The sequence below is a fragment of the Acipenser ruthenus genome, chromosome 23 (assembly GCF_902713425.1).
Source record: "Acipenser ruthenus chromosome 23, fAciRut3.2 maternal haplotype, whole genome shotgun sequence".
NCBI classification, from domain to species: Eukaryota; Metazoa; Chordata; class Actinopteri; order Acipenseriformes; family Acipenseridae; genus Acipenser; species Acipenser ruthenus.
This window is the reverse complement of record NC_081211.1, coordinates 12,417,764-12,489,852: the sequence shown is the minus strand read 5'-3', so window position 1 is coordinate 12,489,852 and position 72,089 is coordinate 12,417,764. Positions and strand designations below refer to the sequence as shown.

At 41.5% G+C, this 72,089-nt stretch overlaps 1 protein-coding gene across 2 annotated transcripts; it reads right to left on the bottom strand.

Moving 5' to 3' along the window:
• Positions 1-34,346: 34,346 nt before the first annotated feature.
• LOC117969341 (uncharacterized) lies at positions 34,347-71,639 on the bottom strand. 2 transcript variants are annotated; one of them, XM_058997762.1, is made up of 6 exons: positions 71,337-71,639; positions 48,680-53,732; positions 46,283-46,502; positions 43,902-44,177; positions 38,114-38,220; positions 34,347-37,069 (listed from the first exon to the last, which is right to left on the bottom strand). In XM_058997762.1, the coding sequence occupies exons 1-2, from the start codon at positions 71,583-71,585 to the stop codon at positions 52,365-52,367; spliced, it is 1,617 nt and encodes a 538-aa protein (XP_058853745.1). In that variant the 5' UTR covers positions 71,586-71,639; the 3' UTR covers positions 34,347-37,069; positions 38,114-38,220; positions 43,902-44,177; positions 46,283-46,502; positions 48,680-52,364. Both variants share the same exon structure in this region, with proteins under 2 accessions (XP_058853745.1, XP_034773149.2).
• Between the last annotated feature and the right edge of the window lie 450 nt (positions 71,640-72,089).

Genomic DNA, 72,089 nt, shown 5'->3' with positions numbered 1-72,089 from the left:
TGTGTGATTATTTCTGCACTGCAGTCACCTCTGCACCTGTTTCTAATCAGCAGCCACTTTGCCACACACTGTCACAATATACCATGGGATTTTCACAGTTAGCATTGTATAAATACCACCGTTTACCATGTTTACCATGTTCACCATCTACCATGGTATCAATACCATAGTTTATCATGTTTATCATCTACCAATACCACCATTTACCATGTTCTGTTACCATGGTAACTATACCATTGGTTTACCATGTGCTGCTATAGTATAAATACCAGTGTTTATCAGTTACTATGGTAGATATACCAGTGTTTACCACAACTGATTAACATGATATATGCACAGAAGCTTACCACACACGACACAGGAAATTAATAAAAACTCACAAAGTTTCAACAATCTGTGGGTACAAGCATTAACACCATCTTTAATTATAGCACATTTAAACACGATTTTGAGGGGTATGTTTTCTCTGCCATTTCAAACCCGATTGGGACGGCATTTGGCACACTTTTTTTGCGCTCAAATAAAAAACGACTGCATGTTTAAACACCTGGTAGGCTGGTAGAACTTGTTAACGAGGAGTGCCTTTTTATGGAACCAAAAAAATCAATCAAGTAATTATCGAGTTATTTTGATTTTTCTGATCAGTTTGATAATTTTCATAACTCTGGAAATACGCCTGCACACTCAAATGTGAGAATGTTGGGTCACCCTTGTCGTTTGTTATGAATGAGCCGATCAGAGTAGTGATCCCACGCAAGCCAATTTCTGGTTAAATAAAACCCATTTAATTGATTAGCGTATGCATCTGAGTGCTTAAATACGTAGGCTACTCACTAGCTACCATCACAGCTACAGTATCTCAAAGACACCATCGGACTACATCAAATTACAGTGTTGTGAAAAAGACTTCAGTCCATTCATTTCAGAACCGCTTTCAACAACAACAAATCTTATTAGTAATCCAGCACAAATTTTTCATTGGCGGTTTTCAGAAAGAAAAAAAAAATCCCACAGGCAGCAGTGTAGGCTGGACGACAACTTCCAGAGTGCATTACAAACAGCGCATTTCAGGCATACACTGCAACTCCCAGAGTGCATTACAAACAGCGTGTTTCAGGCATAGACTGCAACTCCCAGAGTGCATTACAAACAGCGTGCTTCAGGCATAGATGCAACTCCCAGAGTGCATTACAAACAGCGTGTTGCAGGCATACACTGCAACTCCCAGAGTGCATTACAAACAGCGTGTTTCAGGCATACACTGCAACTCCCAGAGTGCATTACAAACAGCGTGTCTCAGGCATAGATGCAACTCCCAGAGTGCATTACAAACAGCGTGTTTCAGGCATAGACTGCAACTCCCAGAGTGCATTACAAACAGCGTGCTTCAGGCATAGATGCAACTCCCAGAGTGCACTACAAACAGCGTGTTTCAGGCATACACTGCAACTCCCAGAGTGCATTACAAACAGCGTGTTTCAGGCATACACTGCAACTCCCAGAGTGCATTACAAACAGCGTGTCTCAGGCATAGATGCAACTCCCAGAGTGCATTACAAACAGAGTGTTTCAGGCATAGATGCAACTCCCAGAGTGCATTACAAACAGCGTGTTTCAGGCATAGACTGCAACTCCCAGAGTGCATTACAAACAGCGTGTTTCAGGCATAGATGCAACTCCCAGAGAGCATTACAAACAGCATGTTTCAGGCATAGATGCAACTCCCAGAGTGCATTACAAACAGCGTGTTTCAGGCATACACTGCAACTCCCAGAGTGCATTACAAACAGTGTGTTTCAGGCATAGATGCAACTCCCAGAGTGCATTACAAACAGCGTGTTTCAGGCATAGATGCAACTCCCAGAGTGCATTACAAACAGCGTGTTTCAGGCATAGATGCAACTCCCAGAGTGCATTACAAACAGAGTGTTTCAGGCATAGATGCAACTCCCAGAGTGCATTACAAACAGCGTGTTTCAGGCATAGATGCAACTCCCAGAGTGCATTACAAACAGAGTGTTTCAGGCATAGATGCAACTCCCAGAGTGCATTACAAACAGCGTGTTTCAGGCATAGATGCAACTCCCAGAGTGCATTACAAACAGCGTGTTTCAGGCATACACTGCAACTCCCAGAGTGCATTACAAACAGTGTGTTTCAGGCATAGACTGCAACTCCCACAGTGCATTACAAACAGCGTGTTTCAGGCATACACTGCAACTCCCAGAGTGCATTACAAACAGCATGTTTCAGGCATACACTGCAACTCCCAGAGTGCATTACAAACAGTGTGTTTCAGGCATAGACTGCAACTCCCAGAGTGCATTACAAACAGCGTGTTTCAGGCATAGATGCAACTCCCAGAGTGCATTACAAACAGAGTGTTTCAGGCATAGACTGCAACTCCCAGAGTGCATTACAAACAGAGTGTTTCAGGCATAGACTGCAACTCCCAGAGTGCATTACAAACAGAGTGTTTCAGGCATAGACTGCAACTCCCAGAGTGCATTACAAACAGAGTGTTTCAGGCATAGACTGCAACTCCCAGAGTGCATTACAAACAGAGTGTTTCAGTCATAGACTGCAACTCCCAGAGTGCATTACAAACAGAGTGTTTCAGGCATAGACTGCAACTCCCAGAGTGCATTACAAACAGCGTGTTTCAGGCATAGACTGCAACTCCCAGAGTGCATTACAAACAGTGTGTTTCAGGCATAGACTGCAACTCCCAGAGTGCATTACAAACAGCGTGTTTCAGGCATACACTGCAACTCCCAGAGTGCATTACAAACAGCGTGTTTCAGGCATAGATGCAACTCCCAGAGTGCATTACAAACAGTGTGTTTCAGGCATAGACTGCAACTCCCAGAGTGCATTACAAACAGCGTGTTTCAGGCATAGACTGCAACTCCCAGAGTGCATTACAAACAGCGTTTCAGGCATAGATGCAACTCCCAGAGTGCATTACAAACAGAGTGTTTCAGGCATAGATGCAACTCCCAGAGTGCATTACAAACAGCGTGTTTCAGGCATACACTGCAACTCCCAGAGTGCATTACAAACAGAGTGTTTCAGGCATACACTGCAACTCCCAGAGTGCATTACAAACAGAGTGTTTCAGGCATAGACTGCAACTCCCAGAGTGCATTACAAACAGCGTGTTTCAGGCATACACTGCAACTCCCAGAGTGCATTACAAACAGCGTGTTTCAGGCATAGACTGCAACTCCCAGAGTGCATTACAAACAGCGTGTTTCAGGCATACACTGCAACTCCCAGAGTGCATTACAAACAGAGTGTTTCAGGCATACACTGCAACTCCAAGAGTGCATTACAAACAGAGTGTTTCAGGCATACACTGCAACTCCCAGAGTGCATTACAAACAGAGTGTTTCAGGCATACACTGCAACTCCCAGAGTGCATTACAAACAGAGTGTTTCAGGCATACACTGCAACTCCCAGAGTGCATTACAAACAGAGTGTTTCAGGCATACACTGCAACTCCCAGAGTGCATTACAAACAGAGTGTTTCAGGCATACACTGCAACTCCCAGAGTGCATTACAAACAGAGTGTTTCAGGCATAGATGCAACTCCCAGAGTGCATTACAAACAGCGTGTTTCAGGCATACACTGCAACTCCCAGAGTGCATTACAAACAGTGTGTTTCAGGCATAGACTGCAACTCCCACAGTGCATTACAAACAGCGTGTTTCAGGCATACACTGCAACTCCCAGAGTGCATTACAAACAGCATGTTTCAGGCATACACTGCAACTCCCAGAGTGCATTACAAACAGTGTGTTTCAGGCATAGACTGCAACTCCCAGAGTGCATTACAAACAGCGTGTTTCAGGCATAGATGCAACTCCCAGAGTGCATTACAAACAGAGTGTTTCAGGCATAGACTGCAACTCCCAGAGTGCATTACAAACAGAGTGTTTCAGGCATAGACTGCAACTCCCAGAGTGCATTACAAACAGAGTGTTTCAGGCATAGACTGCAACTCCCAGAGTGCATTACAAACAGAGTGTTTCAGGCATAGACTGCAACTCCCAGAGTGCATTACAAACAGAGTGTTTCAGTCATAGACTGCAACTCCCAGAGTGCATTACAAACAGAGTGTTTCAGGCATAGACTGCAACTCCCAGAGTGCATTACAAACAGCGTGTTTCAGGCATAGACTGCAACTCCCAGAGTGCATTACAAACAGTGTGTTTCAGGCATAGACTGCAACTCCCAGAGTGCATTACAAACAGCGTGTTTCAGGCATACACTGCAACTCCCAGAGTGCATTACAAACAGCGTGTTTCAGGCATAGATGCAACTCCCAGAGTGCATTACAAACAGTGTGTTTCAGGCATAGACTGCAACTCCCAGAGTGCATTACAAACAGCGTGTTTCAGGCATAGACTGCAACTCCCAGAGTGCATTACAAACAGCGTTTCAGGCATAGATGCAACTCCCAGAGTGCATTACAAACAGAGTGTTTCAGGCATAGATGCAACTCCCAGAGTGCATTACAAACAGCGTGTTTCAGGCATACACTGCAACTCCCAGAGTGCATTACAAACAGAGTGTTTCAGGCATACACTGCAACTCCCAGAGTGCATTACAAACAGAGTGTTTCAGGCATAGACTGCAACTCCCAGAGTGCATTACAAACAGCGTGTTTCAGGCATACACTGCAACTCCCAGAGTGCATTACAAACAGCGTGTTTCAGGCATAGACTGCAACTCCCAGAGTGCATTACAAACAGCGTGTTTCAGGCATACACTGCAACTCCCAGAGTGCATTACAAACAGAGTGTTTCAGGCATACACTGCAACTCCAAGAGTGCATTACAAACAGAGTGTTTCAGGCATACACTGCAACTCCCAGAGTGCATTACAAACAGAGTGTTTCAGGCATACACTGCAACTCCCAGAGTGCATTACAAACAGAGTGTTTCAGGCATACACTGCAACTCCCAGAGTGCATTACAAACAGAGTGTTTCAGGCATACACTGCAACTCCCAGAGTGCATTACAAACAGAGTGTTTCAGGCATACACTGCAACTCCCAGAGTGCATTACAAACAGAGTGTTTCAGGCATAGATGCAACTCCCAGAGTGCATTACAAACAGCGTGTTTCAGGCATACACTGCAACTCCCAGAGTGCATTACAAACAGAGTGTTTCAGGCATACACTGCAACTCCCAGAGTGCATTACAAACAGCGTGTTTCAGGCATAGACTGCAACTCCCAGAGTGCATTACAAACAGCGTGTTTCAGGCATACACTGCAACTCCCAGAGTGCATTACAAACAGAGTGTTTCAGGCATAGACTGCAACTCCAAGAGTGCATTACAAACAGTGTGTTTCAGGCATAGACTGCAACTCCCAGAGTGCATTACAAACAGCGTGTTTCAGGCATACACTGCAACTCCCAGAGTGCATTACAAACAGCGTGTTTCAGGCATAGATGCAACTCCCAGAGTGCATTACAAACAGTGTGTTTCAGGCATAGACTGCAACTCCCAGAGTGCATTACAAACAGCGTGTTTCAGGCATAGACTGCAACTCCCAGAGTGCATTACAAACAGCGTGTTTCAGGCATAGACTGCAACTCCCAGAGTGCATTACAAACAGAGTGTTTCAGGCATAGATGCAACTCCCAGAGTGCATTACAAACAGAGTGTTTCAGGCATAGATGCAACTCCCAGAGTGCATTACAAACAGCGTGTTTCAGGCATACACTGCAACTCCCAGAGTGCATTACAAACAGAGTGTTTCAGGCATACACTGCAACTCCCAGAGTGCATTACAAACAGAGTGTTTCAGGCATAGACTGCAACTCCCAGAGTGCATTACAAACAGCGTGTTTCAGGCATACACTGCAACTCCCAGAGTGCATTACAAACAGAGTGTTTCAGGCATAGACTGCAACTCCCAGAGTGCATTACAAACAGCGTGTTTCAGGCATAGATGCAACTCCCAGAGTGCATTACAAACAAAGTGTTACAGGCATACACTGCAACTCCCAGAGTGCATTACAAACAGAGTGTTTCAGGCATAGATGCAACTCCCAGAGTGCATTACAAACAGCGTTTAAGGCATAGATGCAACTCCCAGAGTGCATCACAAACAAAGTGTTTCAGGCATACACTGCAAATACCAACGTGCATTGCAAACCGTGCGTTTCAGGCATAGATTGCAACTTCCAGAGTGCATTGCAAACAGCGCATTTCAGGCATAGACTGCAACTCCCAGAGTGCCTTACAAACACTGCAACTTCCAGAGTGCATTGCAAACACTGCAACTTCCAGAGTGCATTGCAAACCGTGTGTTTCAGGCATAGACTGCAACTCCCAGAGTGCATTTCAAACAGTGCGTTTCAGGCATAGACTGCAACTCCCAGAGTGCATTGCAAAACAGTGGTATCTTGTTCCAGTGCATCAAGCCTGTTAACATGGATAAAGAGTGGTGGTATAAAAAGAAAGATTACCGATAACACAAATCACAGTGAGATTGAAGTATTTTATGTGGGAAAAAAGTGCTTTTACTTTAACTTAAGAAAAACAAACAAAAATCAGAGTGTGGAATTATGAACACAGGAGTTAACTGCAGGAAAGATTGCTGAACGCAATGGATTTTGCTTATGAAACCACAGGGATCAGTATTAGGTCCTCTGCTATTCCTAATCTACATTAATGATTTAGATTCTGGTACACTAAGCAAACTTGTTAAATTTGCAAATGACACAAAAATAGGAGGAGTGGCAAACACTGTTGCAGCAGCAAAGGTCATTTAAAATGACCTAGACAGCATTCAGAACTGGGCAGACACATGGCAAATGACATTTAATAGAGAAAAGTATAAGGTGCAACAAGATGTTTGGATATTTGTGAGAAGTGTTGAATTTAAATCAAGGGAAGTAATGTTAAAACTTTACAATGCATTAGTAAGACCTCACCTAGAATATTGTGTTCAGTTCTGGTCACCTCGTTACAAAAAGGATATTGCTGCTCTAGAAAGAGTGCAAAGAAGAGCAACCAGAATTATCCCTGGATAAGGGTGTCTGCTAATAAATAAATAAATAATAAATAATAAAACGTATAGACAATGTTGACCCATGGGACTTTTTTGACCTGAAAAAAGAAACAAGGACCAGGGGTCACAAATGGTGATTAGATAAAGGGGCATTCAGAACCGAAAATAGGAGGCACTTTTTTACACAGAGAATTGTTGGGGTCTGGAACCAACTCCCTAGTAATGTTATTGAAGCTGACACCCTGGGATCCTGCAAGAAGCTGCTTGATGAGATTCTGGGATCAATAAGCTACTAACAACCAAATGAGCAAGATGGGCTGAATGGCCTCCTCTCGTTTGTAAATGTTCTTATGTTGATATGTTTTAATGTTTAACAAATGTGACAATCTGTGATGTAACGTAACGATCTCAATGATTTCAGTGATTTTGTTGTGAGTGTGTTTTTACAGTTAAACATTTCTCATAAATATGCTTTGGCTCTTACACCAACAGGAATGTTAAGATATCCTATTTCATAAACATACTTGATCTGCATTGGAAATTCTTATTTTAAAACTGCTAGTTCCTGGGGAGTGAATTGCAGTTTTCTTAACCTCTCACTTGCATCCAGCACCTTTTATAGTAGCCTGCACATGATGTTAAAAACAGACGGTGTAACCCACTGATGTCTTAAGTAGGGCACACAGCTCATTTCCATACCTCTGACAATTGGGTAGGTAAAATATCTCGGTAACAATCCGTGATGCTAAATGATATCAAAACCCATTATTGGCTTGTAAAATAAACAGGCAGTAGTTTTATAAATCTCTTGTTAAATATTGCCCCTTATGTTTTTTTTTAATGGCAGAATCTTACTGCCATCTTTTACGAATATATATATTTCATGGTTAATTGTTTGAAAAACATTACACCTAAATTCATATTGACAAGAAAGCTGCTGCTGACTTTCTACAGATGGGTCATGGGTCCCAACTTCTCCAATTGAAATGTGTTGATAATTGGAAATGCAGTTACTACAGTGAATGAGACACACAGGTAAGATTGCCTCATATTGTATTTATTTCAGTGAAACATTGATCTCTCTTCTAATCTTTGTTGCACAAGTCGCCAGTGCAGCACCGCATGACACTTGAGCAGAACTCTGGTGTAATACATCCCTTAAGAATCCCGGTACGCACTCTTTCATCTGAAAAAAGAAGGGAAACATTATCAATACTAATAAACATCTCTTCTGGAAATACCCTAGTCATGCCTAGCCAAGCTACAGGCTTGCAAACTTGATAAAATGACTAAACATATTTATAAATAGGGCTTGACTTTTTCTGTGTTTATTTTCTATTTCTCTCTACTAATAGTTGCCCGTTCTTAACTGCATACCAGATAAAGAGGAACATTGTTTAAATTAGCAGGAGAAAACAAACGCACTACTAGAAACTAATGCAGTGGAATTTAATAAGCAGAATTCTGCGATTAGTGCCAGAACGAAATGCAGGTTCAAGTAGAATCAGGCGAGAACAATTCATGTTGTTTGTTAACTCAATCAAGATATGAGGGTAAAAAGAAGCAATTTCCTTTAGTAATTAGAGCTTGATTAAGAAAGCGAATCGGCTCAAAATATGTTTAGAGGGACATCACGTGATCTGAAAAAGTCAAGCCTTATTTATATATATATATATATAAACTATAACTGATAATATCTTATAAACTACAGCTGATAATATCTTATAAACCATTTCAGCTGACAACTTCAAATTTTTTCTGATTTCAAATTTTGCAAGCAGCTCTTGGTGCTTCCCTGAGAGCATTTGTTGTAATTAGTTTTATAAACCTCAACGATAAGCCAGTCAGGTTCTTCATGTCGCTGTCATTATACTACAGGTAGATGTCTTCTCAAGTTAACAGGACTTAAGGATCTTGAAACTCACTTTCATATGCAATAGAAATTTCATGTGATCCAGAACAAAATATTACTTAAAATACATTTTAAAAAGTCTTACTTATTATAAACAAAATAAAACCATACCTGTAGTAAAACAAACAGACTGTGGCAAATAACACATCATAGGATCATTGCCAGTCATATAACAGCGGATTGCCTCTGCATCTGAAACAAAAACAAAAAAAAACATTTAATAGATAAGAAGCTTCAACTGACCTTTACTCTTTTCCACTTTTCATTAAACTTTGTATGAAGTTTACAGTTATTCAGAATCTGAAACACAAACACACGCCCACATGCACACACACACACTATATACATACCCATTAAGTGAAAAAAGTGATATCCTCCACTTTAAATGGCTGGGCACGTTGGCATTTTTAACTTTGCATTTTTTCACATTTCCAATGTGTTTCTGTTTCAGATATCATTGTTTTTTCAGTTAATAGATATGCATATGGTGTGGGTGTGTGTGTGTGTGTGTGTGTGTGTGTGTGTGAGAGAGAGATTATTCAACCATTTAATTATATGAAGGTTTGTAGAGTGGAAACGTATAACCTACAAAGAACAGGGCATATTTACGTATTTTTATAAATTACTTTGTCAAGCACAGCTGGAGAAGTGAGTTGATAAACAATGTGAAATGCAGAAGCATGGCTGCTCTAACACGTTACTGATAACACACACACATTACGGGAATAGCAACATTGTTCAACCTATATTGAGACAATGTATTGCTGTTTGGATAGAGTAAATGAAGATGTGAATCTCTGTAGCATAGCGGTATGTAGTGGACAGAAAGTATGAGTAGTTATGATTATAGGGTTCTAATCCTGCCATAGAGGCTATAGAAAGTGTAAATATCAGCTAAATGTTCACAGTAAAATGTGTTTGTTACACATAAATGAAATCCATGTTTTTAAGTTTGCAATATAAAGCCTGTGTGAGAATCGAACGCAAGACATGCAGCTTCCAATTCTGAGGCCCTTTGATACCACATACTTTCTCCACATAGGGTTCTAATCCTGTCATATAGGCTATAGAAAGTGTCATTCACATACTGTCTCCTTCTATTGCAACATTTCCATACAAGTAAAGTTTAGTTTTTCATTTTTAACAAGTGACGAGACAATGAAAAAGTGTTTGTAAATAATCACTATGTATTATCATGACTGTATTGAAAGCTTTCATCTGACTTTGCTACTGTCATAAGAAGCTTAATCCATTCTTTACTATATATAGTTTTCTGATGATCTGTACCGTATTTACAAATATCTTCAGTAATATACAATTCCTGGGTAGTAAGTGTTATTTCCTAATTGCTTATGCCTCAAAAGTATAGAAAATGGCTATTATTCCCAACAAACTTTGCTTTTGTGACCAGGACAGTGATGTTTTGAAATTTACCTATTTCCAATGAGAAAACGGGCGAATTTGTGTCTTTTCGTTCACATAAAGTCAGAAAAAAACAACATATGAATCCAAATTAACATGTATTTATACTAAAGTAATACAAAAATGACTACAAAAGATTTAGAAGTGAGTAGTTTTTCGAGATTTACGATTATACTGTAAATCACTTTCACGAATCAGCCCCCAAATGTAGTCTCCCATCATGTTCTCGTTATACTGTCCTTGGTAACGGCGTTCAAAGTCCAGTATATCCTGGTGGAAGCGCTCGCCTTGCTCCTCCGAGTACGCTCCCATGTTCTCCTTGAATTTATCAAGATGAGCATCAAGGATATGGACTTTGAGGGACATCCTACAGCCCATTGTACCGTAGTTCTTCACCAGAGTCTCAACCAGCTCCACATAGTTTTCGGCCTTGTGATTGCCCAGGAAGCCCCGAACCACTGCGACAAAGCTGTTCCAAGCCGCTTTCTCCTTACTAGTGAGCTTCTTGGGGAATTCATTGCACTCCAGGATCTTCTTTATCTGTGGTCCGACGAAGACACCGGCTTTGACCTTTGCCTCAGACAGCTTAGGGAAGAAGTCTTGAAGGTACTTGAAGGCTGCCGACTCCTTATCTAGAGCTCTGACAAATTGTTTCATAAGGCCCAATTTGATGTGCAGTGGTGGCATCAGCACCTTCCGGGGGTCCACCAGTGGCTCCCACTTGACGTTGTTCCTCCCCACAGAGAACTCGGTCCGCTGTGGCCAGTCCCGCCTGTGGTAGTGCGCCTTGGTGTCCCTGCTGTCCCAAAGGCAAAGATAGCAGGGAAACTTGGTAAAACCGCCTTGGAGACCCATCAGGAATGCCACCATTTTGAAGTCTCCTATGACCTCCCAGCCATACTCATCATACTTCAAGGCGTCCAGCAAGGTCTTGATGCTGTTGTAATCCTCTTTGAGGTGCACCGAGTGAGCCAGGGGAAGAGACGGGTACTTGTTACCATTATGGAGCAGCACGGCTTTGAGGCTCCTGGATGAGCTGTCAATGAAGAGGCGCCACTCATTCTGGTTACAGGCGATTCCGATTGCCTCGAACAGACTGGTCACATTGTGGCAGAAGCAGAGCCCATCTTGACGGGTGAAGAAGCTGGAAAAAGGTTGGTGACGCTTCCTCTGATCTGCGACTTGCACACTTTCATCCAACAAGTTCCATTGCTTGAGCCTAGACGTCAAAAGCTCGGCATTGGACTTGGTGAGACCAAGATCTCTAATCAAGTCGTTGAGGTCTTTTTGGTTGGGGTAGTATGGGTTTCTCTCCTCAGCTCCACCTCTGAAATTGTCATCTGGATCTACAACGTCTTCCTCGCTCTCTGACTTGCTGCTCTCTTCTAAAGATGGCTGCTCTCTCTCCGGAGGAGTGGGTACGGGGAGCTCATGGCAGTGTGGCACCGGGGCGATGGATGAAGGAAGGTCCGGATACGTGATAGCAGGTGCATTCTTGCCAGTCCGACGTTTGGAAGGGTCCACCATGCAGAAGTAGCAGTTGCTTGAGTGGTCAGTGGGTTCCCGCCAAATTCTTGGGATAGCGAACTTCATGGCTCTCTTTTCCCCTCTGTACCATCCTACAAAAATACATTTATTTCACCCAGCACTGAATCTATCTGGAATGTTCTGGAAAATAGGTAAATTTCAAAATATCACTGTCCTGGTCACAAAAGCAAAGTTTGTGGGGAATAATAGCCATTTTCTATACTTTTGAGGCATAAGCAATTAGGAAATAACACTTACTACCCAGGAACCAAAAAAAAAAAAAAAAAATTTGTTACACGGTGTATTGTAGTTTCCTACAGTAATATAAAGGACACTATTTTTGCCTGATAGTGATAAATAAATAAATAAATTCATTCACAAATAAATACATGTCTATGTATGTACTTATATATTTATTTCAATATTTATTAATGTATGCATTTACGTATTACTTTTATTTACCAAATATACAGCAAATGATTCCTAGAATTAGTTTTGCTTTCTGGAACCACAAAAGACTTTCAGCAGCTGGGGAACACAAAGAATGTTACTCTGAAAGGAACCCATTGATTTTCAGAGCAGAAGTTCACAATCTTCAGAATTTCTTCAAAAATCTCTCTGAAATCGAAAAATGGTGTCCCGAGAATGTTCAGCTGGTTAAGTTTTTCTTTCAAAATACTGTTAGTGTTCTTAACTAATTGTGTATGTAGCACTGACAGCAAGACCACAAGCATACAAATAAAATGTTATGGGTTTGAATCCCAAGCAAGGCAGAATTCTTTTAATATATTCAATAAATCACTTAATAGAAATGATAAAGAAGTCATAATAAATGCGTTCCCTAGTATATTTCCATGTTGACAAAACACATGAATTGTCATTAGACTTCGAATGTCCTGTAATTTAGGTCTGTGTGGATAAAAGTGCCTGCACTCTGCAAAAAGTAGGTTGGCAGAAGAATAAGACAAAAAAGAAAAAGAAAAAAGAAGATATTTTGACCTTACTTTGGTGATTTTTTTCTCTTACTGTATGAGAGTTTGTGACAGGCTAGCTGCAGGGAGGACCTCAGACCTGAGAGAAACACACAGACAGACAGTACTTTGTGGTGAATCTGAGACGCTATGGCAGCGTTCAGGTGGTTTATTGCAAAATAAAAGGTTTAAACAGAACAGAAAACAGGACACGGCGCTTGAGGCCAAAATAAACAGACAAACAAAACGGACTAACACTAAACAATGGACGGACAGTGCACGAAACAAACAAACAAACAAACAAACAAACACGGTGAGTAGAAACACTTATTATTCTTTTACTTTACTTTTACTCCTTCTCTCTGTCTCTCTCTCTCCCATTCTCCACTCACTGAACACACAACCCCGAGTGAATGAAATGTGCGTCTATATATATTGTTGTGCTGGGATTCAATTACTAATTCATTATTCACTTGAATCCCAGCACGTGAACTAAATCTGTGCAACCTCGTGCTCACATATTAAATACTTTAAATGCACGTGAAGTGAAGTGCAATCCCTGTGCCTAAATACAATTATACATTTTAAATACTCGTGCTCGTTACCACATTATATCCCGTGTACCAACTACAATACACCAACATTAACACACCACACGCAACATACAACACAGAAATGCACACAAGGGCAGGGCACATTGCCACAGAGGTATTGACTTTTTTCCACATTTCAAGTAAGAGTGTTACTATAAATTTAAAGTGCTATGGTACTTTTGGGTGCTTTGCCTTTCCTGCTTCAATACCCTCAAAACACATAAACTGCCCTTGCTGTATATAGTCACTGGCAATTCTCGCTGAACTTTTTCTAACTTGGCGCAAGGAACTACTGTTCCTCTCGAATATATCGAGATCTGTTGCTTCAATTTTGTATTTGAATTATGTTTTTCTTAATCAGAATGTATTACATTATCTGATTTTCCCACATAAATATATAAAATATTGTTGATTACATTACAAGGAAATCATTCTGCGGGTTTCAATCTTTTGCACAGAGACCCCTTTTCCTTTGGGTTCAGATTTTCCTCAAAAGGCTGCATGTGCTAAAGATGCTGCATAGACCACACTGCCACAGCTTGAAAGAAATATTACTCTGATCACTTTTTATAATGATGTCTGCATGGCAGCGCAGACATGCTGTTCTAGTACAGGGATCTTTATTCATCTTCTTATTACTCTCGTTTCTGCCCGCACTTTCAAGTGCTTCTTGTCCTACATGCATTTCTTAATCAATCGACTTGAAACTTCACACTTCGGCAGCTGCGATATGTGTAAGGTGTGCATGTGCTTCATTAAGGGGTTGGTCCACGAGAACCCCCTAAAATCACTGTATCTCGCGGTTTGCAGAAGATTATCCCCCAGGCGATCAAGAAATTCGGAGACAACTGTGGCCAGTAATCGAAAAGGCTCGCAAAGAAGAGAAACAAGCCTATTTTGTTGGCGCAAAGGCTTTCGTGGAAGGAGTCAAAGTCTGAAGAAGTCGGAATTTCAATTTTTTCAGAACGGAACTACTGTATGTAGGCCCTGGTTATGATAATTACAAGTGAAGTAAGCTAGTTCTTCTTCTTCTTCTTCTTCTTCTTCTTCTTCTTCTTCTTCTTCTTATCTATTTAATTTAACGTTATTATAAATAGCTTAAATCTTCACCTTTTTTGTAAAAATACACATCAACGCACAATGTACTGTCTAAAATTTCAAAACTGAATAGGTATGGCTTTGTTTCTTCTCAACAGGTTTAGTTAACTGTTGTATTGCTAAAGTAGGCTGCTGTTACGATTTCACAATTTCTAATCTTTCTAGTTTCTTTTAATGCCAGGGGGTTAAGAGATCATCTTAAAGCACCCTAACCACTACTCCACATTACTGCTGTTAATTATTGATTCTTATTCCTGTCAGCTGGAGGATTACAGTTACCATTACTTACCAATCTAGCCAAGCTGCTGTTGAAAACTGGAGTGGCTTAGTTTTCACGGTTTGTTTGTTTTCACAAGTAGTATTGATTGTTTTGAATACAGGCTTGTTATTTAACTTCTTTATTGTTGTATGGGTTTGGTTCCTTTTGTTTATCACTGAATTTGTACTTTTTTATTATCTTGTGTTGTTGCACTGACAGTGGGAACTACCCACTAGAGTACTCAAAGTAAATTGGTGATTTACAATCGTCCTTATTTATTTCTATCCCTCTATTGTCTGACTTGTTGGACTGCCCTATCAGTATTTACATTTTTTTGTAATGGATTGATTTTGTATATTGGTCTCACTGGCTTTTTCCCTGGGAAGGAGTCATACTGCAACCTCCAATTAAAGAACCTGTGTGCTCTATATTACTTTAATTAAATGATTTGTATTTTAATATATTGAGGGGTTAATCCCCAGTGGCGTAGTCGGCTACATACACACTGGGAAAATGTATTATTCTAGCTTTCCTTAAGTCTTGCACACTCAATGTGCTGTCATTGCCAAACTTGAAACCCTGTTTATATCACAAGCTATGTTACAAACTATGCCGTCACAGCAATTATGATATAAAGCAGGTTACAGTAGGTAGATCCACAACACATAGTTGTTTTAATTACAGGGTGCTTATAAAGGTAGTTTGCCTATTCGTGAAAACTGCACCATGGAGCAACTAAATTTGGCACACATACATTGAGATAATGGGGAGCACGTTCCCTTACTGTCATTAACTTTAACTATATCCACTCACTGTCAAAACAATTCCAACACTGTAGTAATTCTGATACAAACATATCCTGCACGGAGCTGTACTGAGGCCTTGTCCAAAGTCGGTTTGTAACTCATGCTCATGTGTTTACATCGGAGGTATGCTCTTCTTTCATAGAAAGTATATTTGAATAAAAAATCATTTGTTAACTTTAATTTTTTCACTACAACACACCTAGAACACAGAGCTAATGTGTTCTATGTGTTCCAATTTTTTCGATATAGCACAGATTAGAACAGGTGCTTATTTTTTTCTCTCTGCTCTGCCGTGCAGACGTACCCGCTACTGACAGTTTTAGCGTTCAGTGTTCTATACTGAACACTTAATTGATTAACCAATTAATGATCTTCATGCATTTTTATATATGAGCTTTTGAATTTGGTACTTTTGTAAATATGATATTACTAGCACATGCAGAAGTTTTCTCAGTGCACACATTAAATTATGATGTATGTACAGTATAGTATAAAGATAAGCTTGCAACATTGCACAGAACTGAGCACTTAAAGAAAGAGCGTACATTACACTGTTTTGGGCAGAGGGGTTTATTACAATACAATAACCTACATAATAGGATACTTATAATATATGTATATGTATATGTATATATATGTATAAGATACTTTATAATAGCTTTATAAATTGACCTTGACATTTTCACAAGATATTGTTATAGTGGGCACATTTCCTGTTGGCTCCCTGTTGGATTCCTGGTGGCTCCCATTGGATGAAAAGGATGAGATCCAGGGCCAAACAGTTTAATCAACTCATATTACATTTAGATCTAACAATGCTGTGCCTCCATCTTTAAACGAAGAAATAAAATAGCTGCAACATGGAATCACAAATGCTGTGACTATTGTGACAGAGCCGGGGCTCTGCACTGGGGATTCATTTTGGAACGTGGAGTTTGGTTTATTCAGCGTCCCATTCACAGTATGCTGTGCTTATTTTAAACATAGTCTTTGCACAAGGTCCACAAACTACATTTTGTTAACTCTGTGCCATTATTTGAGAAACCATCAAATATTCATTTTTTTAATTTGTTTTTGGCATAGGCCACAATTAACATGCAATCTTCTTTAACATGGTGAATTTACTCTACAATCATGTTTTCACACTTTTCCCATGGTTTTACCTGGCTTTTCCAATGATTTCCTACTGTTTTAACATGCTTTCATTGTGCCTTACTATACTGGAACATGGTTAACCATGGTCTACTATAGTAAACATTTCTTAGAAACATCTATTATCTTCCCTTGTACGAGGTGTGAGCACCTTTTTTGAGTGAAAGGGGTATGCGGCAGAGATGTCTGGCTCTTTAACAGAAACAGCTTAATTAATTTGTGGTTTTCCCAGCTAACAAAATTGAAGTTTTTGCAGGTATGAAGTAAAGGCCCTGCTTGCCCACACCTCTGATGTAAAACGCTGGATCCGCAGGCCTGTCGTGCTGTTCACAGAGCCACTTCAAGCTGAGAGAAGGGGCCTCATACATGCTAAGCATGCGCTCTACCACTGAGCTACATCCCCTGAAATGTGCTGCCTATCCAGCCTTGCTAAGTTTCTGAGATCAGAAAAGATCAGGCTTACTTAAGGTGATGTCCGTAGGCGATTGCTTCCTCTGCTTTTAGGCCCTTCATATTATGTGGACTGTGGTAAAATGTAATTTTAAAATTGTAAGGCCAACTGCACATAGAATTCCCAGATGGCCTCTCATCCAAGTACTAACCAAACCCAGCCTTAATCAAGGTGATTTGACCATAGTCAATTGCTAGTTCTGCTCTTAGGTCCTTTATGTTTCTTATACTGGGTGTGCTTTCTCTTTAAGCTCTATTTTTTATATAATTTTTTACACTTTTCAATGGTAAAATGTAATTTTAAAATTGTAATGCCTACAGCACTTGGTATTCCCAGGTGGCCTCTCCTCCAAGTACTAAACAAACCCAGCCTTGCTTCGCTTCTTAGATCAGGCTTACTCAAGGTGGTGTGGCAGGAGTCAATTGCTGGCTTTGCTTTTAGGACCTTTATGTTATGTAAACTGGGGGGGCTTTCTCTTCCAGCCTTTACTTTTTTATGCCTGGATTGCCTGGGACCAGGATACAACACAGGGGAGCAGCGTACAGCACAGGGGAGTAGAGTGCAGCACAGGGGAGCAGGGTACAGCACAGGGGAGCAGCGTACAGCACAGGAGAGCAGAGTGCAGCACAGGAGAGCAGGGTACAGCACAGGGGAGCAGGGTACAGCACAGGAGAGCAGGGTACAGCACAGGAGAGCAGGGCACCGCACAGGGGAGCAGAGTGCAGCACAAGAGAGCAGGGTACAACGCAGAGGAGTAGGGTACAGCACAGGGGAGCAGAGTGCAGCACAGGAGAGCAGGGTACAGCACAGGTGAGCAGGGAGATATAGCACAGGGGAGCTGGGTTCAGCACAGGAGAGCTGGGTACAGCACAGGGGAGCAGGGTACAGCACAGGAGAGCAGGGTACAGCACAGGAGAGCAGGGCACCGCACAGGGGAGCAGAGTGCAGCACAAGAGAGCAGGGTACAACACAGAGGAGTAGGGTACAGCACAGGGGAGCAGAGTGCAGCACAGGAGAGCAGGGTACAGCACAGGGGAGCAGGGTACAGCACAGGTGAGCAGGGAGATATAGCACAGGGGAGCTGGGTACAACACAGAGGAGTAGGGTACAGCACAGGGGAGCAGGGTACAGCACAGGAGAGCAGAGTGCAGCACAGGAGAGCAGGGTACAGCGCAGGGTACAGCACAGGGGAGCAGGGTACAGCACAGGAGAGCAGAGTGCAGCACAGGGGAGCAGGGTACAGCACAGGAGAGCAGGGTACAGCACAGGGGAGCAGGGTACAGCACAGGGAAGCAGGGTACAGCACAAGGGAGCAGGGTACAGCACAGGGGAGCATGGTACTGCAAAGGGGAGCAGGGTACAGCACAGGAGAGCAGGGTACAGCAAAGGGTACAGCACAGGGGAGCAGGGTACCGCACAGGGGAGCAGAGTGCAGCACAGGAGAGCAGGGTACAGCACAGGGTACAGCACAGGGGACCAGGATACAACACAGGGGAGCAGGGTACAGCACAGGAGAGCAGGGTACAGCACAGGGGAGCAGGGTACAGCACAGGGGAGCAGGGTACAGCACAGGAGAGCAGAGTGCAGCACAGGAGAGCAGGGTACAGCGCAGGGGAGCAGGGTACAGCACAGGAGAGCAGGGTACAGCACAGGGGAGCAGGGTATTTATTGCATTTATGTAGCACTTTTTATTCAAAAGTATTGCAAAGCACTGCACAGTACATAGCACAAAAAGACCCAACCACAATATATTTGTATAGCATGTCACACTTACAACTGCCACAATCAGACCATTTAAATAACAGATGTAAATAACAGTATACATATAATACAAAAGCAGAAATTTTAAAGTTACATTAAAACCCACTAAGATAAGAAAGCCATTTTATAAAAGTGCGTTTTTAGTCTTGACTTGAAAACTGTGACGGTCTCAGCTTCCCTGACAAACGAAGGCAGAGCATTCCATCATTTAGGAGCTCTACAATAAAAAGCCCTACCTCCTCCTGTGTTGCTTTTGTTGACCCTAGGAATAACCAGCAGCTCTGCATCCTGTGATCTCAGAGTGCGGTTTGGAAGATACAGGGTCAGTAACTCCTGCAAATAACTAGGTGCTAATCCATTCAGGGCCTTGTAAGTTAACAGCAAAATATAAAATCTATACTGCACAGGGAGCCAGTGTAAAGAGGCCAAAACAGGGGTAATATGTTCACTTTTCCTGGTTTTAGTCAGATTTCTAGCTGTGTTATTCTGAACAAGCTGCAAGCGGGATACCACATGTTTTGGGACACCAGAAAAAAGTGCATTATAATAATCAATTCTAGATGAAACAAAGGCATGAGATACGGAAATAATAGGTTTAAGTTTGGCTATATTTCTCAAATGGTAAAAAGATACTTTAGTAACTTCCCTAATATGAGTCTCAAATTTCTAGTTTAAGTTTTGGTGAGGGACTGCAAGGGTCAAGTTCATGTAATCCCACATTTCTTTTTAGTTGGTTCTGTGAGCCCACTAGCATAATTTATTTCTTAGCAGACGCCCTTATCCAGGGCGACTTACAATTGTTACAAGATATCACATTATTTTTACTTACAATTGCCCATTTACACAGTTGGGTTTTTACTGGAACAATCTAGGTAAAGTACCTTGCTCAAGTGTACAGCAGCAGTGTCCCCCCCCCCACCTGGGATTGAACCCATGACCCTCCGGTCAAGAGTCCAGAGCCCTAACCACTATGCCACACTGCTGCCCACACTACTCCACACTGCTGCCCAGTGTGTTTAAGCATAACCTCTGTTTTATCTGAATTCAAAATTAGAAAATTCTGTGACATGCAATGCTTGATGTCTATAAGGCAAGTAGCTAATAACACCCAGGTAGAAGAAATTCCTGGCTTTAGGGACATATATTGCTGGGTATCATCAGCATAGCAATGGAAGTTCAGTCCCTGTCTGCAGATAATGTCACCTAACGGTAGCATATATAATGAAAACAGCAAGGGCCCTAGAATGGAGCACCGTGGAACACCAGACTTTAATTCCTATGTCTATACCTAACTGTCTACATTACAAATCATTCAATAATTGTTCTTGACTCAAGTAAATCATCTAAGCTTTTTGAGAAAAGAAAGGGGGTTAATACATTTGCCTGTGAGGTAATGTTATTATTACAGTTTGTGGTCTAAGGCGTGTCTGGTTTGGGGTTTTGTATAAAATGGTCGCGAGGAGAAACAGTTTCTGTGACAGTTTCTCAAGACAAAAACAGGAAGAAAAGCTTACTTTAAGGTTTGGTATGTATCATTAATCATACACTCGTTATTACATTGTTAGTTCAAAAATAAAGGGAGTTTTGGTGATGATTTATTTTTTTGTCAAAAAAGTTATTTCTGGATCGGTATCTTTACCGTGTATTGCACAAATGATTTGGAATAAACAGTTTTGAGAATCTAACCCACAGTGAATATATATATACAATGGCAAAAGGAGCAGGGTCTGGTTTTTCTGTACCTTATGTAGCTTTGGTAAAAGCATTTATTCGAGTACATTGTTACTTGATAGACATTGTTATTACATTTTGCATTAACCAGTGTTATTACAGAATTGAGATATTCTATAGTTATGTGTCTTTCAACAAATTATCTTGGCAATAGGGTAGCACTGTAGCCAAACAAGGGCATACACGTGTAAATGAATAAGCTGTATTTTCATCAGCATGCAGTTTAAGTGACTTGTGTGTCAGACGTTTGGTTCTGGTCACAGTTGTGTGCTGTAAAACATTTACTGTAGAGGGGAGCGTTGAGGTGTGTGTCTTACCATTATACAATCCCAGCATCTGAAAGCTAATACAGTTCTAGGTATTATAGACAATGAATGTACTAATTCAAACTAATACAGTTCTAGATATTCTAGATAATTCAATTCAAACATTTATTTAACCAGGTAAAGACACTGAGAACAAGTTCTCATTTAAAATGCCGACTTGACCAAGAGGCAACATAAATACAACAAACAAAAATACATAGACAGAGACATTACAGCAACACGAAAAAAAAAAACCTAATTAAATCAGTGTCTGCTCTGACAAGTATATGAAACAAGGCAAAGAGCTTCAAGTCTGAGTTAAAACCAGGGAGTTTAAGCCTTGATTGTAACTCATTCCAATCGTGAGCAGCTGCATATTGGAATTGGAGTTATACCCAACAGCGGTAAAAACACCAGGGACAATCAATCAAATTGTTGAATCGAAGGTTGTAATAGGAGACCGATATAGTCAACAATTCTCTTAAATAGAGGGGTGATTTCCCCATTAGGGTTTTATAAATTAGTCTGTACCAATGACATAGCTGACGTGTTTGAAGTACTAATGAATGTACTAATTAAAGGTAGCACACTTAAGGGATTTTTAGGGACTGTATAATAATGTAAAGCAACAAAGTATATATATATATATATATATATATATATATATATATATATATATATATATATATATATCTAGTTCCCACCAGAAACCTGTAAAGTGAAGTATTTATGTTTTGATTGCCAAGACCATGGCAAACACATACAGAGGATCCTCATAATCACAAAATAAAATATGTGTAGAAAATCACATCTGAAAGGTCTATAGGATGTATGATTAACGTTTGGATAAGACTGGTGCAAAATCAAGGCAGTTATTGTGTTCACCATGTGTGACCATTTTTTTAATGAAAACTCTAAAAAGTAATGAAAGAAAAGATGTTCCAATAATTGTTTTGTGATGGCTCTTCTTCAGGTTAAGCTGATATAGAGGATGGTCAAATTTCTCTTCTTGATGTTCTTGGTTGAGTCCAGCAACCAATTCATGAGAAGTCAGACTCACAGCTCCGGAACACCAAAGACCTGTGCTGTTCTCCACACTGAGAATGAGAAGCAGCTGGAGCTGCCATCCTTCAGAGACAAGACCCAGGTGCGATCTAGATGGAATGGAACCTTCGGGTTCTTCACAGTGATGGAGGGCTGCCTGCTCACTCTTTGGCAGGATCACAGAAGACAGGGTGATCATCAGTCCTTCATGAGTGGTGCTTACCCCAGTGTCACTGGTTCCTTTTCTGCCTTCCTGTGCAGCTGTGTGGGAGAGGAAAGTTAAATCGTGGCCCTTACTTCCACCTTTGCTGATTTCCGAAAGAGGCACCTTGCACCCAGGAACGCAAAAGGTGACAATAATTTCTGCACAGCTCAAATAAGGAACAGAAACCTTACTGATCACAGGTCATGCAAACAACGGAACACATTTATATTTTCTGACGAGGACGTGGTTATAAATGTATGTAGAACAGGAGGTAGCCACTATCCTGACAAACAGCATAACAATCTGTATAAGAGCAATGACTTGTTCAATCTGACAGAGTGCTCATGGACAAATGAGCCTGAAGAACCGCCCAGCTGTAGTTACACAGCAGATATGAAAACAAGGTTTATCATTCTAGCTTGTATAAAGAAACTGCCCGTATATTTTCAAAAAAGTGTACCAAATTAACCTTATTTCATCGTTTCAAGATTACCCTTAACCTGAACTACCCTACCAAACTGTTTTGCTCTGCACTGAATAATTAAACCAAGAATTGTCCTTCTTAAAAGGTACCATATTGTTGTTTAATCGTCCCTGTATCTATTAAGATGGGTGTGTTGCACTTTCCGTTAGAATTGTATTGTGAATTGCATTGTGAACCTAGGTTTAAAGTGTTAGGCACATTCGGTAGTTCAAGATTTGTGATAACTGGGGTTTGTGAAAGCCACAAAACGTAAACTCTTGAGACCAATTCCTCAAATGACAATGCTCGGCTGACTCTGTATTAAAGGGGAGGCTACTCATCAGAAAAGGGTGAGAAAGTTACAGAGCAGAAGTAAGCTTGTATATTACAGTGCAGAACTGAAAGCCTGCCATCAGAAACATCCAGGCCACTGTGAGTAAAAACTGTGCTCTCTGTGGATTTCAACTTTCAATTTGCTGTACTAAGAAATTGAAACTGGCAGTTTAAAACCATTCTGGTTTTACAATTGGTGCAAGATTCAATGTTTGTGTGTCTTCCCTAAGGATTCACAAACCCCATTCAGCACTAATCCTGGATTACCCAATGTTACTTTACATAAAATAGTCCAAGATTAGTGTCAATTGGGGGTTGTAAAAGCACCCCTAGAATTGGTTTGGCCAGTTTTGTGAAAATCAGTACATTGTATTTAAAGTGTTAGAGAACTTTTGCTGTATCCTGTGTTGCTTATATTGCAGCAAATATTTTTCATCATACTACATCGATCTTTTCAATGTGCCATACTCTGTACAATAGAGACTTTGGTGGTGATTGGCTGCTCATGTAGACAAAGGTTTAGTCAATTAAATTACACTATTTAGGTAAAGGGGGGATGGTGGTGCTGTGCTTGGCTGCCTAGGCCCTTCCCAGCTGTAAGTGCTTGTGTCTCCCCTCAGGCTATCCAGACACTAGCCATTGGGGTGGGTAGCTTTTGTTTTCATAATCATACTAATTTGGCTGATAAAAAAAAAAAAAAAAAAAAAGATTTTTATTAACATTTTATAAAATACAAAACCAGTTGCTTCCTTTTTTAATTTGCATTCTTAAATATATCCATAAATACAAAGCAATCATAATAGTTCTTATTTAGTACCAAGAGGATCAGTTGCAAATGAAAATGCATGCACGCCTAAAACACACTGCTGCATAACAAACAAACAGAGAAAAAACCCATCATTAGGATGTTCCACTGTGGACACATTGCCCACTTTATACATGTTCTGTGGAGTGAGTTGAAGATGCAGGTCTTTATTTTAATGTGTCATTTTCCTGGGGTTGTTACATCATACCGGCACCACCTTGTGGTGGATTATTGAATTTGTTTTTCTTTGAGAATAGTATTAAAAATAGTGATGAATTAAAAAAAAAAAAAAAAAAAAAAATCTGTTACAGTTACAAATTTGTTTTAACTAGTTATAGTAAATTACTAATTTGAAAAAAAAAACTAGTTACTTTTCAGGGACAGTTTACATTTTACAGATGTTTTTTTTTCCGGTTTGGTCAGGCTGCTGCTCGAAATATTCTTTGAAGATCCAGCTGTGGAACCTCCTCGTTCCCTCCTCTGACGTCATATGAAAGCGTGTTCACGTGACAGGGTTGACTTGCACTGTTAAAACACTTTCCACATTATACATTCGCAGTTGTCCTTTTTTTTAATGAAGTAAAAGCATCTATGTAATTTTTTTTTTTCACATAAAATATAATCTGGTTCCACATTTAGTTACCAGTCTGAAAAAAGAACCATTCCAGTTACTGAAAACATACTCAGGTTACAGTGGAACAGTCACCCTGCACAGCTGATAAGCAACCACACTGTCCTCCAAGAGGAGCGATTTGAATCTAGGCAATTGAAATGCATTTAGAACTGGGTGGATGCGCTCTTGTGTTTGAGTCTAGGGATGAGCTTTGATTAAGCGGGTGGAAAATGTAATGGATTTCCTCCTAGCAGCTGGTCAGTTAATAACACTGACATCAGCATAAGACCTCTACTTAACTCTCAACCACAGAGCTTGCTATTGACAGATTTGAGGCACTTTTTACAGAGTGAAAAGGAGATCAAATTCGTTACTAAGCTACGTTATTGCCGTTGAGTCACTGGCTGCTAGAATCCAGATGAGCACAGACGGGCCGAATGGCCTCTCTGCTCGCACATGTTCTAATGTTCTTAAATTCTTACATTGGGATATTTATAGAAGCAACTAAACATATTCTGAGATCAAGCAGCTACTACGATTCGAATGCGCACTGACTGGCCCAATGTCCTCCTTGTTTGTAATTTTGTAATGTTCTTATTAGTTTGTGTAGCAGCCTCTGTGCTCTTCAGCACTCTCAGCTCAATATAAAGTTAACCCAGAGGTCACTTTACCTCTATTCAACGAACCTGTTGATTTGGTTTTGTTAGTAAATTGAGTATTTTCAAATTGAGTTTAGTAGTGCCCCTAGTGGCGGTGTTGGGACCCCTTGGTGGGTGCTCCTGCGTGGCTGCTACATACACAGCATTGTTTTAGATGTTTGAAGCTTTGTGAAAATGATCAGTAGTCAGTCGTATTTTTTTAGTAGTTGCTCAAGATATTGAGTTTAAAGAGGCCAGGTCTAGCATTGAACAAACACACAATAATGATAACGCTGCAAAAACGAAAGCAGTATGGAAGGGAAATGGGCCATTGCTGTCATTCAATGAGGTTTTCTGTCTGATTGCCTGTGTAAAAAGACACCTACAGCAAGAGAAACTCTTCTATCAAACCCTTGAAATGTGCTTTTCAGTGATTCTCCAGTAAAAGTTTCAGAACCACTAGATTTGTCAAAATAATCAACTGCCTTAAAACTCACTTGTGGGCGTGGCTTTGAAAGGACGATCATCTGTGAGACGAAACGCATAAAAATACACCCCTTAGACCTGTCCCAAGGATAGGAATTCTCAGCTGCAAAATCTATTACAACTGGTGACATCATAATACAACTGTGCAGGTCGTGTTCCAGAGCAGATCTGTATTGAACAGGTAGTAAGTTTGACAAGTAGACCTCACAATGTTTCCAGTTCTGGTCACCACAGTCCAACGAAGAGCAACCAAACTAATGTAAGGTATGGAAAAGTGTATTATAAAATATGGTAACCTATGCTAAATGCATTGTATAATCATAGGAAAAGCATGGGAGGGAAGCTCCAAAAATACCATGGTAAACCGTTTACTGTACAATAAACAGCTAGAAAGATACTGCTATCCAAGTGGTCTAGAAACTTAGATGGCCGTTTCTCATCTCTAGCTGGTCGCAGCTCCAAGACTACACCCTGGTGGTCGCATTACTTAAGTATGTAGCAGCCTTTACCCTGTATGAAGTGAAACAGCCTGCAGTCAGGGTTATGATAAATGTTGAGGGGTAGTTATTTTATAAAGGTATTTTATTAAAAAATACTGCACCAGGATGTTGAAAAGAAGCTTCTTACTTACAACAGTAGGGTCCACACAGTCACAAACCCACACAGGGGCAGATCATAAGCTGGAGAGAGTGGCCGGTATAGCAAAATCTGTAGTTGCATCGACATTACCCAAGCATATTTCCAGACCGCCGCCTGAGCCTTACCAGCCTATACATGGATGTGTCTGTTATCAATAGATCTGTATCTGGAGAAGTGCTTATCCAGTTGTCATGAAACATGGTATTAACATTATTTAGCATCAATTGAGTTTCAGATTCTGGGGATATGGGGTGTCCCTCCATCCTTTCATCTGTTATCACACTTACATTTCTGCATATATATGGAGAACCGCCAATCCAATTGTTCTGTATTATTCTGTACATACTGTTGATATTTGTGATATCTGTGTATTTGTGTCCTGGTCTGTCTGCTTGCTCCAGTGTGTGTGTGTGTGTGTGTGTGTGTGTGTGTGTGTATTTGTCATGGTCTGTCTGCTTGCTCCAGTGTGTGTGTGTCATGTACTGTCTGCTTGCTCCAATGAGGTAACCCATTCCATCCCCTCACCACTCTCTGTGAAGAAGAGTCTCCTTCAACAACATGACCAGGTAACCCATTCCATCCCCTCACCGCTCTCTGTATGGAGAAGTGTCTATTTCATCAACATGACTAGGTAACCCATTCCATACCCTCACCACTCTCTGTATGGAGAAATGAACGCAGTAGGGGTTCAAGGAAATGCATGCACATAGATTAGGAAGTGGTTAACATTTAGAAAACAGAAAGTACTGATTAGAGGAGAAAACTCAAAATGGAGCGAGGTAACCAGTGGTGTACCACAGGGATCAGTATTAGGTCCTCTGCTATTCCTAATCTACATTAATGATTTAGATTCTGGTATAGTAAGCAAACTTGTTAAATTTGCAGATGACACATAAATAGGGGGAGTGGCAAACACTGTTGCAGCAGCAAAGGTCATTCAAAATGATCTAGACCAGCGGTTCCCAAACTGTGGGTCGCGACCCCAAATGGGGTCCCAGATCAGAGGATGGGGTGGCGAGAGGCCACCTTGGCATATCGTCATTTTCTTTTTTATTATTATTATTATTTTGTATGTTGTCTGCTCCACATACTGTGCACTACGTAGCTGCAGCGACAGTGTATTATATCTATGACTGCAGCCAGCGCAGTGTGACAACCTACCTTGGAATTGAAACCACTGATCTCCACCAATCAAATAATTGTATGATCTCTTCCCCCTTACACTCTCGTCTCCGACACACAACACGCAAAAGTGTCTCACGCTTTGTACAATGCTCGTACATTTGTGAGTGAGAAGTTTAAAATCGAATTGAAAATGACTTAAAACATGGATGACAAAAACGTGGACGAAAATATGACGAGGCTTTTCTTGAGTATGGCTTCACCAGTATTTTGGTTAAAAATGAAGAAAAGCCACAATACCTAATATGCCACAAGGTGTTATCAAGCAAAAGCATGAAGCCAAATAAATTAAAACGACACTTGGAAACCCTTCACAAGGAACATGTGGGAAAACCAGTGTAATTTTTCAAGCGCCGAAAAGAAGAACTTTCACGTCAACAAGTGACATTCAAGAGGGCCTTGTCCGTCCCTGATCGAGCTCATCATTTGAAGTAAGCTACCGCATTGAACAGGCTAAGAAGCCTCACATAATTGGGGAGACTTAAGTTTTGCCTGCTGCAGTTGATATGGTGAGGATAATGTGTGGGGAAGCTGAAGCAAACAAGCTCAAAGCCATACCACTCTTCAATAACACCGTTAAGCGAAGGATTGAGGCGATAGCAGCAAACCAAGAAAACAAGCTGGTGGAACGTCTGAAAAACACGGATGCGTATGCACTTCAGGTTGATATGAGCACAGAGGGGCGCGACGAACATTTCTTGTGTTTTGTGCGCTACGTTTGGGAGGGTGCAATTCTGGAAGACATTCTTTTCTGTCTCCCTCTGCCCGGACACGAGAAAATATTCAACGTGCTACATGGCTACCTAAGGGACAACTATATTCCGTTTGATAGCATGGTGGGTTTTTGCACAGATGGAGCACCGTCTGTGGCAGGCCATAGAGCAGGGCTGCACGCCTTAGTTAAGAGAGTTGCTCCGTCAGCTGTATGGACTCACTGCATAATACACAGAGAGCAACTGGCCGCTAAAGATTTGAGCACAGAGCTTGGTGAAGTCCTGCAGCAGGTCACATGCATTGTGAACTACATCAAGTCTCACCCGCTTCGTGCTAGTCTATTTGCAAAGCTGTGTGAAAACATGGGATCCAATCATAACCTGTTGCTGTTTCACACCGAAGTCCGCTGGCTCTCGAGAGGAAGGATACTGGAACGATTTTTTAAACTGAAAGAAGAGCTGCTTGCTGATGCGATGATGTGCAAAAAAACAGAATTCTCAAATTTTCTCTTGGAACAAACGAAGATGTGCCTTCTTGCCTATGTAACGGACATATTTGGGAAACTGAACAAACTGAATACAGGTATGCAAGGAAAGAACACTAACATATTTCAGCTGAGTGATCAAATCACAGCGTTCATGAAAAAGATTACTTTCTGGCAGAAACGCTTGTTGCAGTCAAACTATGAATCGTTCCCGCACCTTTGCAAGTTCCTGGCCGACAATAAAAATGTCCAGCCTCCCACACAGGTGATTGCTGAGCATCTCAGCCAACTGAATGGACAGTTTGCATCCTTTTTCCCCGACTTAGATATGTCCAAGTATGATTGGCTGCAAAACCCCTTCCAATGCAACCCTGATACTGTGGATTTGCCAGCAGCTGAAATCAAACAGTTAATTGAAATTTCCTGCGATAGACAGCTGCAAGGAACATACGCGCAACTTACTCTCTCAGAGTTCTGGTTCAGTGTCAAGAATGAATATCCTGCGCTCTCAACACGGACCATGACACTGTTAGTGCAATTTGCGACCACGTATTTGTGTGAAGCTGGATTCAGCGCACTTGTGCGCATCAAATCTCTGTATCGATCCACCTTGGATGTAACATCAGAAATCAGATGTGCGATCTCAACAACACCGCCGGATTTTGACAAGCTGTGTGACAACATTCAAGCCCACGCATCCCATTAGACTTGGTGAGTACATAGGTAACGTATTCATATGTTAGTTGTAATGTTAGTTTGGTTGCTTTGTTGTTTTGTTACTGTCTGGGGTCGCATATATTTGTAAGTCTCAAAATTGGGTCATAGAGTAAAAAAGTTTGGCAACCCCTGATCTAGACAGCATTCAAAACTGGGCAGACACATGGCAAATGACATTTAATAGAGAAAAGTGTAAAGTATTGCACGCAGGCAATAAAAATGTGCATTATAAATATCATATGGGAGATACTGAAATTCACAATGTGGGGAAGCTATAGCAATGTGGGGAAGCTATAAAAAAGGCCAACAAAATGCTTGGATATATTGTGAAAAGTCTTGAATTTAAATCAAGGGAAGTAAGGTTAAAACTTTACAATGCATTAGTAAGACCTCATCTAAAATATTGTGTTGAGTTCTGGTCACCTCGTTACAAAAAGGTTATTGGTGCTCTAGAAAGAGTGCAAAGAAGAGCAACCAGAATTATCCCGGGTTTAAAAGGCATGTCGTATGCAGACAGGCTAAAAGAATTGAATCTATTCAGTCTTGAACAAAGAAGACTACGCGGTGATCTGATTCAAACATTCAAAATCCTAAAAGGTATAGACAATGTCGACCCAGGGGACTTTTTTACCTGAAAAAACAAGGACCAGGGGTCACAAATGGAGATTAGATAAAGGGGCATTCAGAACAGAAAATAGGAGGCACTTTTTTACACAGAGAATTGTGAGGGTCTGGAACCAACTCCCCAGTAATGTTGTTGAAGCTGACACCCTGGGATCCTTCAAGAAGCTGCTTGATGAGATTCTAGGATCAATAAGCTACTAACAACCAAACGAGCAAGATGGGTTGAATGGCCTCCTCTCGTTTGTAAACTTTCTTATGTTCTTATGTTCTTATGAGCCTCTTCGTATGTCAGGTTACCTCAGAGATGCTGCCCCTCTTTGTATGTCCTGTTTGTCGGGTCTCCTCAGCGACGGAACCCCCCTACTGCATATGTTGGGCCATTGAAGAGCTGGAACCGCTTTTACGTGTTAATATTACTAATCAATGTGTTTTCTTTCTGGTTCGCGAGCTTCTTCCTATGTTGGGTCATCTCAGAGACGGTGACCCCTCTTCCTATGTTGGGTCATCTCAGAGACGGTGACCCCTCTTCCTATGTCGGGTCATCTCAGAGACGGTGACCCCTCTTCCTATGTCGGGTCATCTCAGAGATGGTGACCCCTCTCCTGTTTGTCGGGTCATCTCAGAGACGGTGACCCATCTTCCTATGTTGGGTCATCTCAGAGACGGTGACCCCTCTTCCTATGTCGGGTCATCTCAGAGACGGTGACCCCTCTTCCTATGTCGGGTCATCTTAGAGATGGTGACCCCTTTCCTGTTTGTCGGGTCATCTCAGAGACGGTGACCCATCTTCCTATGTTGGGTCATCTCAGAGACGGTGACCCCTCTTCCTATGTCGGGTCATCTCAGAGACGGTGACCCCTCTTCCTATGTCGGGTCATCTCAGAGATGGTGACCCCTCTTCCTATGTCGGGTCATCTCAGAGACGGTGACCCCTCTTCCTATGTCGGGTCATCTCAGAGACGGTGACCTCTCTTCCTATGTCGGGTCATCTCAGAGACGGTGACCCCTCTTCCTATGTCGGGTCATCTCAGAGACGATGACCCCTCTTCCTATGTCGGGTCATCTCAGAGATGGTGACCCCTCTCCTGTTTGTCGGGTCATCTCAGAGACGGTGACCCCTCTTCCTATGTTGGGTCATCTCAGAGACGGTGACCCCTCTTCCTATGTCGGGTCATCTCAGAGACGGTGACCCCTCTTCCTATGTCGGGTCATCTCAGAGACGGTGACCCCTCTTCCTATGTCGGGTCATCTCAGAGACGATGACCCCTCTTCCTATGTCGGGTCATCTCAGAGATGGTGACCCCTCTTCCTATGTCGGGTCATCTCAGAGACGGTGACCCCTCTTCCTATGTCGTGTCATCTCAGAGACGGGGACCCCTCTTCCTATGTTGGGTCATCTCAGAGACGGTGACCCCTCTTCCTATGTCGGGTCATCTCAGAGACGATGACCCCTCTTCCTATGTCGGGTCATCTCAGAGATGGTGACCCCTCTCCTGTTTGTCGGGTCATCTCAGAGACGGTGACCCATCTTCCTATGTTGGGTCATCTCAGAGACGGTGACCCCTCTTCCTATGTCGGGTCATCTCAGAGACGGTGACCCCTCTTCCTATGTCGGGTCATCTCAGAGACGGTGACCCCTCTTCCTATGTTGGGTCATCTCAGAGACGGTGACCCCTCTTCCTATGTCGGGTCATCTCAGAGACGGTGACCCCTCTTCCTATGTCGGGTCATCTCAGAGACGATGACCCCTCTTCCTATGTCGGGTCATCTCAGAGATGGTGACCCCTCTCCTGTTTGTCGGGTCATCTCAGAGACGGTGACCCATCTTCCTATGTTGGGTCATCTCAGAGACGGTGACCCCTCTTCCTATGTCGGGTCATCTCAGAGACGGTGACCCCTCTTCCTATGTCGGGTCATCTCAGAGACGGTGACCCCTCTTCCTATGTCGGGTCATCTCAGAGACGATGACCCCTCTTCCTATGTCGGGTCATCTCAGAGACGGTGACCCCTCTCCTGTTTGTCGGGTCATCTCAGAGACGGTGACCCCTCTTCCTATGTTGGGTCATCTCAGAGATGGTGACCCCTCTTCCTATGTCGGGTCATCTCAGAGACGGTGACCCCTCTTCCTATGTCGGGTCATCTCAGAGACGGTGACCCCTCTTCCTATGTCGGGTCATCTCAGAGACGATGACCCCTCTTCCTATGTCGGGTCATCTCAGAGATGGTGACCCCTCTTCCTATGTCGGGTCATCTCAGAGACGGTGACCCCTCTTCCTATGTCGGGTCATCTCAGAGACGGTGACCCCTCTTCCTATGTCGGGTCATCTCAGAGATGGTGACCCCTCTTCCTATGTCGGGTCATCTCAGAGACGGTGACCCCTCTTCCTATGTCGGGTCATCTCAGAAACGATGACCCCTCTTCCTATGTCGGGTCATCTCAGAGACGGTGACCCCTCTCCTGTTTGTCGGGTCATCTCAGAGACGGTGACCCCTCTTCCTATGTCGGGTCATCTCAGAGACGGTGACCCCTCTTCCTATGTCGGGTCATCTCAGAGATGGTGACCCCTCTCCTGTTTGTCGGGTCATCTCAGAGACGGTGACCCATCTTCCTATGTTGGGTCATCTCAGAGACGGTGACCCCTCTTCCTATGTCGGGTCATCTCAGAGACGGTGACCCCTCTTCCTATGTCGGGTCATCTCAGAGATGGTGACCCCTTTCCTGTTTGTCGGGTCATCTCAGAGACGGTGACCCATCTTCCTATGTTGGGTCATCTCAGAGACGGTGACCCCTCTTCCTATGTCGGGTCATCTCAGAGACGGTGACCCCTCTTCCTATGTCGGGTCATCTCAGAGATGGTGACCCCTCTTCCTATGTCGGGTCATCTCAGAGACGGTGACCCCTCTTCCTATGTCGGGTCATCTCAGAGACAGTGACCCCTCTTCCTATGTCGGGTCATCTCAGAGACGGTGACCCCTCTTCCTATGTCGGGTCATCTCAGAGACGATGACCCCTCTTCCTATGTCGGGTCATCTCAGAGATGGTGACCCCTCTCCTGTTTGTCGGGTCATCTCAGAGACGGTGACCCCTCTTCCTATGTTGGGTCATCTCAGAGACGGTGACCCCTCTTCCTATGTCGGGTCATCTCAGAGACGGTGACCCCTCTTCCTATGTTGGGTCATCTCAGAGACGGTGACCCCTCTTCCTATGTCGGGTCATCTCAGAGATGGTGACCCCTCTCCTGTTTGTCGGGTCATCTCAGAGACGGTGACCCCTCTTCCTATGTTGGGTCATCTCAGAGACGGTGACCCCCCTCCTGTTTGTTGGGTCTCCTCAGTGACGGAGCCCACCTTTTATATGTGTAGGGCCTTCGAAGGATGGAGCCTCCCTCTTTATATGTTCTATTTGTTACTAACATTATGTCCTAAACATTACAGCAGGTGGCCTAGCTCCACCCCGTGAATTGGAATATTGAGTAGTATTGTTGATTGCCAAGAAATAAGTTGCACAAATTCCACACCACATTTTATTTTGAGAATGGGTTAAACAATGTTTGTGTTGTGCATCATATCCTCTTCCCATACTATGGATATTAACACCTGAGTCTCTTCATCGCTCCAATGGACGTAAGTGGAGGATGGACATGGGTTTTGCTCAGACATAAGTAACTAGGAGAAATTGCATGGGAGTATAGTTATACACATTTAAACATAGTACTTAGTAGTACTTTACAGTAAAGTCGTTTTGACAGTTGTTTGGAAAGATATTCACAAGTGTATTCTGAAGTCCTGTACAGCAGCTGTAACCACCTGAATTCACAAGCCCACGATGCAGTTTATCAAACATTTTTAGTAATAGTTTTAAACAGAAACTTGGTAAATACAATCTTGTATGATACTTTACAAACACATTTAGATCTGTGTAAGATTAGCATTATGCGAAGTTCTAGGGAAGATGGAGAAAAAAGTGGGGATATCTGCAACCTCAACCTGATAAAGGAAATACTGCAAACAAAACATTAACTTCCCTGCTGCCATCTTTGGACCACGGTAACTTATGTATTTCCATGTGACTTTTATGCAGCTTTAGGAAAGGACTTGAATGAGCTAATTAACATTTTCACGAGAAATTACCTGGAATCTCACAAGAAATGGAGACTTTCACGGTAAAATACTGAGCCCGTTTTTTGGGACATTCTCAAGAGCTTTCCCTGCCAAGTTTCACGTGCATCGTCCATTCACGTGAAACAAACCAACATGTAAACCAGCCTTATGTCTGTTATATACTGGTAGCAAAAAAATTAAGCAAACCCTGTATATTTTTTAATCATTGCTTTATTCGACAAAATGTATTCAATATTAAAAAAAAAAATGATACAGACTGAAATTGTTAACAACAACAGAATCCTTCAGATGAGGAAAATACAGTTTTGACACATCTTTCACTTTTTTCTTTTTTTTGGGGGCAATTCTTTTTCCACCTTTTTACCCTAATTTGGAATCGCTAATTGAACTCGGTTCACCGCAACGACTTTGTGCCTATTCAGGAGGGAAGAGACAAAGCACACGCAGGCACTCTCCGATACGTGTGTCTTCAAAGCCAGCCACTATTTTAATCGTACTGCAAGCCCAGTGCCTCCACAGCCCTGCAGAAAGATTCGATGCAGCTGTTGACTGCCAACACCCTGAACCTGCAGATGTCCAAGAGGTCACAGGAGTCGCTAGAGCGCAGTGAACCGAGGGAGCCCCATCCTACTTAAACTCACCCCACCCTGGCGGTACGTGGCCAATTGTACGCCACCCATTGGGAACTCCCAAGTCAGCAAGTACACACATTGGGGTATGTAGACGTTTGACGACAACTGTACGTATATATTTGTTGATTGACAAAAAAAATTGATAAGATACTACACAAATAATTTATTGAAGGGGTTAGATTTTCACAGATTTTACATAGCAAGTAAAGTGTTTCAAAATAATCACGACAAAGAAAAACCTGGGTTTATTAAAAGTGTAAAACCACATTAAGCAACAATCTTATGGACACAAAAGACTGATCTACCTAGAAGCAATTTCTACAGAAAGATTTACAAAGACTTCCAAAAGTATTCCTAACTCTGTAGGGTTATATTACTGTTTATAGTACAGCACATTATATCTTAATGTTTGACAAACCTTGTAAATCGCCTTGGATAAATATTGTCAGCTAAATGTCTTAATAATAATAATAATAATAATAATAATAATAATAATAATGTTGCAGTGAGTATTAGCATAGAAACTTTTCTAGGAATACTGCACTATAACATTAATATTAGCCATCCTGTCCAGAGGAAGAGTTTTTGTTGTGTCCCTTAAGTACCTGGTCATGGTTTTGAGTGCAAACAGATCAGGCTAAAGATTCAATGAGTACAGGGAGCTGAGTGGAATACTGTACTTATGTTCTTATCATAATGAAAGGCTTACGTTTGCTTAATTTCTATTATATTTGCACAATGATATGTATTATTATTTATTTTAGACATTTTAGTCCCAGAAAGTTAAACATAGGTTATAATAAACAGCCTAAAATATATATTTTAGGCTGTTTATTATACAGCACTGCGGCAGTCATTTTGGCGGTTTTTGGTTTTAAAATTAAATTTTCTCCACTTGTGTAACACATATGGGGCTGCACATTCACATACCTTTCTGTGCATATGTATTACATATTCTCACAAAGCATCAAACGCAGGGGAGCAGAAATAGAGGAGATATACATTACATTACACCTAAAAGCCCCAGGAGCAGTCACATTGACGGCCACACAGAAAACAATTATATTGTGATTATACAGAACGGTATTCTACTTTATTATTTTTATTTACCAGTCCGCAATGCGTTTAGCTGTAATTAGATTAGTCTCTACTCCCTGCTCGAGTGAATGACTGACAGTCATTGGGTAGGTGCCACTTTGTCTGTGACTTATTCGTTACCAAGGTTGCTATAAAGGTCAGAGGCTACCCTGAAGAATTAATTGTCTTCCGCAGTTTCACGAGAGGATACATGAGAGTTTGCACAAGAGGATAGTCTTTCATATACGTTACTTTCCTGTGAATAATAAAAAGAGAAGAACGAGTCAATGAAGACAGTGATTGCAGTTGTTATGGACTGTATCTGAAGGTGATTCTGGAGATGAACAAGATATGGAAAGCGATGGAAGCGACTCAGATTGGTGTAGAAGAGGGGTCCAGCAGCAATGAAAGTGAGGACAATGCAAGTGAAGGTGACAATGAGGTGACAGCTTCCAGTGCGCAACCGATTTCTGTTGCATTGCTTTGATTTGTAAAATAAACGTTCTTATATGTTATGCTTCGGTTGTTCAGATGTTTGTGACGTACTCAATAAAAAAAAGTGAATTACATCCGACTGTTTCTCCGTTCGTTATACTATTTACAGTGTTTTGAATACAGCTGTCAGAAAGACTGCTGCGGGGCTTTTAGGTATGAGCATATCTCCAGTCCTTCTAGTTTTAAAGATAAAAATAGATGAGTCTTTATTTAAAAAGGTTAAAGCTGGTTATTTTGCCAGAGTGAGTAGAGCTTGGAAAGACCAAAAGGAAGACATTATAATTGCACACAACAGTGTCAGCCAACAGAGTGTAGTATACCTATGTTAGTTTATCATACTACAGGATTTTTGCACAAACTACAGTTCTATTATAGTACATGTATTGTTCTCCTGGGTTAACAAAGAGTTCTCAACCTTGTCTGCCCGGGGCAAGCAATCACTCTCAATACAGACCCCTCAATTTCAACATTAAAAGCAAATTGAAATATACATGAAGTATAATTATTTAATCATATAATAACTATAATTAATAATTTTAAATCTTTTTTTTTTCTGGGGACCCCCTCTGCTCTCGCCCATCTTATTGTTTAATGGATGCCAGTATTTCTTTATACTCTGCAGTGTTTGCACTCAAATATCTTTCCTTCTCCACCCATGATAACAGTATTTAGCAGTATTCTTTCACCAGACTGTGGAATCGAATCAGGTAATAAGACTTGGTTCCCTCTTCAGACAAATTAATCCTTCTTTCTTTAATTCCGCTAAGATTCATCCCTGGGAAAAAAAAAAAACAGAACCATTAGATGTTTTCATAAAGAGTTAAGTGTCTGTTTGAAAGCTGAATGATGATGTCATGAATCCACATGGGAGGTAGGGTTCTTACAGGAAGTTTCTTGTACATTCCTGAGCACTGGCAAGCAGGAAGGTATAAATCACGTGATGTGGTTGAAGGTGTATGATTGGATTACTTAAGAACTAGCTCTTAATGATGATTGGCTATTTGGCACAGGGACAAACTGTTATAATATCCCTCTTTACATCTCTCGGTCTCTTTCCACTCTGTCTAAACCCATTCCTCTTTTATCACTAAGGACTCTAGTGTATAATAAGGTAACTGTATCTGTTCCTGCTATTATACTGCACCTCTGCGATCCTATTACATTGTTATTCTTTATTGTCTGGTGTCTGTGTACATTATATCTTTCTCAATGTAACACTTTTGAACTCTAACAAGACAAACAGAGCTGTATTCTTAACAGCACTATATTAACACCTGTTTTTTTCCTACTGAGAAAACACCACAAAGAAGATGGAAAGTGAATGTATCCATACACTAGGGCAGGCACTCCCATTTCATTCCATTGTAAGTATTTGTTCCAACTAACCCTTAATTATTGAAGTGAGCTTCCGCATCAGGGATAATTACGTAATTCAGGGTCAATTAAGAGGATTGAACTGTCCTGCAGTGGAATGGAATGGAAGTGCCACAGGTTGCCTACCCCTGCACTGGGGTATGTAAGACTTTGACGACAAATCAGGATGCTAATTTAAGAGGTACTACAAGAAGTTTGAATTCCTTTTTTAATGTATCTACAGAATCAGACCCAGTACAGAAAAAATACTATTGAGACTTTATCTCCTTTATTATTTCTCAGAGACAACTGTTTCTCCAATGCAGCTTTTAGGAGACACGTTTCATGACATACATGACATGAAAATGAGACATCCATTTTTATTCTCAGGAGAAATGAAAAAAATCAAGTTGAGTAGTGAAATTTCCCATTGGGGACACAGTACCAATATAAAATATAACAATACCTGCGTCCTCTCTGAGCTGCATTGATGAGAGGGGATGGGCCACAATAAGAGACATCTTCAGCAGCTTTTCAGCATCTCCACTCAACAGCGTCTTAGTCAGGTGATCTCTGTGAGCAGTGATTCAAAAACAAGTGAATTAACCTTATGTATTATCGCCACAGTTGATGCACTACAAGACCTGTAGCTAGCCTGCCCAGAGGAAGGGTGAAAAGTCAGTGGAACACTAACACCTGTTAAACGCCTGCAGCTGTGCTGGTTTACATTTCAATTAAACCCCTAGCGTTCCTAGCCCTTGTAGTTTTTCTGGTGGCCGCCATTTCTATAGGTCTTATTAACTACAACTTTATTATTGTATTTGTATTATGATTTATATGTATATATGATGGCGAAAGCCAGTCTCATAATATATAGTCACATGAATGGGGTTAAAATTCCCATTCATAAAAACCTTGTGCAGAAGGTGACCATCTCCCGAGTTAATTAATTGATTAATTGTTGCTAATCGGGAGATGGTCACCTGTATAAAAACCTGCCGCTTTGCTTGTTCGGGGAAGGGTGTTCGAGAGTGGAGAACGAGTGAGGAGTTAGGAAGTAAAAGCGAATTCAAAGTAAACATTGCTATACATGCTGGCTCAAAACCAGCACGATACTTGTTTGGTTCCGTTTGTTTGTTTGGCCAATGTGCCCTTTTGTTTTGTGTTTGTTTCAAATCTTTGCTTTATTATTTAATAAAGATATGGCTATGGCTGTTTCAGCCATACCTTTCATGGTTTGTGTCACTTCTTCCTGGTCCGTGACATCACCACACCTGCGTATTGCAACCACTCTGCCACAGTATCGTTAGTTTTTATTTCCTATACTAACATTTTTCTACTTTCAATTGACAAACACACTCAGGAGTAGCCAATCTTGGCACTTGCAATCCATTCCACAGCAGGACTTTGTTTCAACCTGACCTGTCATTTAGACCTTGTCCATGGGTGCTGACAGCTATCCGCTTTGCTGGCAACTAGTGAAAACACGATGACATCGTGTAGTCTAGATCGCCACAAAATCAGCTTTGAAGAGAGCCGTAGCTCTTTGCCCTACGAGAGACTGAAACAGTAAACGGAAGCATAGTCAGCAGCTGGGCCTAAGTTCATGTACTAGCCATACAGAAGAATTGCAACAAGAACGCTTCTACGAACTACATAACTCTTCAATTGCACAGCATTATCTGAACTGAGTTACGTCTGATCAACGGAACTATTTCCAGTTGGAAAACTGCCAACAACAGCTATAGTGCTGCAAGACTTGAAGATCAACAAGCTGATCTCCATTTTAAAATAACTATTTGTTTATTGCGAGCCTACGCAACAATGCATACTTCAAGCAAAGTACCATCTTCTTTCATTGGACCTTCAGAACCAAAGAGCTGCAGTGTTCATCAACACAGGTTGACTTCTTCATATGGAAATCGATAAGCATTCAACATATCTAATATTAAATACTTTATGACTCGAGAAAGTAACTGTAGTAAATGCTATCAAGTTAGTAGATAAACTGTTCTAGGAATAACTGTTTTAGCGTGTGTAAGAAATGTATTTTGCTTGTGCAGAGAATTTGATCATTGCCCCATTTCTGAGTTAATTTGAATATATAATAAACTGAGGTTGGTAACATATTATTAGTTTGGTACATCACGTTTAAACTCAATTAACACGGTAAAACTAATTTGCTAAATTAGGTACTGGAATGTTGGGTTCTGTTCTGAATGGGAAATGGAATTAATTCTCGTGCATATTGACATGATCGATTACAACGAGTAACGGGTATTGGAAATACTAATGCGAAATAGACACTTTGTGTGATAAGCCATATTTAATATTAGTATATTAACCATGTATGCTAATGATGTTATGGTCATTGTAATCGTTTGACTATGAGATCAATGAACTGTATACTATCCACGCATATCTCTAACCAATAGCCTTTCCTTTCTGTAATATTAGACTAGTTGTGCACCCCTTTTTATTCTTAAATAAACTATTTTTTTATATTTCTGACACGTTGTGTGAATGTCGGTTATTGTCGAAGGTAATCCGAGTTCTACATGATCCCATCAACACAGGAGCCGGGTTTGTATAATTTTTGGTGGTGCCCAGTGTGGGTCAGAGTCCCATCCCCTATATTTACTGCCGTAAGAAACTCATTGTGGTTCTACTTAGACTATTTTATTTTATATATAGTTGTAGCAGGGCGAGTGCCCTGCACGTGTGTATTTAGTGTTGGTATCATTTGTATGGGGAAATGGGTTTATTGTGTGTCGTTTTGGGGTTGATTTGTTTAATTGAATTATTGTTTTACAGACGGGCGCTCGATTGAGACTTGCTGCCTGCTATGCTTGGTTGAGGGGAAGGGCAGCAAGTGATTGGCTGTGCTGGTCCTCAATCAGCAGGTGGGCGGGTCTCGACAGAGTGTCCGTCTGGTTAAAAACATCCGCGGGAGATAGCTCAGGGCTGCTGCAAGGCCTGCCGTTTTCACGACACCTTTGATTTATAGTTTGTGGTATTGTGTTTTATTTTGCACTTTTTGTACAGCTTGATGTACTAGTCCTCTGTGCGTTACCATCGCTGGTAACGTCACATGACCACCTTTATTTTACTTTCGTTTTCTGTTTGTTTGTGAATAAAACCTGCGCGCCTGTGCCGGCGTTTTCAACAACACCACGTCTGTCTCTCTGTATGCTTGAACAGCGGCTACCCACACGCGTGACACGAGGAAGACCCTGTCACAATAGTATATATTATTGCTTTGTATGACATCCTGAGTTGGAGTACATTGTCCTATAAAATTGTATATTAAAGGATAAACGACAAAGCTCTGGTGAATACAGTAACAACCAAGTGCTGATGGATCCATAACCCACAAAAGCAAATACTTCCAAAAATGTAATAAAAAAAAAAAAGTAGCTCCTACTTTTGCGGTGTTCTAATTGTTTCCAGGTAACCTGACAACGTTCTCTGTGTTGCTGCTCTGGCCTCTCAAACACTGCGTTTAAACTTTAAATGATTAAACCAGCATTTCATTTCAAAAGCAAGGAGTGTAAACAGTACTTCAGAGTCGTTTTAAAAAAACAGACAGAAAACAAAATAAATGGTACACAGTAGGACTGTCAGTTAAGCCTCAAAATAGCAATCAATTAATTGGGCACACACGACACCGGTGAAATTAGGTTGATATTATTATTATTATTTATTTATTTGTTTATTTAGCAGACGCCTTTATCCAAGGCGACTTACAGAGACTAGGGTGTGTGAACTATGCATCAGCTGCAGAGTCACTTACAACTACGTCTCACCCGAAAGACGGAGCACAAGGAGGTTAAGTGACTTGCTCAGGGTCACACAGTGAGTCGGTGGCTGAGCTGGGATTTGAACCGGGGACCTCCTGGTTACAAGCCCTTTTCCTTAACCACTGACTTTAACTTCAAAGCAGTCCAATCACAGGACGCAGAGAGTAATAGTAAGAGGGGCAGTGTCTGGGCTAGAAACTGTAAGAAGTGGGGTTCCACAGGGTTTGGTGCTGGGACCATTGCTCTTCCTTATCCATACAGATGATATAGATCACAGTATAAATAGTAAATTAGTTACATTTGCTGATGATACAAAGCTAAGAGGAACAGCTAACACTTAGGAAGCAATTCGATAAATACGTTGTGATCTTGATAAGATTCAGATTTGGGCAGATACATGGCAAATGAAATTTAACACAAAAAAATGTATTGCTCATTGGTAAGAAAAATGTAAGGCATAGTTATGCCATGGGGGGCATAGAATTAGAAAATGCACAATGGGAAAAAGAAGTAGGTGTTGTGATAGATGCAACACTCTCAGCATCTACGCAATGCACAGGGGAATAAAACATTCTAATAGGATGCTAGATACATGGCAAAGAGTGTAGAGTTCAAATCAAGGGGGGTTATGCTGAAACTGTGCAATGCCCTTATTATGCCACACCTGGAATACTGCATAACGTTTTGGTCTCCACGTTACAAAAAGGATATAGAAGCACTAGAGAAAGTTCAGAGAAAAGCAACAAGATGCTTTCCACGGCTTTAGGAGATGAGTCATGAGGAAAGACTAAAGTAACTTTAGTGGCACACAAGGACATCATTGGAAACTTGTTAAGAGCCAATTTCAAACTGATATAGAAAACACTTTTTACACAGCGTTATCAACACATGAAACTGATTGCCAGGACACATTGTGGAGGCAGAGGCACTGGGATCCTTCAAAACTAAACTCAACTGTAATAGAATCATTTACACCTTGTTTCCACTAGCCCTGTACTTAAAGATGGCTGCATTTCCAGTGCATTTTCTCAGGTACAGCTGCCCCTGGAAGTATCTGTGCAATGTGGAGAGTCAAACGGCATTCTTTTCCTTTTCATTATCCATACTATAATTAGTAGTCTTATTAATAGCGATTTCCCAGTGAATTACAAGACGAAGAAAATAACTTGCCGTGAAAAAAAAAGATGAAGTCTACCGTGTGACGGGGAGCCCAGCCCCCTATGTATATATGCTTTTGTTCGCTATTATTATTATTGTTATTATTATTATTATTATTGTTATTATTATTATTATTATTATTATTATTATTATTATTATTATTATTATTTATTTGTAAATATGAAGGTGGAAAGCCTACGTGTTATTTTTGCAGGGTGGATGAAAAGCTGCCACCTTATTTTTATTGTTTTGTGATTTGAATGCCTCTCATGAGAACGTGTGGATGATCAGCTAAATGATTATTGAATTAGATGACAGCTACTCGTATTTATTAAACTCATGCAAACTATGGCAGAGGGGTTAATAGGGTTATTGATAGCTAGTTAACTCCTCAGCTTGTAAACTATAAGAACTTAGCGCTTCGCAGACAGGAGGCAGAGTGTGTCAGAGGCGGAACTATAGATGTCAGTTGTAAGATCTAAATCTAAATAACATTTGCTGTGTATGCTGGTTCACAGCAGCCTACTGCTTGTTTTCGGATTGTGTTCCGTCTTTATTTCAGCCAACGTGCCATTTGTACTTCGAACGGCTTGAAACCGTTTCAGTATGACATATAAAAGTGTTCCATCCCAGAACTGTTTGAAACCCGCTGAGGTGAGCTGTACCTGAGCTGTACTGTACCTGAGCTGGACTGTACCTGAGCTGGACTGTACCTGAGCTGGACTGTACCTGAGCTGGACTGTACCTGAGCTGTACTGTACCTGAGCTGGACTGTACCTGAGCTATACTCTACCTGAGCTATACTGTACCTGAGCTATACTGTACCTGAGCTGTACTGTACCTGAGCTGTACTGTACCTGAGCTGTACTGTACCTGAGCTATACTGTACCTGAGCTGGACTGTACCTGAGCTATACTCTACCTGAGCTATACTGTACCTGAGCTGTATCTCAGCATGAGTGGAAATGCTCTAAACCCATACGGTCCAGCTGGTACACCTAAACGGGGCATTAGTGTATAGGAAAATGACAAGCTCTGATGGGCTGAATGGCCTGTTCTCATCATTCACTTTTCTTATGTTCTATGTAATTGCTTGTTTTTTTAACCTTTTATTATTATTATTATTATTATTATTATTATTATTATTATTATTATTATTATTATTATTATTATTACAAATAATGTAATCATATATTGACCAAGAATAATAATTACAAAAATACACAATGACAATTTAAATAATTCTATAAAGTGGTTTTGGGGTAAGTTGACCAGTGGTGATTAGATCCTGTATTACCTGCAGCTTGCTGAGAGTTTACTGGAGCCAGTGGTCAGTGCAGCTCTGTGATCCTGATGCAGGACGTTCAGACACAACAGCTCCCGGCCTTGAGGGTCTGTGTCAGCGCCCATCAGCATGGTGTGAAGTTTCGGGCTCTTTCTCCTCAGCTCTGCGTTGGCTTGAGGGTTATTCTGTACTTCCTTTAAAGCCTTCTTCAGTACGGCCTTCGGTGGAATGTGGTCTGCCTCTGTGACATGCTCAGAAAAGCCTTCATCCACATTCAAGTTTTTCATCCTTAAATTTCACACCATAAGGAACAAAGTACAAATGAACATAGTTAAGTCAATGATCTATGTTAAAATGAATACAAGGACATATTTTCAAATACTATTTCTAGGGACATGCAGTTTCCCAAAACCGATTATTTAAAAAGTTGTAAATTATAGAACATTATCATTTTTTTAAATAGGAACTATGCGAACGGGCCACTGTTTGCTTGTCCGTGTGACTGTCTTGGGTATAAATCGGTACTTTTGGTGAACACCAAGTGGGACATTGACTGTTTTCATGAAAATACATAATGATTAAATAAAATAAGGACAAATATATACAACCAATTGTGCGCATCCTCCCGCTTTTAAACCAATAGTCTGTTTGTGGTGTCTACTGAGGAGGAGTGCCAGTAAATTGTGAAAGATTTCACTCTGTCCGACAGTTACATGATAAGTCCAGTTAAGTGAGGAAGAGGAGTAATATGATAGGTAAGAATTGTTTTTTGTAGTAAATCAAATAATTAATCACTTGCATTTATGTATGTTTAATATCAATATAATCTAGTAACACAATTATCACTTTTAAACCAAATATAATGAGAATAAAAACTGTATTACACGTTTATTTCAATGCATTTGAATATGGTGGGTCACTATACTGCTGCTGCAGTCTTAGGCTTTACCCAGACTGCTCCAGCAGTAAAAACCCAGCTGTATAAATGTGTACATTAAATAACTCATTGAAATTGGATAGAAGCATCAGCCAAATATAACTAAAATTAAAAAGGTCAAATAGTTCCAGGTTGGGTTGGCTGTATATCACATTTCAATGATGAGTAGCAATGAATCCAAAAATCATCCCTATTTTCATCGTAGAGGGTCAGTGACGTGTAGCGTTGGCTAACCACACTCACCAAGACTCTAGGAGCTGGTGAGCTTCTCCACCCAAAAAAAATCCCTGATAAATGATCCTAAATGGTGGAAAAAGCTGCAAAATTGAATAAATGTATTCCAAACTGCTGGTCCTACACATAAGTAAATATTTTACCAACTTCAGGCCCTCGGTACTAGGGCTTCTTTAAAGCCCTTCTCTGAACCGACACTTAAATTGAAAATGCTTACACTTTTAAATCACACAGATAGGTTCTGCTGTGTCTATAGTCTTTCCAAAGGAATTCAAAAGGAATTGTCGGCTTTTTTGCTGGCTAATTATCGTCAGGTGTGTTTCACCTCAATCTCAGCTGAGTCTCTAGGAGCCTTCAAGAAACTGAAACATGAGATTCTGGAATCAATAAGCTGAGCCACCCAAACTGAGTAAGGCGAGTGCAAGTGCAGAGTGCGGAGTGCGAGTGTGGAGTGTGGAGTGCAGAGTGCAGAGTGCATAGTGCAGAGTGCGAATGCGGAATGCAAGTGCAGAGTGCGGAATGCGAGTGTGGAATGCAAGTGCAGAGTGCGGAATGCGAGTGTGGAATGCAAGTGCAGAGTGCGGAATGCAAGTGTGGAATGCAAGTGCAGAGTGCGGAATGCGAGTGTGGAATGCAAGTGCAGAGTGCGGAATGCGAGTGTGGAATGCAAGTGCAGAGTGCGGAATGCGAGTGTGGAATGCAAGTGCAGAGTGCGGAATGCGAGTGTGGAATGCAAGTGTGAGTGCGGGTGCAGAGTGCGGAATGCGAGTGCGGAGTGCGAGTACAGAGTGCAAGTGCGGAGTGCGAGTGCAGAGTGCAAGTGCGGAGTGTGAGTGCGGAATGCGAGTGTGGAGTGCAAGTGCGAGTGCGGAATGCAAGTGCAGAGTGCGGAGTGTGAGTGTGGAATGTGAGTGCGGAGTGCGAGTGCGGAGTGCGGATTGCAGATTGTGGAGTGCGGAGTGCGAGTGCGGGTGCGGGTGCAGAGTACGAGTGTGACTGCAGAGTGCGAGTGCGAAATGTGAGTGCGGAGTGTGAGTGCGGAGTGTGAGTGCGAAATGTGAGTGCGGAGTGCGAATGGACATCCTCTTGTTTGTAACCTTTCTGAGACTCTTATGTTTCTTAAATGAACAAACATTGCCACATTGCCAAAACATTGGGCCCCTTAGCTGCTTGGTAATAATTTAGTAAAGCAAATAAAAATTAAAAATAACAAAGTTGTCACCTCGTCTCTGACTTGGTTTCTCAGTTGAATCGCTTTATTTTTTAGTTGGTCTTCCTGGCTGTTGTCCTTTGCTTGTATGACAGCGTGGTGCAGACAGTTCTGCTTCTCTGACTTCACTGGAATGACTGTGCCGTCTGGTTTGATAATGTCAAAATGGCCAGTGAAAGGATCTCCTGTTTCACAGATTCTTTCTTTAATCTTTGTAAAGAAGCCTTTTTCACTGATAATAAAAGAGAATGAGAGAAACTGAAATATATATGTCAACCGTACCTGTATCCAATTAAATATAGAAAGTTATGAAACGATGAATGGAGACATTTTTTAAGACACTTAGGGGTAGATACACTGAGATGGGCCAGTTGCAGTGCAAACATACCGCAAGTTGCAGTTTTTGGAACAACAATTCACACAGTATATGTTTTCTCTGCAGACAGCTTTAGTACATTTCATTATAATATCTAAAAACCATCATTTCCACCCCATTTTTCCGAATTCATGCAGGAACACCCATAATAACATATTCATGAGAGAGAGAGAGAGAGAGTGAGAGAGTGAGTGGTTAATACAGACACTATACTATAGTGCATTGATGTACATATATATATATATATATATATATATATATACAGACGTGCTCAAATTTGTTGGTACCCCTCCACAAAAAACGAAGAATGCACAATTTTCTCTGAAATAACTTGAAACTGACAAAAGTAATTGGCATCCGCCATTGTTTATTCCATATTTAATAGAAATCAGACTTTGCTTTTGATTTTTTATTCAACATAATATTGTAAATAAGAAAACAAATGAAAATGGCATGGACAAAAATGATGGGACCGCTAACCTAATATTTTGTTGCACAACCTTTAGAGGCAATCACTGCAATCAAACGTTTTCTGTAGCTCTCAATGAGACTTCTGCACCTGTTAACAGGTAGTTTGGCCCACTCTTCCTGAGCAAACTGCTCCAGCTGTCTCAGGTTTGATGGGTGCCTTCTCCAGACTGCAAGTTTCAGCTCTTTCCATAGATGTTCGATAGGATTCAGATCAGGACTCATAGAAGGCCACTTCAGAATAGTCCAATGTTTTGTTCTTATCCATTCATGGGTGCTTTTAGCTGTGTGTTTTGGGTCATTATCCTGTTGGAGGACCCATGACCTGCGACTGAGACAGAGCTTTCTGACACTGGGCAGTACGTTTCGCTCCAGAATGCCTTGATAGTCTTGAGATTTCATTGTGCCCTGCACAGATTCAAGGCACCCTGTGCCAGGCACAGCATAGCAGCCCCAAAACATAACCGAGCCTCCTCCATGTTTCACTGTAGGTATGGTGTTCTTTTCTTTGAAAGCTTCATTTTTTCGTCTGTGAACATAGAGCTGATGTGACTTGCCAAAAAGCTCCAGTTTTGACTCATCTGTGCAAAGGACATTCTCCCAGAAGGATTGTGGCTTGTCAATATGCATTTTAGCAAATTCCAGTCTGGCTTTTTTTATGTTTTTCTTTCAAAAGTGGAGTCCTCCTGGGTCTTCTTCCATGGAGCCCACTTTCGCTCAAAAAGCGACGGATGGTGCGATCAGAAACTGACGTACCTTCACCTTGGAGTTCAGCTTGTATCTCTTTGGCAGTTATCCTTGGTTCTTTTTCTACCATTCGCACTATCCTTCTGTTCAATGTGGGGTCGATTTTCCTCTTGCGGCCGCGCCCAGGGAGGTTGGCTACAGTTCCATGGACCTTAAACTTCTTAATAATATATGCAACTGTTGTCACAGGAACATCAAGCTGCTTGGAGATGGTCTTGTAGCCTTTACCTTTACCATGCTTGTCTATTATTTTCTTTCTGATCTCCTCAGACAACTCTCTCCTTTGCTTTCTCTGGTCCATGTTCAGTGTGGTGCACACAATGATACCAAACAGCACAGTGACTACTTTTCTCCATTTAAATAGGCTGAATGACTGATTACAAGATTGGAGACATGTGTGATACTAATTAAAGAAACTAATTAGTTTGAAATATCACTATAATCCAATTATTTATTATCTTTTCTAAGGGGTACCAACAAATGTGTCCAGGCCATTTTAGAATATCTTTGTAGAATAATCAATAATTGATCTCTTTTCACGGCTTCTTTGCTTTATTCTATGACATACCAAAGGCATGCAAGTATACATGATAAAATAGCTTTTAATTTCATCACTTTTCAGGAGGAATGAAGCATTATTTCAATGAGCTGTAAGGGTACCAACAAATTTGAGCACGTCTGTATATATATATATATATATATAGATAGATAGATAGACAGATATAGATAGATATAGTTGTCATCAAAAGTTTACACACCCCAATGTATACACAAAAATATACTGTATATTGCCAACTTTCATGCCCCAGCACCAATACCTTTCATGTGTGTCTGCCGTTTTCGTCAGCCTTAATGTTATGTCTCCTGTACAGCTGTTTTTCCCAGCGAATTTCACATCTGAAATCTGCTTCCCTTGTTCATCCACCACTGTGATTCTAATTCCTCTGCCATCGATCAAATCACTCTTTGTCAAAGCCACAAGGTCCACAGTTGTAGCTGGACGGTTTACATCACTGATTTTCTCCACATACTCTGTGATCTCCTTTTCCTCAGCCTCTGTGAGAGATTTCTCAGAACCATGGCTTGCTTTCTTCATGTCCTGAATGTGTTTTTGGTCAGAAAAGAACCGCTGAGTTTGGTACCGGCCAACAACGCCACCTGCAGCCTTGTTTAGGTCTTTATGGAAAGTCTTGGTCACTATGGAGGTGATATGGCCAGTGCAGGTGTTTAAGAACGCACTCAACAAGGTTTTTGAGATCATCTCTTGAAACTCTTTCTTAAGTTCCGCTACGTCTCGGAAACTGCGTCTGCCATCCTCCTTGCACTCTGCCCTCTCTTCTTTGGTGACTAGATTATCCTCAATGCTTTTAATGAAGTTGGGAACAAAGTTGGTGTCAATAATTGATCTGGTGGGAAAAGACTGGAACATCTGAACGAAGTGTGAGGTGTACTCGGTGATTATCCAACTTATTTTGATGACTTTTTGGACAGTCCCCGAGACTTTGGCTTTCTGCATGAGCTCCGTGGCACTGTCACGCACTTCCGAAACCCGTTTTATGACCTCATTGAGCACAGTGTGATCATTTATTAGATCAGACACATTAGAGTTGCAGGTGCTAATCAAGATGTCCGTCAGGTTCTTTTTGATGTCTTCAGGAATTTTGAAAGCATTGGGGTCTGTCTGCAATGCGGCTTTTGGAACGTATATAATTATCACCTGGGTCAGACACTGATCCAGAAGAGCGTTGTCTCGTATGGCCTTGGTGATGATATCTTCGAAGCATTGTTTTAGAATGTACTCAAAGGCTGCTTTCAACTCTTTATCGATGGCAATATTCAAGCTTGTGGTCACCGCTTTCATCCCAAATTCCTGAACTGCAAATTTCCCCGCTTCCTTGAAACTGCTGGTCAATGTTTTCCTTGACAAAGTTCTTTCACGTGTCTTTGGAGAGGGACGTGAGGGTCGTCTTTGCAGTTCCCTTTAAAGATGTCAGCGTGCTTTTCCCCGTGCAGATGATATCATCGGCTATAGAGGACAGCGTTTTTGTGCCGGTCAGGAGACCTTTGCACATGGAAAGTGTTTTTCTGATGACACTGAACCCAGCTGTAACTAACGACATTCCAAGGCTGATGGATTTGGAAATGGCCCAATCTACCCAGTCAAATGTGCCTGTTATCATGCCTTTTATACCTTCAATCATATCTGAAACGCCTTCTGAAATCAGCCCAGGGCCAACCTGGCTGGCTGTTCCGAACGACAAGGTGCAGACCAGAGCCCCTAAGAACACCTGGCATGCCCCGAGTAGGGCACAGATCAGAGCGTCAATGCAGAACTTTGGCTTCTCCTTGACCATGAAGACAATGCCCAGACCATACTCGTAGAGCGCCATCAGCTCAGTTGTGGCAATGTGGTCTTTCTTATCCAGAAGAGTGTAAACGGCGGCCTCTTCGGTGATCGCCTCATCCTTGAGTTCCTCCAGTTTTGTTTTGGCCTTGCTGATGTTTACTTTCCAAGAGTTGAACACACTCAACCTCGTCTCCATTTGCGACTGGAAATTGGTGCCCTCTGCGTGGTGGGGTGTAAAGTTTGTTGAGCAAGACATCCGGCAAGCTGCCATTGTATTTGTCGTTTCAGAGATGTGGACCTGAACAGCACTTTCTGCGTCACTCAGCAGCTCCATCGCTTCCTTCTTGTAGTCTCCTATCGCCATGTTGATTCTGATGTAGGCCTGGTTGTACTTGGAAACTGCTCTGAAGACTTGGTCAACATCTATTGCATTCTGCCAGTATTTTATTGCGCCATAATCATTTTCCTTGTCTCTAGCATGCAAGTCCATCCTTTTCACAGCTTGCTTGATGTGATCATAGAAATTGCCACTTTCTCCTTGTAGGAGCTTATCCACAGTGTGCTGTAACATGAGCGAGAGCTCTGACTTCAGCTGATTGACATCCACATGCTCATCGATTTGTTTCTCATGCAAGGTAAGCCACAAGGCCCAGTATTCCTTCAAGGCATTGAGGGCAGGATGGTAGTCAAATTTCTTTCTGTACGTTTTACAGAATGACGGTATCTTGTTCTTTGCAGCAGGATCAAGTCTTTCCTCTTCAGTGTACATCAGTTTGAATGAGTTCAGGTGTGCACAGAAGCAGGCGAAAAGCTCTTCCTTCGTTTTGATTTCCAACAGCTTGTCGTTGACCATATTCGCAATACGATTGACCTCGTACTCCTCTCTCAGCTGTCTCATGATTTCAATTGGCTGGCCCTGGTAGGCTGGAGCCAGGTTTTCCCGGTTCAGAACCATCTGCACCATACCTGAGTTGCCTTTGCAGGCTGTGAGGCCGAACACTTGCTTCTCCACACGCCGGCTGTTAGGAAAGTGGGTGAGGATTACACAGAGCCCTCCACATTAATTGACCTTATCGTCCACTTTGATATCCGTCCCTCTGCCTCCCAAATTGGTGGCGATGATGACGCTCCCTGCAGAGAACTTGTCCTTTTCAATGTTGTGTTTTTCGCTGATGGTGTACATCTTTATTTCACGTGTAGGGGAAGATTTGGAAGCGTTCATTCTCTTTTGAAGCTCTTCCGCAGTTTTCACGTCTTCACAAATGACTAAAGCAACTTGCCCTCTCAATGTAACCTTCCGGACACACTCACAATTCATCTCTATCCATTGACTTTTTCCTCCCTTCACTTGAACTGCTGGTAACTCAACCACCTTGTTGTGGCGATGAGCTGGCACCACATAGCTCTCGGTTTTATACTGATTACACAGAAAGGCAATGTCTGTGTGGCCTCCTAATGTTCTAGAGACACCAAATATGCCTTTACCCTTGAGGTATCTCTGAAAGTAATGGAAGTTGGACAAGTAATTTGTGACATTCGATAAGGGTGTAATGGCCAATTGGTGCTTCATCTCCAGAAACTGCTGCAGACTCTCTCCCCAGCGTTTGTTCTTCTCCAGTACACCGCTGGCCTTGAAATCCACTGGGATTATAGCATGGTAGTGATGTTTCTCAGAGTCCTGAGCTGACTTCACATCTTCAGACCCGAAATCGATCATGTACTCGCGATTCTGTGTCATACAAATGGCTCTGAGACCATTCCCCACAAAAACAGGCAAGCGGTTCTCGATGTAATCCTTCAGGAAATAAGGGATGACTATGAAAGACTCTGACATTGAAGCTTGCAGTGGAGGTATGTGGGAATCTGAGTATTTAATCCTGGACCTTAATTCTGAAACTGTAGCTTCGATTATCAGTTCGTGAGAAACTATTTCACACGCGCATCCACCTGGTAAGTGGAGCATCTTAATTTTAACTTCTCCACTGTGTGACTTCTGTTCCCCAAACTGAACTGCTTTATTTTCCACAGCTAAGTAACACTCAAAGGAAACTGCTTTTTCCAGTGCCTCCTCAAACACTCTGAGCAGGTCGATTTTGTCCATGATGATCTGAAGAACTTTAAAGTTTTGGTCTTTAGATTCCTTTTGTGCTTCCATCTTAGCTGCCTCTACCTTGTCTATATCTTCCTGTGTGAAAAACCCCAACTGCAATCCAGGTTGTAGAATATCCAGGGATGTGAAATGCTCTGATGTGTCTGAACCCATCACAGCCATTGCGGCGACTTTGTGAAAATGTTGAATCTTTGTTGCCCACTGGATCTCCCCAGTCTCTGCCATTTCTATGGGCTGATACATACAGATCATCGACCATATACAAGCCAGGACCTGTTCGGCATGGCTTCTGCCACTCTTCTTGGTCCCGACGGGCAAGGACTGGGGAGCTGGTCACAACATCTACTCTCCTGTCTTGGACTGCCTGAACGGTAGCAAACATAGCTAAAATACAGGACTTCCCCTCCCCTGTCCCAATCTCAAGAAGACATCCATTGTCTTGGCTCATCTTTGAAAGGAGGAGCATCAGTAAAGACGCAAGCTGAGTGACTCGTGGGAAATAACTTTCGATTTTATTACCGTCTTTGAAGATGATTGAGCTGTCCTGGACTGCAATAGACAGCCCGATCAAGACTTGGGTTAGGGTTTCAGGATCAGGATTGGCGAAGTCCAACAACTTTACCATTGCTATGCCATCTTTTCTCATCTGCTCATCAAGGTCAATGAAGGTATATTTTGGGAGTTCCTCCATCACTTTGCTTAATACCTCTTCAATAATTGAAATAGTTTTTTCCGGATAGTTGTTTGCCCGCATCTCATTCAGGATGGTGGCGAGGTCTTTGTCCTCTTCATCTGCAGTGCACGTTTGTAAGAACTTGTCAGGATATTCCTCTTTCATGGCAGAGATGACAGTGAGCAAGTCAAGTCTGTATGTCTGCGTCTTGTGAAGGACAGAAGCAGTTAGATCCTGAGGAACATGAACGGCGACGTGGATGAAGACCACTATTTCTAAGGGCGTCCAGACTTTGCTGAACAGAATTTGAGCGAGTAGCTCCTTGCTTTCACTTGCCAGCTCAGAAAACATGTCCAGGACACTCAGCACCAGGTTTCCCGCTAACGTGGCGTTTCTTTGGTAAACTTGTACCAGGAGACCAAAAAGAAAGCCATACTTCTCGTCGCAGTTTGTTTGGTCCTGCAGTTTGGTCACGACGTCTGAAGCCCCTTCCACTGTCAGCTGGACCACCGCTTTCAGAATGCAGAACTTCTCTGTCAAGGAAAGATGCTCATATCCAACGGCACTGTCAAAGGCAAACTGAGACCAAATTGATAACTGCCGCTCCCGACAGTACTGGGCCGTAAGCTCATTTTGTAGCATTTTCATCCGATCTTCAATATGTGAAGACTGTAGGCTCTGGTCTTCCTTAATGTCATATTTTGCCAAAAGCTTGTTGAACTCCTTCTCAGTGTCTCCAAGCTGCAAAAGAAATGGAAGAAACATTTCAAGTGGACAGTATACAACTCTATAACATAGACACATCACAAACCACTGCTCGTAACGTGATCCATAAATATTAACCTGTGGTCATTTTTCCATTGCGCTTCATGTATTGTACTTCTACACTGTGCGCTGCACTTGATACTGTAATATGCTGTTTAATGTCATGTTAATTAAGATGTTCTCCTTGTTCAGTGCCCTCCCTAATTTACCCCCTGACACAGCTTGCTCAATAAATATCTGTGTATATTCTGAAACACAATCGCTTCCTCTATAAGACCCATGTGTGATATTTAATGAACATCTGTTATAAATAACACGTTATATAACAGTGTCATACAGTAGCCTCCAAATGTATTCATACTCTTGATAAAGTGTAACTAAAAGTTGATTTAGCAAGAAAATGCAGGTGTACACTCAGTATTGTTAGATACAAAAAAATAAAAAATAAAGAATTGTATGACTATCAATACTGAATGTATCAATAGCATATCTGTCAAAAATAGTTACATATATTTCTAAATACATGATGTTCAGATGCATTCATACCCCGGCACCCTGTGTCAAGAAGCTCAAGCTTGGTTGCAAATGGACTTTCCAGCACGATAATGATCCGAAGCACACATCCAAGTATACGACCAACTGGTTAAGGGAGCACAAAATCAACGTTCCTGATTGGCCATCACAACCTCCGGACCTCAATCTAATAGAACATTTGTGGTACGAACTGAAAAAAACAGTCCACAAGAATATAAGAGCATAAGAAAGTGTTATGCCACTCAGCCCATCTTGCTCGTTTGGTTGTTAGTAGCTTATTGATCCCAGAATCTCATCAAGCAGCTTCTTGAAGGATCCCAGGGTGTCAGCTTCAACATCATTACTGGAGAGTTGGTCCCAGACACTCACAATTCTCTGTAAAAAAGTGCCTCCTATTTTCTATTCTGAATGCCCCTTTATCTATCTCCATTTGTGACCCCTGGTCCTTGTTTCTTTTTTCAGGTCGAAAACGTCCCCTGGGTCGACATTATCAGGAGGAATGACAAGCGCAAGCCACGCAATCTGGAGGAGCTGGAGAGGTTCTGCATGGAGGTGTGGTCGAATATCCCTCCTGAGAAGTTGCTGAACCTATTAAAAGGCTACAGGAAGCGCCCCTCCATGTTATCAAAGCCAAAGGAGGATTCACAAAATACTGATTGCCGGGGTATGAATACATCTGATCATGTATTTAGAAATATATGTAACTATTTTTGACAGATATGCTATTGATACATTCAATTCTTAACTTTTTGATCTACTGTATTGGCCTGAATAAAAAGCGAGGTTTTTTTTCAGAAAGTAAGATCTCAAAAATGCAATTCACTCTATAAAATTGCAGACTAAGCTCTGTGTCAACTTGACATGCTCGGTCAAGGCTGACCTTAGTTGCGAAATGGCGTAAGTGCGTATCACAATCACGTTGACTGTCTTAGTCAACAGCACTAAATTCCTCCTTATACTGTTTTAAAGCAGACGACAGTACCCAAAGAGATAATGCTGTCTGTTGTGATTGCGGGTTGGATGGAGTCTGAACTTGTTTAAGACTAGTTGAAAGTTGTATGGGGGGAAGGCGGCGCAGAGATCTTACTTAAAAAAAGAAAAAACCACAATGCTGGTGTTGGATGCTTTTCGCTGACATTTGACTGAAAAGACAAGCTTGTGCAATAAACACCGACTTGGTGATTATACCAGGAGGAATGACTTCACAACTGCAAGTTTTAAAAGTTTCAAAAACAACCTGCATAAAAATTACATGGATGGGTTTCTCATTGTCGATCACGGTCTAACACCATGTGGGAAAAATCAAGAAACCCTCAGAGCTTTACAGGAGTTTTTGCTGAAGTTGTCTTATCTGCTCGATAAAGTGCCCTCTTATAAATCCTTTGGTCTTCTGTACATTTTTTTTTTTTTAATTTCTCTTCTTTGAAAGGCAAGGTCGCCTTAAATTAGAGACTGCCTTATATTCAGGCCAACATGGTATTTGTATTGAAACATACTGAGTGTACACCTGCGTTTCCTTGCTAAATCAACTTTTAGTTACACCAGCTCCACCACAAACCCGATCGGGACTCTAGCTGTTTGAGTTTCAATATTCTTCTTGAGACCAGTGAGGTAAGAATCTTGATCCTGTGTAGTGGCTATTTCTTCCAGGGTCGTTGGAAGATCCAAACTGTAAGTAATTTGCTTCGAAGATACAGCAGCACACGAAGCATGATCCACAGGGACACATGGGAAAGCATCAGGCACAGCATTGAGACTGCCCTTCCTGTGCAGTACTTTAAAAGAAAACTGCTGTAAGCACAAGGTCCATCTGGTTAGCCAGGTTTTTGAGGTGTTGAAGGCCATTACTAATCAATGGTTTTTGGTAGATCTCCCTTCCAGCAGGTAGAATAATCACATCTGAGGTTTATGCTACCTGCTGGTATGTTAATCTGTAATAAAGTAGATTCACGAGTATCAGCCACATACAGACTAATCCCGGATGTCCTGGTTGCCTCAAGATGTTCCCCACTCCCTTGGACTCAGAAAATGATAAAACACATAGTTGCCGTCTTGCTGCAAACCATACATCTTCTGCACCGTCCAGTTGTATGCAAGCCTTAATTAAAAAATCAAGACCAAGAATGAGAGGAAATGCCAAATATTTATCTGCCATGATGAAGGTATCTATGGACCAATAATTATAATGAATCACATAAGTCAAATGACACTTTCCTAGAGCCCTATGTGAGATTTCGTCTGCCAATAGAAATGCATGCTCCAGGCATGGTATCAGTTCTTCCCCTGGCTTCTTTATCTTGTTCCACAAGGTTTCGTTCATTAAAGTAAATGAGCATCCCATATCCAGCAAGGCTTGACCAGAAATTCCACGCACCTCTATGTCGGTGACAAAATTCAGATCATCGAACCTACTGCATACTGGACAAGGTTTACGTATTTGCTGGACAGCACTGATGGCCTTCTTAATTATTCTACAAGTTGATTTTTTTGAAGATTTATCAGAGGTCTGGCGTGGGTCGTATTGCTAAAATTTTTTCGCATTTTTCAAGAAAACTCATTACATCAGTTATTTGTTCACCCCCATCAAATTCTGGGAAAGTCATTCCTGCTGAAACTGGTAAGGATGTAACGCCCTCCATAATCATTGGTAACATTGACAGTCTACCCAGAGTATCAATACCAGAAATGCAAGCACTATCAGAGAACCGGGTCCGAATACTGGATTGGGAGGCTAGTTTGCATCTTGATTTTCTCCAGCTCTTTTTTCCATACTTCTTCCTCGCCTTAAAAAAACAATGCGCCACAGAACTCTCCAGCCTGACTAGTGAGTTTTCCACCAGGGCGTACACTGCTTCAAACCTCATAATATGAAATAAATAGTTACTAGATGTTATTGATGTTTGACCTGATGATTACTAGATCAAACAAAAAATACCTTAATTAGGTGTCATACACTCACTAAATAATTGCATTCATTATTTACACCTGTAGTTAGGCTATTACAGTTTCTTTTAATTAAATATATACAGAGCATCAAAAGAAACGTATCACTATTATAACACATTTATTTTAAAAAACAAATAAGGTATATCAATGATGGACATCGCTTTAGTGACTATGGCTGAAGCAGATGCACTTAATCAACTAATTAGTGATACAATTGGACACTGGATATGGAGCGATTTCAGAGCCACGAACTGGGAGACCAAGAGTCACAACACCTGCCCAAGATCGACAGATCATTTTGCAGCATCTTCGTCATGTCAATTGTTAAATCAGCACAATAAAATGTCTGTTAATTGATCACCTGCACCTGCACACGGGATCATGGACAGCAATGCATGGGCAGAGCTGCTGGAGGCGCTGGATAGCAGATGGGAGGCAGAGGCGAGAAGGAGAGAGGAGCGATGCACTGCGCTCATTGAGAGGGTAGGGCTGGCAATAACGCCACACCTTACAGCAGCACCCACAATGATGGTCCCAAAACCTCAGGCTCTGAAGACGACAGCGGAGGATGACCCAGAGGCTTACCTGGTCGCATTTGAGCGGCTAGCCACCACCGGCATACCAGGCACTGAGCGATCCGGCGTCTCAAAATCTCTGCAAAGACTCACCGGGTACGGTTCAGGGAGTACCAAAGGTCCCCAGATACATGCCCCAGGGTGGTCACAGAAAGGTTGTGTGACTACATGGTACACTGGCTGATCCCTGCCAAGAAGATCAATATGCAAATGGGGGAGGCAGTGGTAATGGAGCAGTTTTGCCATGTGGTCGGCACTGAATCCCAAGCCTGGATACGGTGCCACAACCCCGACACCCTGGAAAAAGCCATGAAACTGGCCGAGGACTTCCAAGACTCCCTGGTTTCTGCCCAGACAGGGATACTCATGGCTCCCGTCAATAAGAGCAGCCGAGCACCTCCTCCTCTATCTCACCCACCACTACCGGCACTGGCACTGGAATCCAGATCTCCGAGATCGCCGAACCCAATGGGCCACCGTGCCTCCCCTTCATGGAGACCAAGGTTGGCCCCCAGCTGGGGTCGAGGTGCTGCCCTTGCCCCATTACCATACCAGCAACGGGACAGATATCTAACCAGTGTGCCCTCTGTCCCCCCAACTTGTTTTAGGTGCAACCAACTGGGACACCTGGCCAGGTCATGACCCCCTGCAGTGGAATGTGACGTTGCGGCGTGTAACTGGGCACCTGAGCAAGCAAGGGGAAAATGGTCGGGAGGGGCATTGTATTGTTAAGCATTAGTGGACACAGGGTGTGAGCAGACCTTAATTAAGACAGCTCTCCTAGGCGGTGTGTCATGGAAGCCACAAAGTCAGGTGGCTATCTCCTGTATCCATGGAGATGCAATGACATACCACACCATAAAACGTATTTATCGTTAGGACCGATAAAAAGTCACCTCATAGTGGGGGTGGCAAAAAGGCTACCACACCCAGTTATTCTGGGCCGAGACTGGCCAGACCATAAAGAATTGCTGAAATTAATGGCAGTCTCGACCGCACACGTAAACGTGACAGAAAAGAAAGGGAAACGGAAATGTTTTCTCCCCTTTTTCGTCCTAGAAAAACAAATAGAGACGGATACGAAAATGGGAGGCTTGGGTTTGGTGGGAGAATGCTTGGATGGTAACAAGCAATGTGACCGAGAGGGCGAGGTTCCTGGGCCATCCAGGGCAGATGCTACTCCCGCCCTTCTCAATATACCGGACATGTGGCACTCAAGCGCGGATATAGTGTGGGGCCAATATACTGACCCCTCACTAGTGCACACTTGGGGAAAGGTCCGGTCTATTGAAGGTAGGGATGTTGAAGGCGCTGGGGCACTAGTATTTTCACATTTCATTATCAAGGAGCAATTGTTGTATAGGGTAAACCTAGCCATGGGCACAGGACAGCCTGTAACACAATTATTGGTTCCCCTGTTTTGGAGGTCATGAGGCTGGTGCATGATATCCCTTTTGCGAGGCTGACAAAACAAGGGAACAGATATTGGCTCGATTCTATTGGGTAGGACTTCATACTGATGTGTCGAAATATGTAGCCACATGCCCAGACTGCCAGCGAGTAGCACCGGGTCTAGTGCGCTCCGCCCCTTTGGTTCCACTGCCGATTATTTCCACTGCCTTTGAACGTATTGCAATGGACATAGTGGGCCTTTTGCTACCTTATGATTTTGGGTATATGCATATATTAGTGGTCGTAGATTATGCAATGCGATACCTGGAGGCAGTTCCATTGAGGTCCATTAGTGCTGCTGCAATAGCCACAGTGTTAGTGCAGATTATGGCTAGAGTAGGGATCCCCAAGGAGATTTTGACTGATCATGGAACCAATTTTCTGTCTAAAACGTTACAGCAAGTGTATAAAGTATTAAAAATACATCCCATCAGGACATCTGTTTATCATCCACAGATGGATGGTTTGGTGTAGCGATTTAATCAGACCTTGAAGCAGATGCTAAGATGTTTTGTAACTCAAGAGCAAAAACATTGGGCATTGCTTCTTCCCTACCTCCTTTTTGCAGTGAAAGACATGCCGCAGAGTCCGACAGAGTTCAGGACAACCTCAAATCGGCTCAGCACCGCCAACAGCAGCATTACAATAAAAATGCACAAATTCAAACCTTTCGACCTAGAGACAGGAGACCTAGAGCAGGGGCCACATGAAGTAATTCAGGCTATAAGAAAGGTGAATTATGAAATTAGACAGCCAGATCACCGTAATGAATGTGAAATTTATCATGTAAATTTATTAAAGCCCTGGCAGGCAAGGGAGGTCTTGTTTATAGCCCCAGGCAATGTAGAGGATGATTTAGGCCCCTGTCCAGAGGCTCCTAGCACTAAAATCATTTCGATGGGGGAACAATTGGTTCCAGATCAGCAACGGGAGCTGCGTAAGCTTATTGAGGAGTTCAGCAATGTTTTTTCTGACTTGCCCAGCAAAACTAACTTGGTTGAATATGACATTATCACTCCCTCAGGTGTCACAGTACGAGAGAGACCTTACCAGATCCCGGAAAGTCGACAAAGTGGTCATTCGCAAAGAGGTATGGGACATGCTCGAACTTGGGGTGATTGAGCCTTGCAGGAGCGAGTGGTGCAGTCCAATTGTCATAGTGGCCAAGAAAGACGGCACCAACCACTTCTGTGTGGATTTCCGGAAGGTAAAAACTATTGCCATGTTCGATGCGTACCCTATCCCTCGGGTTGACGAACTTTTAGATAGACTGGGAAAGGCAAAGTTTATCTCTACTCTGGACCTGACGAAGGGATATTGGCAGATCCCCATAACCCGAAGTTCTAGAGAGAAAACCGCATTTTCAATCCCTGATGGGCTGTTTCATTTCAAAACCATGCCGTTTGGGCTACATGGTGCACCCACTGCCTTTCAGAGACTGATGGACCAGGTTATACACCCACATCATGAATATGCAGCAGCGTATATTGATGACGTGGTTATTTACAGCTCCACCTGGCGAGAGCATTTGGCTAGGGTTACAGTCGTCCTTCAGTCTCTAAGGGTAGCCCGACTGACAACTAACTTGGGAAAATGCGCGTTTGCCAAAACAGAGACTCAATATTTGGGATTTTTAATGGGGAATGGAAGGGTGAAACCCATTGTCACCAAAATCCAGGCTTTGGTAGACGTGGCGAGCCCCAAAACCAAGACTCAGGTGAGGTCACTACTGGGATTAGCCGGTTATTACCGACAATGTATCCCAGAGTATGCCACAGTGGTTAACCCTTTAGTTTACCTCACCAAGAAGAGTGCACCACATTTGATTAAATGGTCAGTAGAGTGTCAGAGGGCATTTGATACTATTAAGTGAAGATTCTGCCAGGCCCCCACTCTCATCACACGTGATTTCACCAAGTGATTCATCCTCCACACCGATGCATCTGTTGTGGGTTTGGGTGCGGTCTTGTCCCAAAAGGTTGACACAGTAGAACACCCAATATTGTACATCAGTAAAAAGATGCTCCCTTGGGAGCAGAACTACTCCGTAGTCAAAAAGGAGTGTCTGGCCATTAAATGGGCTACTCACTCCTTACGATACTACCTGCTGGGACATTCATTTGATCTTGTCACAGACCACGCCCCACTCAAGTTGTTAAGCACAATGAAGGATAGCAATGCCCGGATAACTCGGTGGTATCTGGCATTGCAGCCCACCAAAATGCGGATTATTTTTCCCGGGAGGGGGGAGTAATGGGAAAGATAGATTCAGCCGAGTGTTCCTTCGGCTCCACTCTGAGCGGTGGGATATGTGACAGAAAGACAATGATTCTTGGTGGTAAATCTCCCTCCCGACCTGTGAGGGCGCTAAGTAACGGGAGCAGAGTACCCTGGACTGCTTGACCTGACACTTCGTTCCTAGGGTTAAAAGGAAGTCGGTCATTTAGAAAAGGGGTAGAGGGCCATCCGGTTGGACTCAATCTAAGATGGCCGCGTAATTTTCGACTCGCACACTTAACAGCCCAATTTATTGAATATTTTACTATTTTTACTAACTGTGGGCATTTTTCTACGGATATTTCTGCTCATGAATACCGCAGATAAAAGAACGTCTTTGGAAATGGAACCCCATACACCCTCCCCTTCGATGAAAAACAAGGGTAAAAAAGCGAGAAAACAGCTCACCATGTCGTCGGATACGTTGACTGACTCTAGCACGGGGCCGCATGGAGAAGACTAGTCTTGGTTACCTGACTCTCAAGTGGAGCAATTGAAGGTCTTTTTCGCTGATTCTGTCAAGGATATAAAAGGTGCGCTGTCCGAACTCTCTGTTGATGTTAAAGCTATACGCAATGACATGGAATTAATTCGGTCCAGACTACAACAGGTTGAAAAGGAAGTGTCAACGCTGACCTCTTCGATACAGACACATGGCAAGCGTACAGATATTCTGCAGGCCGCTCAGAGGCAAAATAGAGATAGCATTAAGGATGCAAAGGCTGATATTACTCGGCTACAGGCGCGTCTGGCGGAATTGGACGATCGCAATCGTCACTCTAATCTACGTCTTGTCGGTCTTCCTGAAGGAGAGGAGGGCGATGATCCGATCTCTTTTCTTCAACACAATTTGCCACTTTGGTTTCCCTCCCTGCCCTCCAAAGGTGTCATTGAGATCGCGAGGGCTCATCGGATTTATAGTGGAGCCAATACCCAAGGAAACAAACCACGCACACTGATTTTTAAACTCCTTAGGTATAATGACAGGCAAGCTATTCTGAAAGCATATAGGCAGCCTGGTACACAGATATCGCAAGGTCAGTCAAAGTTGTTGCTGTTTCCGGATTATTCTAATTTCACAGCTGAGCACAGAAAAGCCTTTGCACCGATCCAATCGTCTCTTAAACAGATGAGCATCCAGAGCTTTCTTTTATACCCATCGAAGCTTAAAATAGTGCACAACGGCCAATCTAATGTGTACAGCACCCCCCAGGATGCCCAGCAGTTTGTTCTGGAGCTGAAGCGGAATGCCTAACCTGTGGGACGGGACTGCAGACTTATTGCAAGCTTGTTCTACAATTCGGTTCTTTACTTGATGACTGGTCTGTCGCTTTTTTGTACTTAATGGATGCCTGGCCTGAGGAATAGTGACGCCACTATAGGATAATTCTGCCCTGGACAACTGTACGTTTGGACTTCTATGAGCTGTATTATTGGACATTTGCTTGTTTTAGGTAGGAGTTCGAATTTGCAATGTCTATCAGTCACCAGAGGGGGGAGTAAACGAACAACTATAGTTACGCTCATACAGGCTGTCATGGTGTACTTTGTTTATACTTTTTCAAAGACTTTTCTTTGGGACTTAAAGTTCTTTATCTGTTATTGTAATTTTATGCTTAATACGATCTTTATCATTATGGGCTGTTGGGTGTGTGTTGTCCCATCTTGGCTCGAAAGCCAAAGAAGTGCTGTTAATTTTGTTTTTGCTGGTCATGTGGGGCTGTAAGGATCTCTGGCCCCGGCTGACTAGCTTCTTAGAAATGTTTGTAGTTTCGTTTTGCTTTATTTACTTTGTTATTTGTAGTTCGTGTTCTACCTGCAATCGCACGGGGGGTTGTTGTATTTTTGCTGATTTTCTCTTAAACAGCTACCATTGTTTTGTATTATGTAAGCCTGTTAGGATTTACGTGCTGTTTTATTTCCTTTTGTTATGTTTATTGGCTGTCTTTTTGCTTTTGTTTTTCTTGCTTGGTGAGATGTGTAATCTGGATCTCCCTTGGTTTTTGGTGCCACACAATGTGTATACTGTGGTGTTGCGCAGGACCTGGGGAATGGGTTTTCTATTGCAAATATTTGACCTCCTCAATGAATAACTGTAATATTTTATCTTGGAATGTGCGTGGCTTGAACATGCCCATTAAGAGATGTAAATGCCTCCATCGCAAGCGTGTTGCTACTGCTTTTATTCAGGAGACCCATACTAAAGCTGCTGACGTACACAGATTCCAAAACAAACATTATAAAATTATTGCCCATTCATGTGCCCTGAATAAGTCAAAGGGAGTTTTGATCCTGGTAGATAGGAAACTCAACATTACTGTGGGTGTCTCTGGGGGTGATGCAGAAGGTAGATTTTGTTTTGTGATTGTTACTTTCAATGGGACTAAATTGTGTCTTGCGTCTTTATATGCACCCAATGCATTTGATCCTCAGTTTTTAGAAAAAGTTAGAATCAAATTATCTGAATTTCCTGATGCTGCAATTCTCTTAGGTGGTGACTTCAATCTGGTTTTTAACCCGACACTCGATACCTCGCACAGCGTTGCAGAGCCTCGTGTAGCAGTTTCAAAATCTTTCCAGAACTTTGCACAGGATTTAAATGTATGGCGCATTAGAAATCCGAATGTAAAAGATTTTTCTTTCTTTTCCCATCCCCACAAGACTTACTCTCGCATTGATTATATATTTATCTCCCCTAGTATTTTGCATTATATTATTTCCACCGACATATTACCAATCCTTATTTCAGACCACGCCCCAGTTTTGTATTCATTTAATTTTACTCCTGGAGCAGCCCGTGCCAAAAGATGGCGCTTTAACTCCTTTCTCCTTCAGAACGAGGATTTTTTAAAGTATATATCCAATGGATTGAAAACCTTTTTAGAAATAAACTACAATCCTGATCTTAACCCCCATTCGTTATGGGAAGTCACAAAGTGTTTCATCAGAGGCAGTTGCACTTCATTTGCATCTAACCTAAACAAAACTCATAATAAGCATATTTCTCAATTAGAGGCTCAAATTTTACAGTTGGAAACATTACAAAAGGTTAACTTTCTAGAAGCCAGAGCAAGACAGCTCGCTTCCCTGAAAGCAGATTTTAGAAATCTGACCAGATCTAAAGCAGAATTTCTGCTTATTAAAACTAGACAGCTTTACTACGAACATGCTGAAAGGCCTAGTAGGCTCTTGGCTTTAAGACTTAATCAAATCGGGACGTTTGGCTTCTATTGATGCTATTAAGGACTGCAATGCTTTCCCAACCCTCCCAAGTTAATAAAGTTTTTCAACATTTTTACTCTCAGCTTTACAAATCTGAATCTGTTTCTGATTTGAATAGGACTAGGGAATTTCTGAATTCACTGAATTTGCCTAACCTAGTGGTTGATCAAGCTGAACAATTAGACGCTCCTATCACTTTGGAGGAATTAAAAGCTGCAGCTGCGTCCATGCAAAAACGTAAGTCTCCAGGTTTAGATGGCATTCCGCCTGAATTACTTTTGGCAGTCTGGGATATGGTTGGCCCTTTAATTCTAAATTCTATAAATTATTCTTTACAAACTGGCTCATTTCACAGAGATCAGAAGTCAGCTTTGATTTCACTACTTCTCAAAAAGGGTAAAGATCCTCAGGAATGCTCCAGTTATAGGCCCCTTTCACTCTTGAATTCGGATTTAAAATTATTTGCCAAAGTATTAACCAAAAGATTAGAATTATACGTAGGTAATTTAATCCATTATGACCAGACAGGTTTTATGAAGGGCCGGCTCGCATCTGACAATATGCGCCGACTTTTGCATGTTCTTGACTCGGCCCCCAATAAATCAGTTTCCTGTGCGGTGTTTTCTTTAGATGCTGAAAAAGCATTTGATCGCTTGGAATGGAACAATTTATGGGCAGTTTTGGAACGTTTTGGTTTTGGTCCCTCTTTAATTAATATGGTCCGCACTTTATACACCAACCCTACTGCACTTGAAAGAGGCACACGGCAAGGCTGCCCGCTTTCTCCCTTGCTTTTTGCCCTTTCCTTGGAACCCCTAGCTCAGGCTGTTAGGCAAAACCCTGGCATCACCCCCCTTGACATAAAGGGATCCAAACATCACATATCTCTTTATGCTGATGACATACTACTTTTTCTCTCTGACATTTCCAAATCAATTCCACAGGCTCTGAAACTATTTGATGAATTTGGCTCTCTGTCTGGGTACAAAATAAACTGGTCCAAGTCTGTCCTAATGCCCCTGAACCCAGGAGCTAAAACTGCCCCTCTCCCTCCTGACATCCCTGTTCAAATACAAACTTCAGGTTTTACGTATCTGGGCATTAAAATACACCCTAATTTTCAACAGATTCGCAAAGATAATTTTACAGGTGTCTTGATTAAAATCAAAGCTGATTTGGCAAGATGGTCTCCTTTGCAACTTACGCTGCATGGTAGAATTTCTATTATTAAAATGAATGTTCTTCCTCGCATTAATTTTCTATTCTCAATGCTACCTTTATCACTCCCTCACAAATATTTGGAAGAAATTAATTCTATGTGCAGTGTTTTTTTGTGGAATAGCAAACGACCTAGAATTCGATTGGCTACTTTGCAACGTCCCAAAATACTTGGTGGTCTAGCCATGCCAAACTTTAAATTCTATTATTGGTCCTTTCAGTTGAGAGTTTTTAAGACATGGCTGGACCCAAGTGCCCCAGTTTCATGGCGTGCAATAGAAGAGGCTATAATTAAACCTATTAGGATCCAAGATCTCCCATTCTCTGGCCTTAAAAATAGGGCTATATCTTTACAAATGGGCCCCATTATTGCTAATTCATTAGACATCTGGAAGAAAGCTAATAAATACCTTGGTATTTCTTTTAATTTTCATAAATTCTCCCCAATCTGGAATAATTTCTTTCTGTTGACAGGCTCACAGCCTTTCTTTTACCCACCCTGGTCCACTAGAAACGTTCAAGTTTTGAATGATATTTTTGATGATACAGGCTTACGTGCATTCCAAGATCTTAAGGGGACTTACTCACTCCCTGGGTCCTCTTATTTTATGTATCTTAGGCTTCGCTCCGCCCTTCGTGCTTATGGAGTTCCATGGAATGTGGCATTGTCCACTCACCCTTTAGCTCAATTACTTAGTTCAACTCCTGCCACCAGAGGTCTTGTATCATCTCTTTATAATAACTTTGTAACTCACAATATCAGTTCTCTTGCTGTAACTTCTGTTTGGGATAGGGAACTCAACAAGCTCGGTGTTAGCCCTGTCTGGGATAGAATTTGGGAAAATATATTCTCATCTTCTAAAAACTTAGCACACCAATTGGTTCATTTTAAATTTGTACATAGATTTTATGCTACCCCATATCGTCGATTTCAAATGAAGGTTTCTACTGATAATCTGTGCCATGGGTGCACTCTAGGGGCAGTCGGCACTTATCTCCATATGTTTTGGGAATGTCCACGTATCCAAAGTTTCTGGAAATTTGTAGCTACAGCTCTCTCTAAACTTATTAATACAGAGGTGCCTCTGTTTCCTGGTCTGCTCCTGCTTGGAGATGACTCTCAAGTTGGGCTTAATTTACAGACAAGACGACTCTTTCTTGCGGGGCTGACAGCAGCAAAGAAGGTTATTTTGAAGGGCTGGTTGGAACCTGGTATAGTCTATAACTGCACATGGTTACACTTTCGCTTAGATATCTCACTTATGGAGAGGTCGACAGCAAGACTGCACCAGGCCAGTGCTAATACCTTAACTACATGGTCTACTGCTATCATTCTTATTAAAGACCTTCATTTAAGTTTGAGACCAACAACTCACTAGAATGTGTATATGTATGTGTATATATGTATGTATCTATCTATCTATCTATCTATCTATCTATCTATCTATCTATATATATATGTATATGTGTATGTATGTGTGTATATGTGTATGTATATATATGTATATATTTTAATATATTATTTTTATATAGAATTTGTTTTGTATTATGGTTTATTATGATTTTTAATGTATTTTTATTTTACGCTTTATTTATGTCTTTATATATAGTATGTTATGTTTTTGTTTTTTTTACATATTTATGTATACAACTTTTTCTCCCCCCCCCATTGTAAAGATTACAATAAAAAAAAAAAAAATTGTTTAAAAAAAAAAGAAAAAGAAAAGGGGTGGAGCTTCGGTACATTAATTCATCGACCCAGAAGGGAAATGATGTGGCAGCTGCGGATTGGATTACAATTTAAGTAACACATGCCGCTGTATTACTTAGCATCATTTATTGTTTACTGTTTGTTTTGCCGTCAGGCACTGGATATACAAAACCATTAAACACCTCTTCAGACAACACCTGGAAAACTGAAGTCTCCCTTCTGGACAGCACAGCACTCTGCTCTCTTATGCACCTTATACTTGCACCTATTTGCTGCTGATGTTACAGCATTCAACCCTGCACTTAACCCAATCTGTAGTACTGTTTTACCTGCACTTGTATCTAGCCTTTATATAACTTTCTACACTTATCAGCTCTTGAACTGCCCTGATATCAAACTGTACTGTGCTTCTGTATTTGCCCTTACTAGGACTAAGTCATTGTATTTTGTATCTTGCTCTCAACTGAACTGTAATTGATGTATCTTGTATTATAACTGAAGTGACTGTATCTTGCTCTTAATTGAATTGTAATTCCTCATGTATTTTATTTGTACACAACTGTGAGTCGCCCTGGATAAGGGCGTCTGCTAAGAAATAAATAATAATAATAATAATAATAAACAACATTGCTCCTAGATTATAAGATTATAATTGTCTGTCTGTTCCTTGATCACCTGCATCTGCACACTGTTAACCACTTTGCCACAATAAGTGATAAGTTTCTTTTGATGCTCAGTATATATATTTTTTAAATATTTAGTACACAATTTTTTCTTAAGAGATGACATCAGTAGAATGCTTCTTGGAAAGAAAGATGTGGTCTCTGTTAAAATAAATGAGGGATGAGAGCATCGCCAAAACGACTTCTCTTGACCAATATCCTTGAGGCATACAAGCTTTTCAGTGAAGAATATAAAGTCACAATTAAAATTGGGAAATTGAAATTTTGTGCACTGAGACCACCTCATTTTTTACTTATGACAAGCAGAGATCATGAAGTATGCCTGTGAAGTACCATGAAAATGTACAACTGCTCATTGAACGTGTTGGAAAGGTGATTCACTGCCCAAATCAGTCAAGGAAAGTCTCACTGTCTGCAGCATGTAATCTACTTCATGTGTTGAAGAACCCAGTCAAAACAGTGGAGCATATGCAGCAGTGGATCTTCTATATAATTTAAGTGAAGATAAGGCTGTATCGTATTACCAGTGGCAGACAGTAGAGGATGGAAGGGTAAAGAAGATAGTGGTGGATTCCACTACAGAAGAGTCCAAAGATGACCTGATAGGGCAGCTTGAGCCTTTTGCTCAACGTGTTTTTAATGCTAGACGGCAACATAAGGAGCTAAGATACCTGAAGGAAGTTCTGAAACCGGGAGAAATAATTCTGCAAGAAGACTTCGAACTGAGACATCAGCTAGAGATCATGTCTGCACATTGGTCAAATTAAACTGTAATCATATTTACTGCAGTAATGTACTACAGAAATGATAATAAATTATCGCACAAGTCATTTGCAGTTGTTTCGGATTAATTGTCCCATGACAAATACAGTGTGTTTGACTTTAACAAGTCAATTATTAGAAACATACAGCAAGAAATGACTGTGAATAAAGTGCACTACTGGAGTGATGGGTTCCCAATAAAAACGGGTACAATCTGAGTAATATATTGTACCATGAATCAGATTTCTGATCATCAGCTACATGGAGGTTCTTCAAAACATCACATGGGAAAGGTCCAGTTGCTCGTGTTGATGGACAAGTCAAGTGTTCTGTGTGGCCAGCCATCCTGTAGAACTGTGCGGTTGTCCAAAATGCAGAAGATTTTGCAAAGGTTGTACAGGCCGCGTGCAAGAAGATCCTTGTCCTCTATTATTCCAAACGTCAGGTTAGAAGCACAATGGAAATGCTTAAAATGAGATATGAGTGAGTAAAGGCCATCCCACGTACTCACTCTGAGCACTTTATTCAAAAAGCAAACAGCACTACTATCTCAGTAGCATGAAATTCGTGTTTTATGCTGCTAGATATCTGTACTGACCACCAGCTCGTTGAGCTCCAAAGTAACGCTAATGCCAGTGGCATAGCTGCGCCTCCAAGTGAGTCAGAGAGAGAAGAAAAAACAGCAAATCACAAACAGGCCCCCGTGTAGGTGATTAAGGATGGAGACTGTCACTGTCAAATATGTTGCAAATAAGACAGAAAAACGTTTCTCCAGCATCTCCAAGAAATGGGCAATTTATGAGAAAAAATATACATATGGAAAGGTGTTCAGTTATATACAAAGAGGGGGATGTCAGCTGGGTATCTACTGATCAAATTGTTGAGAAAGTGGGCTGTCATGTTGATGGAAGAGGATTCACTCAACTAGCCCTGTTGATGTGACAGATTAAGCAGTTTTTTTTAATTAAATTATGTCCATTTGCCAAACTTTAAATATGAAGCACCATGGAAATTCTGCAAATGAGATGGCAAAGAAACATGTCTGGAACATTGAAATGATCCAGCATCTTCAAGAAGAGCTTTATAATGTCCATTTGCAACAATTCTTAATAATAACATAAAATGTTGGTTGCAGCTGCATCACCTTCTACAAAATAATAACAATAATAATAATAATAATAATAATAATAATAATAATAATAATAATAATAATGGTGCAATCGGCACCCTAATTTCGTATTCGATTATCGTATGATAATCAATGCATTGATAATTTATGCATTGACGTTTTATTTTTCAAAATAAAGAACAAACATTAGTTTTTTTAACAGAATATCGGATAACTAAAAGCACTTTTGTGCATAATAATTAAACAAAAAGGCACAACTTAATTCAAATTAGAACACTTCCAATTATTTTTCTCTTATTAGGACTGAAATCATTATATTTTGTATCTTGCTCTTAATTGTACTGTAATTCTTGATATGTATTTTTTGTATACATCTGTAAGTCGCCCTGGGTAAGGGTGTCTGCTAAGAAGAAGTGAATAATAAAAAAAGAAATACAAAGGACTTGAGTTTTTAACTGAAAAGAATATGAGTGAGTCTGCATCAGTGTCTTTTTAACATTGTAACAATAATAACAAATACTATATTTTAACAGAAGTAATTTCTGTCTAAACTATGGTTGTTCATTACTGTTAACATTTTATGTCCAAAAAGCAAAACATTTTAATTAATCTCACAAATCCTGACAAATTTAACTACTGTATTAAATTCAGCTTCTTTTTATATGCCATATAATCCAAACACAACATACTTTGAAACAAAAGGTAATCGGTAGATTTAATAGATTAAAAAAAAAAACCTATTGCCTTAATTCTTCAAGAAAACGTGAATACAATAAGCCTACTTCTGATTTGTCCAATCCCCGCGAATGTAGAGGCCTAAAGTGTGTATCCTAGCAATGCGCTAATCTACCGTACTAGTGCTAAAAGAAGCACACTCTCACACACTCGAGGTTTTAATGCAAACCGGCAACAGACTGGGTTCTAAAGTGATGCAACGATTCACCAATATGTAATCGAAGCTCCGAAAATTTAAGGACAGATGATCAATAATCGTTGCATCAATTAATTTTTGCACCCCTAAATAATAATAATAATAATAACACTGATATTAATCATCATTAGGATAATAACCTCATCCATGTCGATTGCAGCTGCATCATCTTCCACCAGTTGGTGTAAGATGTGGGAGCGCTGGTGATGGTGCTCCTGTCCTTTAAACTCCTGCTTCAGTTTCAGTTTCTCCGAGATGTGCGCCAGCTGTCTCTCGCTGGCCTCGTTCTCTCTCTCTATCTCCTCTTGAATCCTCTTCTCCCTCTCCAGGCGCTCCAGGCGTCTCCTCTCCTCCCTCTGTTGTTCCTCCATCCTGCGTTGTTCCTCCATCCTGCGTTGTTCCTCCCTCCTGCGTTGTTCCTCCTGTTGCTGCAGCTGTCTGATTTCCTCTTGTCTATCTATAGAAAAATCAGAGCTGGGGCTCAGTTATAATTACAATTATAGTACAGTACAGTGTTGTTCTAATCAATGGCCATTACAACCTGCTGACTCCACATTTGCATTTAATACCACATCCTTGTTTAGAAAATTATACTATGCTATACTCTATACTATGCTATACTATGCTATGCTATACTATGCTATTCTATACTATGCTATGCTGTGCTGTGCTGTGCTGTGCTATGCTATGCTATGCTATGCTATGCTATGCTATGCTATTCTTAGGGCTTGAACTTTTCATTTTCATTTTCCTTCTCACTACCCGTCTTTAAATCATAATCAGTTGTTGTTAAGCTGTACCTGCATTCAAATTACGAGAAACAAGATTAAAGGGCGAGAACAAAACGTGAGTTAAAATAGGATTGGGGTGAGCGATTAACATCATTGGTTTAC

What these genes read in the sequence shown, in the direction of transcription:
- LOC117969341 (XM_058997762.1), bottom strand. Translation starts at nt 71,585, where the DNA reads ATGGAGGAACAACGCAGGATGGAGGAACAACAGAGGGAGGAGAGGAGA. An exon ending in CTGCAATCGACATGGATGAG is followed by an intron (nt 53,733 to 71,336) that starts GTTATTATCCTA and finishes TTTCTTTTGCAG; the next exon opens with CTTGGAGACACTGAGAAGGA.